Raw genomic sequence first — 57,066 nt, 5'->3', positions numbered from 1 at the left:
TTTAGGGGGCAAGTTTGAGAAGACTTCGGACAACGCTTACCTCTTCACCCTGTCCCTTTCAACTTCATAGGTTGGTCCCCCGCTAGTTTCGAACATATTTGCTGATTTGGGGACTCAGAAAAATGGGATTTACATACCGTGAATAACCTTTGACATTTCCTCCCTATTTCCAAGGTTGATTCCACATGATTTCCAGCTTGTCTCCCCAATCTCCCCCCACCCCTTCTAGTACACCCGTGATAAACACACACAGAACTGCAGGTTTCAAAGAGGAAAAGAAGCAAATCTGTTGTTGGTAGGGGAGCATGAAGGGGAGGGTTCTTCACCTTCCCCAACATCTTGTAGAGATGGGAGGTTGAGGGGCAATAGAAAAGGCAGTAGATGGGGGCGCATGCCCCACTCTGTACAATATAGAAGAATCTGATATAGACACTTTGTATAAAAGCCACTTGTCCTCATTTGTGTCCTCTTGCTGACTGTCTGGGCTGGGGGGCACTGGGGAACAAAGAAGCTGGGGTGGTGGGCCAGGACACAGGGACACCCCCTGGTCCCCATCCTCTGACGTCCCCTTGTGGTGTCACTTTGGATCCTTGGTGGGGGCATAGCAAAGCTCCAGTGGCCGGGACACCTTCCAGAACTTCTCATTCACCAGTTCCAGGGTCAGCGAGCCATTCAGTGTCTACAGAGGGGGTAGAAGAGAGAGGCAGGGTAAGAAAAAGTTGGAGAAGGTGGTAAAGGATATGAATGAGAGGGAGAAAGTGACCAAGGGAGGAAGAAAGAAAAAGGAATAATAAAAAAGGTGGGGTAAAGCAGGGGCATAGGGAGTGAGTAGGAAGAAGATAAGACACAGACGTGAGATGAGAGATGCAGAGGGAGAGTGGAGGGTGGGCTAGTTAGGAGGTCAGGATCCAGGGTCTGTGTGGCCCCAGACCACCCTCCCAGCCTCTCCCCTCTTATAGCACTGCCCTCAGAGGCTCTCACCGTGAAAGCTCCACCCCCGGGGGCGATGTAGATGGTGTACTGCTTTTCACTGACACCTTCCAGACTGGGCAAGGCAGGCTCCTCAGGGCCGTCACCTCCTCCGGTACCCCCACCCTCTCCACCACCCCCATCAGGTCCCCCGGCATCAGAGGCGCCCCCTCCAGGCCCTCCTGGCTCCCCGGCTTCTTGCTGCTGCCTCCGCTCAAGGGCAATACGCAGGGCCAAGTACTTGGAAAGATGGTCCACTGTAGCATTCCCAGTTGTCTTCACATACCTGAAGTGGGAAAGAAGGCAGGTTTAGGGGACAGGAAGCCACAAATGGAAAAGGGAAGTAGGGGATTTTCCAAAAGGGCTTCTGGGTTAGGGTTTCTTTCTGGGTTTGGGTGAAGCCCACTTCTGATGGACATCTATATGATCTTTTTGATTTCTCAGAGGTCAGGGGAAAGACAGGGCTCTCACCTAGTCTGGCAGTATTCTCCCTTCTCCACGAGCAGGGGGTGGGGCCGGAACACGAGCTCAATTTCTCCGCCTGGCTCCGGAGGACTGGGGGCCCCAGGAGGGCTTGGGGGGCCTAGGGTTCCCCCTCCCAAAGTCCCTCCCCGGTCACCAGAGTCTTCAGAACCGGCGCCCCCACCCACCCCGCCGGTGCCACCTCCCCCTGTCCCTACACTGCTCCCCCCTGCACCCCCGCCACGGGGTCGCTTGGGAGCAGGGCCTGGGGCAGAGTCAGGGGCAGAGTCTGAGCTCACATCCTCTCCATCCCCCTCTCCCTCCCCAGGCTCTCCTTCCCCCCCACTCATCGTGGTGGTCTGATCTGACCCGGGCATCGGCCGCCTCACACGCTGGGCCCTGTAGAAGCAAGTGGTTGAGGTTAGAAAGCACCACAGATAAGGGGTTTAAACTTTAAACTTAAGAGAACAAGAGATCAGGGAAATCTTAATGATGACACCTAATATTTATTAAACACTAACTACACGCCAAACACACTGCTAAGTATTTTGCACTGATCGCCTCACATAGTACAAATCTTAGAAGCAGGTGATTATATTCTATTTATGGTTGAGAAAACTGAGGCTTAGAAATGTTAGATAACTTGTGTGCAACCACAGCCTCTTGCCTCTCCACATGGACTCCAAGAACCAGTCGCATAGGTTTGTAGAAATGCAGAATTTCAGGCCCAACTCCAGACCTACTGAATTAGAATTTGCATTTTTCACAGACCCTCTGGTAATCTGGATGCTTATTAAAGACCGAGCAATGCTGGCCTAGAAGGTCATTTAATTCCCCGCAAGGTGAATCCAGAGTTTATGCTCAAAATCACTCCACTGTTCTAACTTCTAGAAAGTTAGAGGGTGAGCTAATTTTTTAAGAATAGTAGTACCAGTTGCTAACTAGGAAGCTGCAATTTACACCCCCGGCTTCCAGACCTTGACAATCAGGCTGTGGTTAGCTATTAAGATGCTAAGGTTTAGAAGCTGGCAGGCAGCAAAGACGGCACCAGGAGTCTGACCCACGGATCTGTCCCACCAGCCCTGCTATCGCCTCTCTCCCGGCCCGAACCTGTGCATGGCCTGCATGCGCAGCCCCTCTTCAATGCTGGAGCTCAGTGCCTGTTGGTTGTGCAGGCGACTGAGGCGGATGAGCACCCGGTCTTGGTGGGCCTCATATTCCTCCCGGCTGGGATAGATCTTAGAGATCAGGGCATCAAAGTTGGGATCTGGCCGCAGAGACCGCTTGGATACCAGCTTCTTGCGGCAGGTAGGGCACTCCTTGTTCCTGGGGTGGGAGAGAGGAGGCCCTCAACGAGTCAGTCTCAGTCGCTAGGACACTGAGGCCCCAACCCTGTACCCTTCACCCCATGTCAAACACATCCCTCCCATTACCCGCTCCGCAGGGCCGTGACAATACAGTCGGAGCAGAATCGGTGGAGGCACTCCTTGGTGGTCATTGTATTCTTCAGCATGTCCAGGCAGATGGGGCACATGAGTTCTGAATGCAGTGACCGAGGGGAAACCGCAATCTCTGTGCCATCCATGATGGCTTCCTGGAGACATCAGTGAGTGGAAAGGTGATGGTGGGTTGGGGGGAAAGGGGTTTTAGAAACAGGTGGTCAATGGAATGGGAGTTTTGAGAAATACAGTGAAATAGCAGAATCTGGGTACCCCGTGTTGACCACTTGAGGAAGACGGGAATTCTGAGAAAGAGGAGCTAGTGACTTGGAGAGAATGGAGAACAGAAAGGAGTAGTGTCCATTAACTGAAAGTAGGAGCTTTGCAACAGGAGGATCTGAGGTTTGGTCAGAGGTCTGGGGCAGAGGTGGCACAGATGTGGGGTTTGGGGAAGACTTCTTCAATCTAATTTCTTAAAGTGTGGTCTGGGTGCAACCTGTATCAGAATACCCTATGGTGCTTGTTTAAAACACAGATTCTGGGGCCCCATCTCATTATGGTATCAGAAATTTGGCAAGGCGTGGTGAGGGGGTGGGTTGCGCAGGGGAGGGCTCCATTTCTAGTAAACTTGGAAGGAAAGTCTTATATGCATTGACCTTTGACACTGAACTGAGGAACACTGAAGGTAATATCTATGTGTTTACTATTTTTCAGATGAAGGCAGTCATAGTCGCCCTACATCTGTGGCAATAGCTGATGTGAGAACGAAACGAGATAAATGTGAAAGTGCTTGGAAAAGATTAAGGTGATTCAAAGGTGGGGTCAAGGGAGTCTGTGACATCCGGCAGGGTCGGCAGAATAGGGCGAAAAATGGAAAAGAGGCTGTGAGATAGGGGTCTGTTTGAAGGGTTTGGGGAAAGGGAGTAAGCTGTGAAAGGAAAGTCCCTATCACCTGCGGGGTCCGGTGGAGCTCGTATAGACTCAGTTCCCACGTTTTGCTGGCATTCTGGGCATTCGCCGGCGTCGTCATGGTGACAGGGCACAGACCCCCCACCCGGGCTCGGCAGCGGTGGAGGAGGAGAGGTAGGCTGGGGAAAGGGGGAAGGGGGGGAAGGGTGTTAGGGGGGCCGCCCTCGCGCAGACCCCGCCCCTCCTGTGGCTCCCCCCACAACCTCCGCCCCGCGCCGCGCTGCCCCTCACCGGGCTCCAGCCGTCCGCGCCCCGTTGCCGCAGCGCCTCTCACTGGGCCCGGGCTCTCAGCCCCAGTTCGCTCGCTCCGCAGCCGCTGCTCAGACAGCAGCTCCCGCCGCCGCCGCCGCCATGGCCCGGGCGCTGGGGCCCTACGTCACTTCCGTTTGTCCCTCCGCTACCCCCCCCCCCCCGCCCCCGCCAGCGGAGACGTCACCCGCCACTCCGGGCTCGGGTGGGACGCGACGTGGGCTCCCGGGTTCCCCCGCCTTCGGGCGCGTCCGCCTCGCGTGAGGAGCCGGCGTCCCCGGAGTCCCCCGCTACGTGGGGACCGCGGTCTCAATCCCCGGGCCGGCACCGTCGCGCTGCCAACCTTAGCCACCGTTCCCTTCCCGAGGTCCCCACCCGGGGCCTCCGCTCCGGAGGGCGGGGCCTGGGATCTCTTGGACCCCGGGAGGGTAGAGAGGGGTTGGAAAAGGGGCCACCTCCCCCACTCCGCGTCCCCTAGCGGCTCTGGGGGACAACTGCCCCCCTCCCCACAACTCCGTAACCCCAGCCCGGCATTCCGGGGAGGGGAGGGGGAAGGCTGGAAAGGATCTTCGGCCTTTTCAGTCCTCCAGTCCTGTGAACGCAACTAAATCCGGATGAGCCCGGGATTCCCCTTACCACCCTGGGGACTTGCTGCACCCTTCGCTTTGGCTCTCCCTAGACCCTCCGACCCGCTCTCCCCTCGAGGTTTGGGGACAGCGGCTCGGGACGTCCAGACTCAACTCTCGGCCGGAGCCATAGACTCGAGAATTGCGTTTGGACAATCAAGAGCCGCGGCCCGGGGCGGGGGAGGGAGGCGCACGGGAGGAACAGGGGAATGGAGACACCACGCGGAAGCAGGGACACACACACACACACACACACACACACACACACACACACACACACACGATGGGGCCCCTATAGGGGAGGGGGTGTGCGCGTGTGGGTGGGTGGGGGCACAAGGGGCAGAATGTCTGGAGTGGGAAGCGGACAGAAGCCTCCTCCAGGACTTTTCTGTAAAGGAAGGGGACAGGGAGGAAAGAGAAGAGGAAGGGGCAGAGCGATCCCCATTGAGGGCAGGGGATGAGATGTGGGGGGGCGGGGGGGAAAGACCGTAGTGGGCGTCCTGTCTCCTCCAGCCTGAGCTGGGGCTCCCGGACTTGGGCTGCAGCTGCCAGGGGGTAGCCTGTTTCTGGGACAAGGCAGCAGTGGGTCCCCTCGCCCCCTCCCCCAGTTCCCCCCTACTTCCCTGTCCTCTCCTTCAGTCCGTGGCCAGTCCTTATGTGGGCTCCAGAGTCGATTAGCGCGGACCCCCTCCCCTTCCTCCTCCTCCTCCCAGCCCCCTCCCTTCTGCTCTCCTCCAGCCCCTTTCATCGGCTGGTCCAGTCCCCTAATCCTGGCCCCCTCCCCTAATCCCCCCCACCCGACCCCAGGCCGGCTGCAGCTATTGTAAGGTGGAGAGAAAGGGGGGGGGGGGACTCAGAAAAGGGAGGGGGTAGGGGAGGGCCACCTGTTCCAAGACCCCCTCCCAAGGCCAGACTGGACACCAGGATGGGGCCATGAACAAACCACCCTTGGGGACCATAAGGACCCAGGGAATTGGGGAGAGGGTACTGGGGCTGTAGGACCAGTGGAAGGGGGTGGGGGCAGAGACCCCCTCCCTCTATAAAGACCCAGAATGTCACGCATACACAGTGACATACACTCTCTCCTCTCACACCCGGCGGCGGGGGTTGCCCTGGGAGACCAGGCAGTGAAAGGGAACAATCCTTCGGGAAAGGGAAAGGAGGGGGAGGTGGGGAAGGGTCTGAGGGCTTAGACACAAGAAGAACCGGAGGTGGCAGGGAAGAGGATTTGGAATTTATTAGGGTCACAAGCACCCCTGCCTCCCATATTCAGCATTCCAGAGCCATACACTGCCACCCCTTTTGTAGCCTGGGAACTCGGAGTCCTCATCAGCAGGAGGCCGGGTGGAGTGGTGGGGGAGTGAGCAGAATCCAGGGTCCGTGAAGCAGTTACATGAAAAGACCTCCTGGGAGGGGCAGAAACATTTGGACAGATGCATAGGTGGAGACAAATGGGCTGGGGGGGGGGTGCCCAGTTCAGTCCCTCGCCTATGGGAACTTCTGCTCTTCCCTTAGTGGCTCCAGACTCCCTTCTCTTGCTTTCTCTTATCATCTGGGTTCCACTTCTCTGCCTTCTCCCTCCCCATGATGGCCTCATACCAGTGACTTCCACTGAGGCCCCTGTGATGTATCCACTGTCTTCAGATGCCAAGAATGCCACCACATCTGCCACATCTATGGGAATGGTGGGGAAAAGGCAGAATCCTATTCACTTTCATAGATTCAAAGTCATCACCTCCCACCAGAACCCCTCCCCACCAACACACACACACACACACACACACACACACACACACACACACACACACCACCAATCCTGGTGAGATCCTTTCAGATCCCACAAAGTTTGGGATTTCTTCATTCAGGCCCCCTCCCTAACTCCTTTTCCTTATTCAGTGCTCACCCTCAGGATCCCCCAAATGCCCCATCGGGATCATTCCAGTCACCTGTAAGAAAACACTCATACATGTGTAAATGTTTCTTTTACTTTTTTTTTTTTTTTGGTAGGCTGTCTGTGGCACCTTTTTCTTTTTTCATTCCTTGTACACTTATTGAATATCTACTATTTGTCAGGCCCTGTGCTCAGCATTCTGTCTGAAGCCCAGAGAGATTGGGTGTCTGAATAACTCTGCCCTCTACCCACAGCCTCCTACCTTGTCCAGCACTTTCTGTGGCACTTTCTGTGTCATGGGTGTTGTAATGAACCCTGGGAGGACAGAGTTACAGCGGATCCCATGTCTGTGGAAGGGAGAGTGGCTGCTGACTCTGGAAAGGGCTGAACACTGACCCTCCCCAGACCTCCCACATGGCTCAGCAAATCCCTCTGTACCCCCAGCTGTGTCTGACTAACCGGCCAAGTTCTCGAGCTGCAGTCTGGGTCAGCCCAATCACTCCAGCCTTGGATGCTGCGTAGTTTGTCTGTCCCATGTTCCCCACCTATAGGTGAGTCAGAGATTTGGAATGAGTCAGGAGTCCCAAGGAGGGGCTATCCTCTCTGTGCCCAATTGGCTGGCTGACCTTCTCCTAACTCAACCTGACCTTCCCTGTGATGCTACTGATGTTGATGATGGAACCATGACAACCACTGGACACCAGGAGTTGGGCTGCAGCTTGAGTGACTAGAAAAATACCCTGGTGGGGAAAGAGTAACAAGGCAGAAAGGAACAGTTGGGTGACAGTCCTCCTCCAGCTCCCTCCCCCAGGCTAGAGAAACCAGAAGTCACAGGTTCAGAAGTCGCCACCTTGAGGTTGACAGCTATGACTTTGTCCCAGTCATCCTCAGACATGTGGAGCAGAAACTCATCCCTGGTGATCCCAGCACAGGACACAACGACGGACGGTGGGCGAGAAAAGCAGGCCTATGGAAGGGGGCGGTTACACACCAAAACCCAAGTAGAGCCGGGTTAGTGAAGACAATCAGTGTTGGCTCTTTAAAGGGGGCGAGGTCGTCTCGCGTTCACCTGTACTTGTTCCAGCAGGCGCCTGACCGCCCCGGCCTCAGACACGTCAGCCTGGAAGGCTGCGTGGCCCCCGCAGGGCGCCACCTCCTCGCTACCCCGCCCGCCCAGCAGCCGCACCGTCTCGCTTGCCGCCGCCTCGTCCAGGTCGCAAGCGGCCACGGCGGCCCCCTCTCTGGCCAGGCGCACACTGACAGCTCGGCCGATGCCGCTACCCGCGCCTGAGGTGGGAGAGAACACACGGAGTGGGGGGAAGGGGAGAAAGGGAGGAGTAGGCAGGATCAGGGGTCAACAGGGCGCAAAGTAGTAAAATTCGGACCAGGGGCCAGAGGTCACAGCGGCTGCAGACCCCAAGGGCGTCCCCGGACAACACTCCGGCACCCCGACCCGCCCTGGAAGAACATTCCCTCAACCTGTGACCAGGGCCAGCGCCGAGCGGAGACGGAGCTGAGACGCCATGTCCGCCGGCGGGTGGGCGGGCACTGAACCCAGCACTGAACCAATCCTAGCGCAGAGGAGGCGTGGCAAGTGCAAAGCCGCGCCAACCTAAGCCCGGCCAGCGTTGAGCCTTCGGAGGCCACCAGCACAGGCTGACCCTCCACCGCGGGGGCGTGGTCACGCGCCACCGCTTGGGGGCCTGGGGAATGGGAAGATGAGGGGCCCTCATTCTCTCAAAAAAGACAAAGACCGCGTTTGGGGCGGAAGATCCGAGGACTTTATTTCCGGTTACCACCCCTACCCCTCAATTCAGTGATATCAAAAGAATAGGAAAAAAAAATCAGGCCACGAGATTGGCAAGCCCACCTCCCCCCCCTCAATCACTCCCAAATCAGGACACACGATTGATGTTTAATTGATGTATATCCCCCACTCTTCCTGCTACCCACTCTGTCCAGGACTCTGGTCTTCCCTGAAGCTTCCACCAACAGGTGGGAAGGGAGGGTGGACCTTGGATAAACCTGCTCTTGGTAGCTTGGTTTTCTGCAAACAGGTTCGGTAGGGGACACGGGGTAGGCTGTCATCACCTCTCTTCTCCAGCCTTCTTCATGGCCCCATTTAACCCCCTAAACCCAACAACATGGTTAGCACATGACTAACACTATGGTCCCTCTGACTTCTCATTCTCACTTCTGCAGCTCTTATAAGACTGCAAAATCTTGATGGCCCTAATGCCAACATTACCACTTCCCTAGCTTACAACTTCCTTCAGCAGACATCCCTGGCCAGGGTCCCCAACTTCCACAGACCCCTGACCTGGAAGGCTTACACACTAGAGATTTAGGGCTGGAGTGGGGACGGTTTACCCCACCTCTCACTCGAGGTGGGCAATCAGCACCATCATGACAACTCCCCCTAGCAGCCCCAGCACCTCCAGAAGTGACTGCAGTGGTGATGCCTCCCTCAACAGCTCAGGCAACACGGACACCGTTGCTACATAGATGAAGCCACCTGCAGTGAATGGCAGAACCCAGCCAGGACCTGTACCACTTGCAACTTCACTGCCCACTGCCCCTCCTTCAGTTAGGAGGGCACAGGCTGTGCCTGCCAGTGCCCCTATTGCCGTCAGTAGTTGCAGACGCATCGCCTGGTGGGCAGAAGAGACAGAAAGGCATTCAACAACATCTAAAGATGATCAGTGGTTAGGCATGTTTGGTGGGGTACAGGTATATATGGGAAGGGTGCAGGTCTTTGGGACCTGAAAAATAAGGCAAAAAGAGGAGGATCTAGAATCGACACTTTTTGAAAAACCTAAAAATATCAAAGAGATCCTTTCCACAGAACTTCTGACTCAGAAGGTCAGGGTGGGGGGCAGTGTAAAACACCCTCATAAACCATTCAGACGGTTTGTGGACTAGAATTCAAGAAATACTGAGCCACAGGACAAAGAAACAGAAGTTCTTCTCCCTCGTTTCTACAGGCTGTATTGTTTGTAACAGTACCAACTTGCCTGAAACTAATGCGAGGCGATCTTGGGTTTTGGGTGGGTGAACAGGAGAGGTAAAGGCTGAGGCAATCGTGTCTCGCGCCCATCATTACCAACCTGTTTTTTGCTGCACCCAGACTGGACCAGGATGGCAAAGTCCCCAACTTCATGGGGCACTTCGTGTAGCAGAACAGTCATCGTGGTCAGGATCCCTAGCCCCCGACCTCCTCTAAATGAAGCACCAATAGCCAGACCATCTGTGAAGTTGTGTGCCAGGTCAGCAGCCAGATTCAGGTACCCTGATACACGCAGATCTTGTACAAGTACAAAGGAAGACAATGGTTAGAGTCATCTACCACCCCTTGTCCCAGCCCGTCAGCCATTATCACATCTCCCCCCAGAGACCACTTCACATCCAGCCCCTTCATGTTTCTCAGACACCTGCCATTACCCACAGTGTATATTCCATGTGATTTGTGATATCCTTTGCCCAAGTTTATCGATAACCCTGGCCCTTACCTGAACCTTTTTTTTCCTCTTCAGAATTCTGAGGTCTCACTGGCCCATCTTTGAGCCCTGTGCTCCCTCCTCTCCTCTTCCGAGACCCACCTGCTTCCTTTTCCTCTTCCTCTGAGCTCTGTTTCTCCTTTGAAGAACGCTCTGAGGGAAGAAGTTAGTAGAGTGGAGAGCAGAAATCTGCAGAAATGTCCTCAAAAGGGAAGTCCCCTCCTGCTGAAGAGCTGTAAGGTAAGGGGATTCTGCAGCAGGCAAGGTGGCTTTCAAGGAAAGCTGTTCCTGTACTCACCCTGTCTTCCATGCCCATGACCTCCCTGTGTGGGACCATGGGCGTGTCCATGTCCGTGACTGTGTCCATGTCCTCCTTTCACATGTCTCACAAATTTCTCCACCACAAGAAAGGCAACAATTCCACTGAGGACCCACAGTCCCACAGACAGAATGGGTCCCTGGCCTGGGATAGAGGCATTGAGACATTAAGGGAAATGTGGATTCCAGACTCCTCCTCCCCAAGTGCAGGAGGAGAACAGGGAGGGAAAGACCTCTCTCAATATCCCAATACATCTCCATCCACCCCTTCCTCACCACTGTGGGAGTGTCCATGTCCAGGCTGCTCCAGAGGGTGGTGAGAATGAGGTTCTAGAGGAAGGGGGAGAAAAAGCCAGATGAGTGAATACCCTGCCCAAGGGGCATGCATTTGGGGGAATATTGGAAGGTCAAGGATCACAAAGGATGAAGAACCCTTCTTCCCAGAAAATAAAATATGTTAAGATTTGCAGTAGTGGCCAAAGATCACTTACCCAGGGCATGAGGAATGAGGTGCAGAAAGGCATCTCCCAGGAGCCCACCGGAAGCAAAACTGAGCAAGATCTGGAGCAGAGAGCGGTGCCGGGGGGAGTTTGATTCCACAGGGATAAGGAAGAGGACAAAAAATGGAGCTGCGGAGATCAGCACTGTGGCCCCCAGTGCCTGGTGAGGGGAGAGCCAGGGGTCAAGTGGTGTGGGGTTTCCCAACAATCCAGAACCGGCCCCTCTCTCTCCCATCCCCTGGGGACTCACATAGGCCCAGAGAGTGACAGTATCCAGGTCCTGCTTGATGCCTGGAGCCCCAGACTCCCCATAGCCTCCATGGCTGTGCTCATGGTCATGTCCATGTCCTCTGTGGTAGAGGGTCTCATGGGATTGGCCATGGCTATGGCCATGGTGCAAATCCTCATGTGAATGTCCATGTTCGTGACCGTGGGTATGCCCATGCCAGATGCTCTCGTGAGTGTGGCCATGGCCATGGGCATGACTGTGTCCATGGTGAAAATCCTCTTGTGAGCGCCTGTGGCTGTGGCCATGGAAGTCTTCGTGCAGGTCCTGGTGCAGGTCGCCATGACCCCCGTGTCCGGCCACTAGCAGCCCCAAGGCCGCCCAGGTCAGCAGTCCCATGGCCACCCAGTGGGGAGCCCCCAGGCCCCTGGCCATCACGCTGACCAGAGGGACAGAGATAGTGACTCCACTTGACCCTCAACTCTACACCTATGCAGGGTCAGTTTTACTCCGTTCGTGCCCTCTGTCCACTTCTATGGGCCGCTCCCCCATTCCGTTCTGTCCCCACCCACATTGTTCCCAAGACTCGGTCTCTTTATCTCGAACCCCCTCCCGGATGTAGGGCCCTGGGACACCGCTCTAGGCTTTGATCCTCCACTTTACGGACTCTCTGGGCCCTAGTCTCTATGATCCACTAGAAGATGGAAAAGGTCTGGAAAGGACGGTAGGGTAAAGCAGGGAATTCTCACCGGCTTCAGGATCTTCTCCTTTCCCGGTTTGCTCGGACGTGGCAGTCCCGCCTCTGGCTCCCGCGAGAACAGGAAGTTCCGCTCCACCTCCGTCCCGATACCTTTACCAAGATGGCGACACACCGGTGGCGGCGAGGCCACGCTGCTCTGGCGCGCATGCGCAGGTGTGGAGGTTATTTGAGGGGAGGCTGGGCGAGGCCGGCTAACTGGGCTGAGGAGACCGCCTCCTCCGTTTCCAACTAGACGAGGGGGCGGGAACTAGCACGGAGACTTCCCGTCTATACCAAGATGGCTGCCATATCGGCGCTGTCATTTTGGTACAGAGCAGAGCGAAGCGCTTAATTCGACCCGGTTCAGGCCAGAGTCTTTTTCTCTGGGGCTTCCTCGTGCTCAGCTAGTCCCCCGGTCAATACGTGGGAATCCCTGGTACCTCTACGGTATCCTTGCACTCACCCAAGAGTCATGTCTTGGGCTGCTCGCCCGCCCTTCCTCCCCCAGCGGCATGCCGCAGGGCAGTGTGGGCCGGTGGGGGTGCGAAAAGAAATGCATTGTGGGGTCGCCTCCCGGTGGCGGCGGCGACGGCCCTGGCTGGATCCCGCGGCGGCGGCGGCGGCGGCGGCAGCCGGAGAACAACAAACCCCGGAGCCGGAGCCAGGGGAGGCTGGACGGGACGGGATGGGCGACAGCGGGCGGGGTGAGTGTCCTAGCGGACGGACCGGCGAACCAGTCACCGCGTTATCTGCGACCCCTCCCCCCCGTCCCCTGGAGCTCTTTCCCTGGCGCTCCCGCCCCCTTGTTTGTAAACATGCGTCCCCTCCCTCCCGAGGGCCTTAGCGCCCTCCCCCACCGGGGCGGGGCGGGGGAGCTTCCGCCCTCCTAGCTTTGGCTGTTTGAGGCCCTACAATCCAGAGGTCGCGGGCATGGGATTTGAGTCCTCGAGTTTGGGGACTCTGGTCGTTTGAAGGCAGATGCTGCGTCCTAGGAAGGGTCCCTTCCACCTGTTTTCCTTGCACGCTCTGGCTACACGCTGGGAATGGAGGGGCTGTCAGTTCCACCCCACGTGCTGCCCCACCCACATAAGACATGTCTGGCTTGGGGTGACCAAACGGATTGCTTGGAATTGTCCCTCACTTGAACTATCCTGCCTTTTGTTAACCCCCTCCCCTCACCACAATTAGGAGTTAAACCGTTGTTTGACAACAGGGTGTTTCTGGACTTGAGGATGGGTGGGGTGGGTTGGGTTGGGTTGGGTTGGGTTGGGTTGGGGTGGGGCGCGGCGGGGGATTAGAGAGAATTAAAGCCTCCAGTTGGATGATCTAAGACTCATTTTCTCTTTTTGTCTTTCTGTCTGTGTGTCTCTGTGCCTGTACGTACCCCTCCCTCAGACTCCCGAAGCCCAGACAGTTCCTCCCCGAATCCCCTTCCCCAGGGGGCCCCTCCCCCTTCTCCTCCTGGCCTACCCCTACCCCCTTCAGCAGCCCCAACCCTTGGAGGTTCCGGGGCCCCACCCCCACCCCCAATGCCACCCCCTCCACTGGGCTCCCCTTTCCCAGTCATCAGCTCTTCCATGGGGTCCCCTGGTCTGCCCCCTCCAGCTCCCCCAGGATTCTCCGGGCCTGTCAGCAGTCCCCAGGTGAGAGGTCGTGGCTCACTGACTGCCTCTCCACTTTCATTTCCTTGTTTTCCTTGTGACCCCAGATCCTTGTGTGAACTTCCCCATGGCCCACTGACCTTCCAGTCCTCTAATCCTGGCAGGCCTGTGGTCCTTGTGAGACCCCTTGCCCTTCCTGAGGTGACTGATCTTTCAGTGCATGCTTCCTTCCCAGCCCTATAAAACAACCCGATATTCTGATGTCCCTTTCATCTATCAGTTATTTTTCTGCCCTTTTTATCCCATCTGCCGTCCTGAGATATATGCCCTTCAGGGCCCCTGTGTTGCACAATTTCAAGGAGAACTGTATGTCTAATTTTTGGGGGGTTGTGCTCCAAGGGTGGCCCTTCACATAGATTGCAATGTAAATAATGTCCTCTGTGATGTGCAATGCAGGGCCCTGCCTAGGTGGTAGGGGATGATTTCCATGACCTCTGAGAGATTCTCCTTCCCAGTGAGTCTCCCTGTGACTTCCCTATTTCCCCCATCCCAGATTAACTCAACAGTGTCGCTCCCTGGGGGTGGGTCTGGCCCCCCTGAAGATGTGAAGCCACCAGTCTTAGGGGTCCGGGGCCTGCACTGTCCACCCCCTCCAGGTGGCCCTGGGGCTGGTAAACGGCTATGTGCAATCTGCGGGGACCGAAGCTCAGGTATGGGGCTCAGAGATCATTGGAAAGGAAGAAAGAGAGTATCTGACATGTACCATCACCTGTGGGATTCCCAGGGGCTCATGGGGTTGCATTGGAGCAAGTGGATGGGAGGAAGCCTGGTGATGACTAAGGGACCTGAAGCTCAGATGCGGGATGGGGGATGGTCAGGGGGAAGAGGGGGCTGGTATAGGGTTTTTGAACAGTAAGGAGAGTGGGACCGGGTCATCCCTCATGTCCTGGTTCCCCATCTGTGTGGATGGATTTAAACTAAGTTTGCTGGGAGGGAAGTTGGCAAGGGACTTGATTGTGAGGGATCTACATGCGGCCTTGCTGTTGCTGTTCCCGTCTCCTTCAAGGCAAACACTACGGGGTTTACAGCTGTGAGGGCTGCAAAGGCTTCTTCAAGCGGACCATCCGTAAGGACCTGACCTACTCGTGCCGGGACAACAAGGACTGCACAGTGGACAAGCGCCAGCGAAACCGCTGTCAGTACTGCCGTTATCAGAAGTGCCTGGCCACTGGCATGAAGAGGGAGGGTAAGGGCCTGCGTCAGCCAGGCTTCCTTGGCTACCCTATGGGAGAGGAGGGAGGAGGTGGAGGGAAGACTGCAGGAAACTGCAGACTGTACCTCTCAGGACTGGACTGTTCTCCCTCCTCCTCCAGAGGGCGATATTTGATTTCTCTCTTCCTTCCTCATCAGCTCTTGTCTCTCGAATTCCGCTCTGTTCTCTTGAGTTTCCTTTTTTTAATGGGGCTGCTTCTCTGTGTCCGGCACCCATGACCCCTCCCATCTGGTGCTAGGGTAGGATAACTATTCCTTACCCATGATGAGTTTCTCTGTCTCCCCTTCACTAACCTGAATAGTTCCTCCTCTTTTGACCAGTGCTTGTGTGCCTGTGATTTACCTCTCCCTCTCTCTCTGTCTCCCTGTTATCTGTGATTCCTCCTCCAAAGTCTGGGACTCTATTCTTTGAAGCTGCAGACTTTACTGAAGACCTCAGGGCTGCCTCCCCTTCTCTTTCTCTTATCTTCTTAAGTCTAATTCTGGAATTTTCAGACACTTTAAGGTATCTTGGTCCAATGCCTCATTTTAGAGAAGATGAGCCTGAGGCCTGGTTTTCCTGGGGTCATGCAACGAAAGAGGGGGCAGGGTTGCAATCAGAACCCACAAGTTTGAAGACCCGGGCCAGGGATCCTTTCACTGTGACTTTGTTGAATTGGAAGAGCACCAGATTTGCAGCCAGGCACACTTGGATTTAGATGGACGACTTGCTCTATGTTATGAGAACTTGGACAAGCTGTCTAACTTCTCCAAGCCCTAAAATTTTCATCTTTAAAAAAAATTTTTTTTTTTCTTTTAACGTTTTATTTATTTTTGAGACAGAGACAGAGCATGAACAGGGGAGGGTCAGAGAGAGAGGGAGACACAGAATGTGAAGCAGGCTCCAGGCTCTGGGCCGTCAGGCTCCAGGCTCTGAGCCATCAGCCCAGAGCCCGACGCGGGGCTCGAACTCACGGACCGTGAGATCGTGACTTGAGCCGAAGTCGGACGCTCAACCGACTGAGCCACCCAGGCGCTCCCTAAAATTTTCATCTTTAATAACAAAGATAAGAGATCCTGGAATTTTCATAATAATTGAGTGAATGTTAAAATGTATTTGGCCCATTTCTTAGACCCTAGGTTTAAATGTTAGTTTTCTTCCTAATTCCTTTATCCTGCCTTCCTCTTCTCCTTCTTGGCTTATTTATATGCTCTTTTATAGCCCCTGCTTCCAGACTCCCTAGTCTACCATTTCTAGTGACTTCTCTAATTTCTATAAATATCTCCTAAGGGCCTTGAGAACCCTGATAAGGCCCTAAAGACATTTCAGAACCCTTCACAGCTGACTGTTGACTTTCCACTTTTTCTTCTCCTCCCCTCCCCCCACCCCAGCGGTACAGGAGGAACGTCAGCGGGGGAAGGACAAGGACGGGGATGGGGAGGGGGCTGGGGGAGCCCCCGAGGAGATGCCTGTGGACAGGATCCTGGAGGCAGAGCTTGCCGTGGAGCAGAAGAGTGACCAGGGCGTTGAGGGTCCTGGGGGAACCGGGGGTAGCGGCAGCAGCGTGAGTGATGGGGTCAATCCACTCTCTCTCCTGATGGGGGATGGGGGACGGGAGTCTAGGTTGGTTCTATTTCCCTCTCCCCTCCCTTTACCCTCCATCCCCCCTAACACTGCCTGGGACTGGAAGTGCTGCCAAACAAGGTCTCTCAAACATCTGAGGTGGGTGTGATAGCTTTCTCTGTCCCCATCCCAAAACAACCCAGTGGTAGAACCACGGGCTAGTCCTAAATAAATAATTGTTTTCGCGAATGCCAGAAGAGAAGCCTGACTAACGGGGATTGGTTCAGATGGGTTTGAAGGGAGACTCTAGATAAGGAGGTGGTGTCAGAAACCTCTTACAAGGGGGGGACTTCCAGTGTACCTCCAGACCTTCCGTAACTCTTACCTCCCCATCCCCTGCAGCCAAATGACCCCGTGACTAACATCTGTCAGGCAGCTGACAAACAGCTATTCACGCTTGTTGAGTGGGCGAAGAGGATCCCACATTTTTCTTCCTTGCCTCTGGATGACCAGGTCATATTGCTACGGGCAGGTCAGTGACCTTGGATCCCCTTTATCTCTTGATATTTGATCCCTGTTTGACCTCTGACCTTCAGTGACCCCAGTGCATACTTACATACCAAGGGAGCCAAGTTCATTGATTTCCTCACTTCTTCTCTTCCCCTGATATGCTTTGAATCCCATGGTCTGAGCTCTGGCTCCTGACCCTTGCCGCCCCCCACGCAGGCTGGAACGAGCTCCTCATTGCTTCCTTCTCCCACCGATCCATTGATGTCCGAGATGGCATCCTCCTCGCCACAGGTCTTCATGTGCACCGCAACTCAGCCCATTCTGCAGGCGTGGGAGCCATCTTTGATCGGTCAGTGGCCTTCGGCTAGGCTGGCCTGTAGGTAGAGGGGGTGGGGCTATAGGCTGGTCCGTGTCCAAGGCTGGCTGAGCTGTGACCTTTGAGTGACCTGCAGGTCCCTCTCCAGGGTGCTGACAGAGCTAGTGTCCAAAATGCGTGACATGAGGATGGACAAGACAGAGCTTGGCTGCCTGAGGGCAATCATTCTGTTCAATCCAGGTAAGAGGAGGATTACCCCTGTTTCTCAAGACCAAGGCAACCTTGGAGCCTCCTCTTCTCCGGAGACTCCTAAGTTACCCAGCTATCCCCCTCAATCTGGAACTCTTCCAGCTGACCAAGAAAAACCCACATGCACTGATACGTTCCCCTTTGGCCCCATTCCACAACTTAGTCAGGCACCTGTTAAAGGGCCAGTAGGTGGGGCCCAAAAGGGACATCGTGTGGGCCACATCTCCACATTTGTCCTGATTTGATTTGTCTTCTTCCTCCTCTCTTCCCTGCCATCCCAGATGCCAAGGGTCTCTCCAACCCCAGTGAGGTGGAGGTTCTGAGGGAGAAAGTGTACGCATCACTGGAGACCTACTGCAAACAGAAGTACCCTGAGCAGCAGGGACGGTGAGAAGGAGCTGTGGGGGTGTGGGGTTGTGGGGTGCCATGAAGTTGTGTTCAGGGCCCGTGTGGTTCCAGCTGTCTTCTCCCACCTCTGCTTCAGGTTTGCCAAGCTGCTGCTACGTCTTCCTGCCCTCAGGTCCATCGGCCTTAAGTGTCTAGAACATCTGTTTTTCTTCAAGCTCATTGGAGACACCCCCATTGACACCTTCCTCATGGAGATGCTTGAGGCTCCCCACCAGCTGGCCTGAGCCCAGACCTACACGTGGTGCTCCTCACACTTGAGGAGTACACATCTGAGAGGGACTCCAGCCTTGGGGGCACGGTGGGGAGGGGCCGTGTCCTAGAATCTTGGTGGGGTGAGGAGTACGGGGCAGAGTTGAGACCTCCAAGGGGATCCATAAACCCTCCAAGAGGTTTGCTTGATATCCCAAGTCAGAGGGGACCCCAGATCCTTGTGAGGGCTAGACCTCATCCTTCAGTGACCTTGAGTCTCTGAATTTGTCTTGGGTCTGTCATGATTTGGGGTGATTTCTTACCCCCTGCCTGGAACGATCTCTCCTTCCCCCAGCACAAAGCACTGGCCTTGCTCACAGGACCTTGCTTCCTTCTCATCTTGCCTCACTCAGCTACCCATGTGAAGAGAGAAAATGGGAACTCTCCCGGAGATGGATACTGGGGGGCAGGCCCCCCAAACTGATGGACATGGGAGTAGCACTCTGACAGGCTTTCCTCCAGGCCTTGACAGCCTTGACAGTAGCCCAGCAGGTGGGGGCTACTCTGGAAGAGGGAGGAGCCCTGTCACTGTCTCCTGTTCAGAGCCCCCCTCACACTTCACCTCCTGCTGCAGTCAGACTGAATAAAAAGGTGGTGGTGGTTAAGGGGTGGGTGAAGATGTAGGAACCGATCTGCTATTTTTAATTTCCTCTGAGGATAGAGACTTGCAGTTAGACTCAAAGAAGTACTGTACTTTCCCAGGTTGACTAAGAAATGCCAGTGGTGGAGGTGGTGTTTGGGAAAGGCAGGGCCCTGAGATGGTCTGTCCCTGGGGCCCTTCAAGCACTGGCCTTCCCTATCCCCTCCCCCATCTCTTGTCTAACTTGGGGAAGGGGCCTGGGATGTGATGGCAGGGTGGTTTGGTGAGTAGTCCTCAGGCCCTTCCTTTCACAGCCTTCCCCCAGACCTGGGCACAGTGTAGACTGGGGACACAGGACCCTGGCCTGAGAATTGAGGGGGGGATGGTCAGCCTGCAGAGATAGGGTGCTGGGGCTGCATGATTTTTGCCTCGCAGCCCTTCTCTCTGGGTTTCCTTTCCCTTCTCTTTCACTCACACATAAAATAGCTTTCAAATTAAAATCGCTGTTTTCTGGACTGAGGTGACTGTGTTGGGGGGGGGGCAGCACTGCGTTGGCCGCGTGTGTGTGTGTGGGGGGGGGGGGGGGGCATCCGGTCGGGAGCTCCGGACGAGCTCCCTTGACGCCGCCGCCGAGGTTCCCCGGGGCCTGAGAGGCGGGCACAGGGTGGGGGACACAAGGCGCGCTTTGTCGGGGAGGGGGGAGAGGGTGTGCCAGGCTGGGGGCGGGGCCGGCCGGAGGAGGAAGAGGGGGGCAGCTGATTCTCAAAGGCGCCTTGTTCGCTTGCGCCCTCCTAGCGCCAGCGGGCGGCGGCGCCTCGGCTCGCTCCTGTCTTCTCCGGCCGCGCCACGGGCTCCGGGCAGACCCGGCGCCGTGCCCGTCCGTGGGGGCGCACTGGGCGTTGAGCGCGGCGGCCTCCTCAGGCGTTGGCCGCCCGGAGGCGGCCTCTCGTCCCTGAGTGACCCTGTTTCCCCGGACTCTTCCAACTAGCGTCGACGGCCCCCTGAATCCCTTGCCACCTGGGCTCCCGGACTCCCTGACCTCGTCCCCCCATTTTCATCTCCTTGGACCTGATTATCCCGTGTCGGGCTGTACAGTCTCTGGCTCTCTCCGCCCCCAAACTAAGTCCCTCTGCCTCCCCTCTAACCACCTGCCCCCCCCCCCCCCCCCCCCCCCCCCCGCAGCCGTCGGGTTGCAGGTCTCCAGTCGCTATCTATAGCCTTGTCTATAAATACCCCCACCCCAGGCCGGCTCTGTAATTACACTGGGCGGGGCGAGGGGAAGTAATTATGGAGACCTGTTGGGGGGAGGTAGAGACCCCCAGGCCCGCCTCTCTCCTCCCACAGTGCCCTAAATCCCGCCCAGGACTGCTGAAAAGGGGCTCTGGGCCCTTAACGGGGAGGGAATTGAGGTGGGGGCTTTGACTGGACGTCTGAGTCCTAGAAAAGGAAGGGGCAGAGGAATAGATATTGGGGTTCCCGAAAAGGAATCGGGGGTATAGGCCATTCAGCCTCTGCAAGGAGCAAGGGTCAGCGAACGAGGGCTGCTGTCTCCCACCGCCCCCCCCCCCCCAACCAGGTGGAGATCGAAGGTGGGGTTTCCCCTCGGTGGCTGTGGGCGGGCGGTTGGAGGCGGGGGCTGGGCCGGGGGCGGGGGCGGGGTGGGGGCTGTGGGCCGCCGGGGTGGCCGGGGACACACAGGAGCGGCGGCCACTGAGGAAGGAGCAGCGCCAGAGCCCCGACGGCGCCTCGTTGCATGGAGCTGGGCCGCTGAGAGCTGTTGCTACCCGACAGCCTCTGACCTCCGCAGGACCCGGGCGTCCGAGGCTCAAAGCCTGCTCGCTTTCTCCTGTCAGCCTTGGGGGCGTTCAGCGCCTCCGGCCGCCCGTAGGTCCTTGGGACCGGGCGTTCGGGTCGCCAGCCATGGAGCGGTGCAGCCGCTGTCATCGCCTCCTCCTGCTGGTACCGCTGGTGCTGGGGCTGAGCGCCGTCCCTGCCTGGGCAGGTAAGAGGAGTCCGACGCCTGGGTTCTTGGAGTCAGGCTGCAGCTCTGAGTACCCCCCCTGGGTAGGAGATAGCTGATGCCCGAGGCAGAGCTTCCAAGTTCAAAAAGAGGATTTAGGGGGCTAAGGGTCCAGACTCGAGGGCAGGTCACTCGGTTCCCTTGGAACAAAGATAGGGATCTCTTTGCCTCCTTGGAGTAACTGGGAGAGGGCAGGTAAAGCTGAAAGGTGGAGGCTCACCTAAAGAGGGGACTGGATGCTGAGGTACTCTGGGAGAGCCAAAGCTGGCCAAAGCTGGTGCAGTCCAGCCAATGCTGGGGTGGCCAGGTAGATGCCAGTGTTGATGGGTGAGGACGGTGTGTATGTCTTCCGGGCTTTCTATCTATATGTCTGGGGTGAGGGGCGAGCATCTGTGGGTCAGAGCAGAGCCTAGTGAGTAGAGAAAGAAGGGATGCCTGGACTGTTTGTCCCACTGGCTTCCCCGACAGGATCCCCTTCCCCCTCCCTGTGCCCTCGATGCTGCCACGCGGCTGGCTCTGGGGAGCACTGGGGCTGGCTGCCAACAGGACGGCCGCTGGACAGGCTGGGATCAGGTGTCTGAGGCGAGAGCCAACTCTTTGCATTCCTGCCCCACCCCTCCCCCTCTGGCCAGCGGGGCTCCCCTGGGACCCTGGTGTCCACAACCCCAATCTTTTCCTTCTTTTTCCCAGGATCCAGAAGTCCTGGCACCTAGGAAAGGGATTTGATGTCAGACAGGAGGGGGCTGGGAGCACCTGGGTCCTAAGCAGGCAGCAGCCAGCCTCCCACTCATAGAAACACTAGAGGATAATTTGCATGTAACTCCACCATTCATTTCTTCTCCGATGTGGAGAGAAAATGGTCAGAATAGCAGCATAAAGGATTTAGATTAGATTACAGAAGGAAAAACTTTCAAGATGTGAGGAGGATGAGGCTGAGGGACTGGAAATTGAAGTGTGTGATGTTTCTGGACTCTTGGAATCTTTCTTAAGGAGGAAAGGAACCCTCTAGCATGGAGGCAGGGGATGGCTGAGATGACTGTCTCTTGTTTTGGGGCTGCGGGGCTAGAGATGGGACTCTGTAGGTAGATAGGCTAGTGTGGACTTCATTAGAGTAAAAAATGGGGCACTTGGGGGCCAAAGGTAGAATGGTGGGGGTGATGGGGCTACTAGTGGGGAGCGTGTGGGGCAGACTGAGGCTGGAGTCAGTGGGGCACGTATGCGGCCTGAGGTGGGCAGATGGGTGGGCAGACCTGTGGGTAGACCGTCTATAGGATGGAACTGTACTCCTGTGGGGTTTGGTGAAAGGCGGGGGCCTCTGAGGTCTCCTTGGCCTGGGGTCTCTGTGAGTCTCTGTCTCTCTGTCTCACTCACCCTTCCTTTCTCAAAGCGGCCCTTGTGTGTTGGTGTTTGCGGAGCTGCCACACTCAGGGGCCAGGCTAGGGCGGGAGGGGGGGAGGATGTTGGTGAAGGGGAGGGCACGGCCGTGGTTTCCCCGCGCCTGGACTCAAAGGGCCTTTTCTCTGCCTGTCCGCCCCACCTCACCCACCCCACCCAGCTCTCCTCTCCTGATCACTCTGGCCCCTGCCCTGCCCCATGCTTCTGTGAAAATTTTGCTGGACTTTTTTTTGGAATTTTTCCAATCTGGAGCTGATGGCGTGAGGAGTGCGAGGGAGAGGTGACCTTTGTTTTCCCGGGAGTGTGAGCCTTGGGAAGCTGAATTCAAGGTGGATAGGGGTGATGGCCTGGGTCTTGAATCTTTGGATCCAAGAGGTGGGGGTGGTGGGGCAGGGTTGAAGTTCCAGGTGTGGGGAGCTTGCCCGGGTTTTGGGCAAGGACTCTGATGGGATCCACAGATGTGTGGCTCAGGGCCCTGGACCTGCTCCGGCTCCTCGTGGCAGCTTCAGCTCCCACCCCCGCCCCCCCCCCCCCCCCCAGCCCATCTCCCAGCCAGGGGTATAGACTCCTGGGGTGGCTCTTTCTGCTCTCTCCTTCCTCAGCGTGGTCCTCCCCACCTCCCCAAACACGGAACTGAAGCAGCCCGAAGCCCCGTTCCCTTAGATCTGCCTCTCTGCTCCCTGCCTGGTGGCCCCCCTGCACCTCCTGTGCCCAGGATGATCGATTGCCCAGATGTTGTTTGTGCTGGAGATATGGGAAACAGGCCAGAGACCCAGGGACCAAGAGATACAGAAAGGGAGTGAGAGAGGGAGAAAGACAGGGAGACACAAAGATCAACAGATGTGGAGACAGGGAGAGTAAGACAGAGAGAGAGAAGCGGAGATGGTGGAGAGTAGAGAGAGATTCATAGGCTGAAAGACAAAGATCAGAGGAGACTGAGTGAGACACACCGAGAGGGAGAGGGGCAGGGGTCACATGGAGCTAAATACAGGGCCAGTGCTGCCCTTTCCCAGGTGATTCTGATTTCCCGTCCATTTAAGGGGCATTCAGAGACAAGTAAGGAAGAGGTGACCTTTCTTTTCAGGGAGTTTGAGCCCCAGGAAGCTGAGTTCTAGATCCCAAATACCCCCATATCTTGGCCGTCCTGAGGGTGTGTCCCTTCTCCTGATCCTTATGGACTAGGTGCACCCTCTGTGGATGTGCTCCGGGCCCTGAGGTTCCCCTCCCTTCCTGATGGTGTCCGGAGGGCGAGAGGCATCTGTCCAGCTGATGTGGCCTACCGAGTGTCCCGACCTGCCCAGCTCAGTGCACCCACCCGCCAGCTCTTCCCAGGTATGGGTGACATGGTGAACTAGTGAGAGCTGGGGTAGGTCATGGGGTGGGGTCTGGAATCAGACACCAGAAGGGAAGGGTTTTCTGGCTCTTTGTGCCTCTCATTCCACCTGGTTATGTCTCTCCCGGGTACCAGGAGGTTTTCCCAAAGATTTCTCATTGCTGACTGCTGTCCGGACCCGCCCTGGCCTCCAGGCTCCCCTCCTGACTCTCTATAGTGCCCAGGGTGTCCGACAGCTGGGCCTGGAGCTTGGCCGACCCTTCCGCTTCCTGTATGAGGACCAGACTGGAAGGCCTCGACCCCCCGCTCAGCCAGTCTTCCGAGGCCTCAGCCTAGCAGATGGCAAGTAAGTCAGTTTGCTCCTCTGGTCTGCCTGGACTACACCTTCAGGAGCTCCCCTCTGGCCACTGCCCCAGAACCCCTACTCCCTAAACTAGGAAACCTGCCAACGTTTTTGGCCACATGTCACCAACCTAGCGACACTTCAAGCCCAGGTTTTGGGCTTCAGCTACTTCAAGCCCAGATTTTGGGCTTTAGAGTTTAAATCCTTGCCTGTGCCTTAGGCAAGTTACTTAACTGTTTTAAGTCTCAGTTTCTATGGGCTGTAAAATAGGGATGAGAATCGTGAGAATCAAATGAGAAAAGTAGTGCCTGGTGCATTGTAAACACTCAACAAATGGTAGCTGTTATGATGCTACTACGATTACTGTCATTGGCTCCAACCTTTCCATCAATGGCTCCCCAGCCCTGTTGACTCCCCGCCCCCCGTCCGTCAGTCACTTGAACCGCTCCCTCCATGACCAGGTGGCACCGTGTGGCAGTGGCTGTGAAGGGCCAGTCTGTCACCCTCATAGTTGACTGCAAGAAGCGAGTCACCCGGCCTCTCCCCCGAAGTGCTCGTCCGCTGTTGGACACCCATGGAGTGATTATCTTTGGTGCCCGTATCCTGGATGAAGAAGTGTTTGAGGTAACAAACAGAGAACAGAGAATAGAGAACAGAGGTATTTCTGGTCTCATATCTTGTGTGTGTTCCCCTTCTGGGACCAGTACTCCATCTTCTTATGCCCTGACCCTTCATTTGATCTCTTATGAGTTTGTATTTCCATATCCTATCCTCAGGGCTGATTTTCTATGTAGGAGAAATAGGTGCCCATGTGTATGGCAGGACAGATGTCTCCATCAGTCTTCATCAGTCCGCCTATCCATTCATCTCTTTAATATCTCTATCTGCACCCACCCATTCATTTACTCATGTATTTCCCACCCATTCATTTATGTGCTCACACACTAATCAAGCATTCAGGTTTGTATCCACACGCTTGCCCATCTTCCTCTGCCCTGCCACTTTCTTCTTCACTCATCCATCAATCTATCCATCTTGAACCCATCCATTAGTTCCCTCATTCATCCACCCACCCAGCCCATCTACCCATGCATATGAGGATGCATGTATTCATTCATCCACTTATTCACCTACCTATATCCTCACCCAACCACTCTCCATCCAACCATTCATTCATTCACATGTTCCCTTCCATCCACCTACCTACCTACCATTCTGTTTTCTCTATTGCTCACCTCCATTTATCTACCCACCAATTCTTTCATTCATTCATTTGCTCATTCACTATCCACCAACCCTCCAGCCAGTGGTGCATTTGAGCCCCCATCCATCCATCCATCCATCCATCCATCCATCCATCCATCCTCTCACCTAGCCAATCAATATTCTCTGAATACCTGCTGTCCCAGTTTCAGGGGGAATACAGAAGAGTAATATAAGGTCTCTATTATTCTTAGCAGCTCCTGGCTCCTCTTTGAAGATGAGACAATAACCCCAAACTACAATATAAGGCAGCCTTGTGCTAAGTACCATGTGTGGGCACAAGTAAATGCCATTGGAATTCAAAAATGGCTTCCCTCTCCCCCATTTCTAGAGGTTCTGAGAATTATCATCATCACTGCCATTGGCAGGTCAAAGCAACTAAGGTTGGGCCATTGTTTCCAGGGCCTTTGTGAAAAAGTTGATGCATTACCATAGGGGCAGGAGGTAGGCAAACAGTGTTGGACTTAGAGTTGGAATGTTTGAATTCTAGTCTTGAGTCTGCCATTGAAAGTGACCTTGGGGGCAGTCATTGTCCCTTTGAGCTTTTCTGAATGGAATATATCAGACAATAGGCATAAATATCCTTATCCTACTGACTTTCCCAGTTGTTGGGAAGGTCCAATGGGATTATGGATGAGAAGGTCTTTTGAAAACTGAAAAGGCTGACAATGATCTTCTCCCATTATGTTGTTTTACATAGGATTGGCTCTTACCTTGTGTCCCAAACTCTACCTTCTGTTTCTCTCTGAGGCCCTCTCTGCCTCCCTCCATTGGTGTTTCTTCCTTGTGTCTTTGCAGGGTGACATCCAGGAGCTTGTCATTGTCCCAGGGGTGCAAGCTGCCTACGAATCCTGTGAACAGAAGGAGCTGGAGTGTGAGGGAGCTTGGAGGGAGAGACCTCAGAAACAACACTCTCACAGGGCCCAGAGATCTCCAAAGCAGCAGCCACCAAGACTTCATAGGCCACAAAATCAGGAACCCCAGCGACAGGTGAGAGAACTGGGTGAACCCCAAACCACAGCATACCCCAGGGAGGGAAGATACCCATACACTTCCCCAGGGCAATTCCCCCAATGTTCCAGAGCTCCCCATACTATTTTGGGCTCCCATCCTCCCCTCCACTAGGGCTGCTCCCTAACCATACCTCCCTATTCTCATCACTCCCTCCTCCCAGTCCTCATTCATCAACCTTTTTATTTTCAATTAAAAATAAAAAGTGTCATTATGAAGAATTCATGGCTGGGAGCTGTGTCCCCTGCTCATGTCTCCTTTCCTCTGCCAGTCTTTCTGGGACTGTGTCCTTGGGTTTCCCATCCCTTCCTTGAATTAAGAGATTGGTGGACAGTGTGTATGTGTGTGTGGGGGAAGATCTGGGGACAGAGGATGGCAGATGGGAGAGCATGGAAGGGGAGAGACAGAACGAGTGAGAATGAAGCTGTTATGGTAAGACCTAGGAAGAGAAATGGGAAGGAGCAGGAGATAGAGAAAATCCCAGAGGAGGGCTGGGTCTATGGAATTCTGTGTAGGAGCCCAGTCTCTGGCCCCCTGCACAGGGAGATGCAGAGTAAGGGGCTGTGGGGGAGGGGAGGGAAAGGAATTCTGGATTGGGTAGGGTCCAGATGGTTAGGGGTGAGATATGATCTGGGGTCAGTGGTCTGAAGTTTAGATGGTCAATCTCTTAATCATGTCTCTGCTTCTGTCCCACATGTGGGATCCACCCCCCCTTCCCACCTCTCCCCATCTTCTCCTGACCCCCTGACCTCTCCTTTCATCCTCAACTCCTACCCTTTTTCCAAACTCCCACACTATCTCATTTCCCTCTCCTCACTCTTGCACCTCTACCTCTTCCTACTATTTCCACTGCCCCTTCCCGAACCCCAGCCCACTGAGTCTTTCTTCTATGACTACGAGACCCCCTATTACGATGAGATGACTACAGGGACGACCCCTGATTATCAGGTAAACTTGAGGGACCCCATAGTTCTCCCCTTCCTCCTGCCACCCCTTGCAAACATCTCCTATGACACCTTCCTCCCCTCTTAACGTATGGGAAGAGACATTATATATTTAGATTATAGGAGTTTCCTCACTGCCCCCTCCCATGTCTCTCTGCTGCAGAGGCCACCGAGCCCCAACCGCAGGGCGCTCCCTTCCCCCAGGGGGCGTCGGACCCCTCCCAGAAAGCCTACCCCACCTGCCAAGAGGTCAGCAGCCCGGCAGGCGCCCCCCTCACCAGGCCGGAGGCCCTCTCGAATTGGAGGTTCTGGCCAAGCACGGGGCCAGCCTCCCCCCTTCCGACGCCCAGCTCGGCGGGCAGCTCCCCCCACTGCCCGGGCCCCCCCCAGGACCAGAGGAAGCGGTTACCGGCAGGTAGAGCTGGGGCATCCAGATCTGTGCCCCCAAACCTCTATGACCTCGGAGATTCACTCTCCCCAAACTGTCCCCCCTCCGAAGGGGCTGCAAGATCTGAGATAACCCCCACCCCCCAGCACAGACAGACATTGCCCACGGGGTGAGGGGGTGGGGGGACAAGGTGCTGCTTTGCCTCCTTTCCCACTAACCTTTCTCTTTCCTTTCCCACCCCATGCTACTCTTCCCCTTCCCCTTGGGGTTAGGATCCCACCCCAGGTGGAGAGGAAGGAACCCTGGAACCAAGCCCTTTGCCACCCCATGAGGAGGTAACTTCATCCCCAACCCTAACCCCCGCTGGGGGCAGTGGGCATCTGTGACCCACCCCCCTTGCCCCATGTCATCTTGGTGAATCAGCCATTCCTCTGGCCGGAGGGTTCTTTGTCACGTCCATTTGTGGCCTTCCAGTCACTCCAGACCTATTGGTCTGCTTGTCTTTCTAAGTATAGCCATTTTTCTTCAGTGTCCATGTCTCCTTCCATTCTTTGATTCTGGAGTAACCTCTCCATGTTGATGTCAAAAAGTTTTATTTTCTGTATTGTATTTCTCTTCCCAGGAGTCACTTTCTGTCCAGTGCTGTCACATTTTCTCTTCTCTGTTTTTCCATCCATTTCTTTGTTCTCTGGAATCCTTTGTCTACCATTGTCTCTATGGACTGTTTACTCTGTGTCCAGCCCTCCGGCCATCCTTCTTTCTTCTTGTAATTTATCATTTCTTCCCACCAGGCCCATTTTTGGGGCATCCCTCCTCATTTTGGGTCTTTGATGGCCATCCCCTTTCTATGCAACCACTTCCCTTGCTCTTCTTGGGGGAAAAACTCCAGTCCCAGTTACCCTCAGAATCCTTTAAGGCTAGAAGTTGCCACACCCTCGGGTCCAGGGAAAACCTCCTCTCAGCCCTAATGCCCCCATCTACCCCTCTCCCTCCCCATCCCCGGGAAGGAGCAGACAGATCTCCAGGTCCCCTCCACAGCCGACAGGTTCCTGACAGAGGACTATGGGGAGGGTGGCACAGACCCCCCAGCAGGGCCCTACGATTACACATATGGCTATGGGGACGATTATCGTGAGGAGACGGAGCTTGGCCCTGCCCTGTCTGCGGAGACAGCCCACTCGGGAGCCGTAAGTGAAAGGAGCTCCTCTTCCATTCTTGACCTCCAGTGGTAGCTCTAAGAATCGCTTCCTGTTGTTTTTGATTCTTGTCTGTTGGCTGCAAGCTACTTCCCATTGATGATTTGCCATTTTCTGTTCATATAAGTTGTATATGTTTCTTGAAAGGATTACTTTCTGCTTTCTCTTGCCAAATACCTTGCCTTGTGACTCCTCATGGATTCCTCTTCCCAGGGAAATTGGTATTTTCTTTCTTTTTTAATCGTATGGCCACCTCCTGTCTTTCTTGGCCACTTTCTGTCTTAATAAAGCTGTATTTCAGAAAGCTTTTGGTCACTAAGCCCCTACTTTGTGTCCGTTTTCAGTCTGTCTCCATCATCTCTTCTTGGTAAAAACAATTTCTTATCCATGTTGCTGCCAAATGACCTAACTTCCTGTGTCATATTTTCTAACCTACAGCCACTTCCTGTCTGCCCTTTCCTGTCTTCTCTGGCCATGGCATCCATCTTGGTGACTGTGAAAATTTGTACTGAAAGGGACTTATTTATATTTTGCTTCTAGTTTTTCATGCTGTCTTCATTAGCTTTCCTTTGCTAATAAGCCACTTCCTGTGTGTCTCAGGTCATCCAAATCCAAAAAGTTTCCATTGTGGGCCTAGTTATTTGTCGTGGCTACCTCCTGTGTGTTCTAGCCTCAATGTTTGTATTTTCTGGAAGAATCACATTTCATTGTCATAATCCCCTTTCCAGGAGTCACTTTTTATCTGTTTTGTGAACTTCTTCTTTCTCTTGGTCATGGTAGCCATGTTGTTGTTGAAGGTCCACTTCCTGGATCCTCTTTTCTTAGCTGTTTCCTGTCTGTCCAACCACTTCCTGTTTGTTGAGTTCATTTTCTAGCCATCTTGGCTATGTTTAATTTTTCTTGGCCCTGGCATCATTCTTGTTTCCAAGTGTTTGTCCCTTTGAAATGTCTCCCTTAATTGTTTCCCAGGTCTTCGACCACTCCCTCTCAGTTGGGATATTTCCTGTCTACTCCATTCATCTTTTGCTTGCCTTGCAATTAGAGCTGCCTCCTCTACACTGCTGCCTCATCCCACACTTCCCTTCTCTAATATTGCCACTCTGAACCCTCTGCTGTCTTTCCCTTTTGCTGCTTTTTGGAAATTTGGGGTTGATCTGGGATATGGGAAAGTTCAGAAGTTGGTCATTGCTGTTTGGCAGGATGGAGGTGGAGGGGTACATTCTGAAGATCTTTGCTGGGAGAGTTGGGGGTGTTGGGGAATGATTTCCATTCTTCCCATCCTTATCTTGGTTTTGGCCTTAGTGTTGGGAGTGGACATCTGAGAAGTGTAGAAAAGCAAGAACTGGTGGGCTTGGAGTATATATGAGGGCCAGAGGAAGGGTGTAGTGTCCCTGCTGGGAGAAGAACGGGGCCGGGGGAGTCTGCTCTGGGGCTTGAGCAACAGTCCAAGAGCTGTATTTTTCCAAAAAAAACAGTTATGAGGTCTGAGTTTGGCATATCAGGGGGGTCTGATCTCCAAATCTATTTAGAGTATGGATGTTTAATCCCTGGAGAGTTTTGAACTTCGTGAACCCCTTAAAATTCTAAGAAAAATTCTGTGCACAAAGGCGTACACCTTTTCTTTTCTGGAAAAGACTTCATGGATTATATCTGATTCTCATATGGATCCATGCCCTCCCTCCAAACCCCGATAAAATCAATCCACAATCTTAGAGAGATTCTTATTTGGTGGATTGGGGTAAGGGTAAGGATGTTGATGTTTTCTTAAAGTTCTAAGTATTCCTGGGGTCAGAGAGAGTTTGGGGGAGGTTGGGGAGTTTGGAATCCCAGAAAGGGTTGGGGTGAAAACCTTCCTGAAAGAGGTCCTAAGGGAGATGAGGAAGTGTATTTGCTAAGGTGGGGCTGGGAATTGGGAGGTGGAGGGCCCTGAGGTCTCCTTGGAAGGCTTGGGAGGTCTGGGAAGAGGGAGTCTTAGGAGAGGGCTGGGAGATTTTGGGGGTAGGGTTAGGGAGGTGTCCAGAGGATCTGGGAATGAAAGAAAGTAGGAGTTAGGATGGGGGTAGTATTGGTGTCCTGGCTGCTCACCGGTCCCACTGGGGGTTACATGTGTGTCTTCTTCAGGCTGCCCGTGGACCCCGGGGGCTGAAGGGAGAGAAGGGGGAACCTGCGGTGCTGGAACCTGTAAGTTGGTCTGTTGATCACTGAGCTGAAGGCAGGGGGAAGAAGAAAAAGAGGTGGGTTGCTAGCCCTGTAGCCTCTGACTTTCAACCTTTGGCTCTACAGGGTATGCTGGTGGAGGGGCCTCCTGGCCCAGAAGGCCCTGCGGTGAGTCTAGCTGTGACCTTTAGCCTCCATTCTTTTCTCAGAGACCCTACTTACACAATCATCTTTGCCTTCCCCACATATGACCAGGCTTCCTTCTTGGAACTCTGGAGAATCCTTCCAAAGCTTCCCAGATCCTCAAATCTCTTTTATAGAGACCACTCTTCAGCCACATACCCCTCTTCTATGTGAATGCCCACACCTGACCCACTCCTCATTTGTTCCTCAGGGGTTGATTGGTCCCCCTGGCATCCAGGGCAACCCAGGCCCAGTTGGAGACCCTGGCGAGAGGGTAAGGGAGCAGCGTGTGTGCGCATGCACACGTGTGTCTGTGTGTGTGTGTGTGTGTGTGTGTGTGTGTGTGTGTGTTATGAGGGAAGGGCTGCAGAGGAGCCTCTAGAACCCAATGGGGGCACCATGCTCAACAACTCCTCATTAGCGGATTGATTAATGAACAAAGGGCTGGTGTGCTCTCCAACACCCAGAAAGGAGGACAGCTCTGGATGGGGAGGGGAGTAATCTGGTGTCTCACTCTCATTTTTCTCTGTGGGAGTAGGAGGGTTCAGGAAAGATCTAGAAAAGTCTACATTTATCCTGTAGACGGATTCACAATGATGCCAGGACCCTAACATTCCTCAACTATCACCTATCCTCATTTTCTCCCCACTCCAGGGCCCCCCTGGCCGAGCAGGGCTCCCTGGATCAGATGGGGCCCCTGGACCTCCTGGCACATCGCTCATGCTCCCAGTGAGTTGTCTTCTGGGCTTTGGAATGGGGAAGGTAGGGAAATCATGTTCTGTCACCAAGAACCAGAAGACCAGGAGAGCAAAGGAGGATTCTCTAAAGACCATCAACTCAAAGAGATTGATCTTTGAGGTGGATGGACTAGGTCTCATTAGATGACCTGGAACCAAACATGGATCATCTAGAACTGGGCAGAAAATCCTATATTTCAGGAAGTCTAGAACTTCTAAAAACTCTAGAAGAATTTTCCCAGAGGAAGAAGCCAGAGAGTAGGGGAGGAAGATGCGAGTAGTTTCTGAAAATCTCTATGTGATTATCCGGAAAACTTCTGTGGGAGACAGTGGAGGAAGGCATGGGGTGGGGCTGTCCCCGAACCTGGGAGATGGTGCAGAAATTCTGGATGAAGCCTCTGGTTGGGAGAGTCACATGGGTTTCCTGGAAGAGAACCTACACCTTCCTCTCTCTCTGCCCCTCAGTTCCGGTTTGGCAGTGGTGGGGGTGACAAAGGCCCTGTGGTAGCAGCCCAGGAGGCTCAGGCCCAGGCGATTCTGCAGCAAGCACGGGTAAATAAGGCTGGAGGGGCATGGAGGGCAAATGAAGACTTTAGGAGGGATTGGAAGGGTAGGTTGGAGTAACTGTGGAGGAGGGTAAGGTCTGGGTTGGTTTGAGGCTGAGAGTAAGGTTTGGGGGAATACAAGGAGTGGAAGTGCAAATTTGGAAGGTGGAAGGTGTACTGGGGTTGGGAGTTTCCAGCTACCTCTTCCTCAGCTCTGCTGTGTCCCCTGCTTCCCTAGCTGGCGCTCCGAGGACCCCCTGGCCCCATGGGATACACAGGCCGCCCTGGACCCTTGGTGAGTGAGTGTGGTATTGGGGTACGGAGTTCTTTGTGTGTGTGTGGGGGGAGTAGGGATAGTTCTAGAAAGGGACCGTGTTGAAAGTTATTTTGCTTATTTTGGGGAGGGCTTTGAAGTCACTGTTGGGTGTATCATTTAACATAGCCACCTCTCTTCTCTGTCACAGGGACAGCCTGGGAGCCCTGGCCTGAAAGGAGAGTCTGGAGACCTAGGACCTCAGGTGACAAGCCCCACCCATTTGATCCCCTATCCAGGGCCTCCCTTTCTGTCTATGCCCTTTAACCCTGCCCCTGACTCTCCCTCACCAGGGCCCCAGAGGACCTCAAGGCCTCACAGGCCCTCCTGGCAAGGCTGGGCGAAGGGTGAGTGGGGATGTGGTGGGTGTGGGTGGGAGAGAGGGCACACACAAAGTGTGAAGGAATGTGCCTCTGTTTGCTCTGACACTTCCTTTGCACCCCAGGGCCGAGCAGGTGCTGATGGAGCTCGAGGGATGCCTGGAGAACCAGGAGTGAAGGTAACAAGTATGGGTCCCTCTCTGATGTCTGTGGCTTCTAGCACTATCTAAGCTCTGGGGATTACTGAATTCCCCAGGTTTCCCCATGAAGTGACACTCAGGACAAAGTAGGGATGGATAGGGTGGGTAAAGGGCTGGGACCTCACTTGGGCTGCCCTCTTCCCCTAGGGTGACCGAGGTTTTGATGGACTCCCAGGGCTACCTGGGGAGAAGGGACATAGGGTGAGTATATTGGGGGTAGTGCATTGTGACGAGGGGTAGACCTTCCATGGAGGGGTGGGGAGGTAGGGATCTCAAGGCAAGAGGAGGAGGCTGAGGGTCCCAGGAGGAACTCAATGGGTGAAACTGATTGGTTAATTAAAGAGGGTCAGTATCTGCCTGAATTGGGGGTTCTGAGGCCCCTCTTATCTCTTCCCCCATTTTCCAGGGTGATACTGGTGCCCAGGGCCTTCCTGGCCCCCCTGGTGAGGATGGAGAGCGGGTAAGTATTGTGGCTAGGGCAGGGGCTCAGTATGGGAGAAGTGGGGGAGGTGAGGCTGCTTCATCGTGTCTTCCTCCTCCAGGGAGACGATGGGGAGATTGGGCCTCGGGGACTGCCTGGAGAATCAGTGAGTGTCTAGGGGTTTGGGTGAGGGGGTTCTCTGGGGATGTCAGGGGAGCGGCATGGCCATGAAGGAGACACATTACCTCTCGCCCACACATGCCATATCTTCCCCTCACCTGATTGCAGGGACCTCGAGGTCTCCTTGGCCCCAAAGGCCCACCTGGTATTCCTGGACCCCCGGTATGTGACTATCCCTGACTTCTGACCCTGACCTCACCCCCTGACCTTTCCAACTCTCCAACCTTTCTAGCTGCCTCTTCCTCCCACACTTCTGGTTCCCTCTCCCTTCCCCCCCCCCCCCCCAGCCCCCAGCTCTGCTCCAGCCTTTGCTCCCAGGTGCTCTTACAGGGCCATATGGTGCACTGTACTAAAGGCTCTGAGGGTAGCTTAAAAAAAATTCTGAAGAAAAACAAAACCCCACAAACCCACAGACCCATAGACCTACGCCCTGTGGATCTGGGCTGGCTATGTTTGCTTAGGTTTGGGATGAATTGGAGGTCTGACCGATGTCAGGCTGCCCCGTCCCACCCTCTGGAATGACCGGGCCTCTCAGAAACCACAGATCCTTCCAGGGCCCTGGCCCCATATTCCAGCCTGCTCACGCCCCTCTCATGTTTCAGGGAGTCCGAGGCATGGATGGTCCCCATGGTCCCAAAGGGAGCTTGGTGAGTAATGGGCACAGAGACACCCCCTGGCCCTGAGCCAAGGTCCTGTTTCCATTTTGACTCCCTGCTTGGTTCTGGTTCTTGCCCTCTTGCTGCCCCTGCTGCGACTCAGCTCTTGGCCCTAAGTTTGTTGTCACCATCTTCTTTTGACCCTTGCCTGGTTGCTTGTTTCTAGGGACCCCAGGGAGAGCCAGGACCTCCTGGACAACAGGGCACTCCTGGAACCCAGGTGAGTTGTCGTGTCCAACCCCTCCCCATCTTTAGCAACTTCCCCTGGGCTTCCACAGTGGTTCAGACCCTGGATGGAAATTAAAGGTCTCAAGCCTTCACCACTCATGCTCTGAATGGGGATGCTGGCTATAGGAGAGAGTAGTCCACCCCTGTGGGGCTCCTGTGACTCCTCTCTCTCTCTGTATAGGGTCTCCCTGGGCCCCAGGGTGCCATTGGCCCTCATGGAGAGAAGGTAAGTGACTAAGTGATTTGGGGGACAGGAGATACACCGGGGGAGGTGTAGGGAGAGCCTTAAATGTGTGGCTGGGGCTTCAGCCATGGTGTGACCTGATCCCACTGGTGACCCTGAGCCTCCTTGTCTTCCTGCAGGGTCCTCGAGGGAAACCAGGGCTCCCTGGCATGCCTGGCTCAGATGGACCTCCGGTGAGTGGGTCCCTACCTCTTAATCCAAATTCCACATGACCCTCCACCCCAGTGAATGACCTCCAAGTGCCTTTGGTGACTATCTACATAGTGTGTTCCTTACACCAGGAGGTCACTGGTGGTGCCTGCCCATGGTCACTAGGCTTCATTAGGGTCACAAGGGAAAGCTGGGCTAAAGAAGTGAAGGAAGGGGTGCAGGGAAGGTAACAGTGTCACATTCTCCTTCCTTTACCTGCAGGGTCACCCTGGGAAGGAAGGTCCCCCTGGAACCAAAGGAAACCAGGTGAGATGGTCCATGCCTGCTTTCATCCCTGGAGGAGTTCCTACCCAGACTCTGGGGCCTCAAAATCCTTGGAATTTCCTTGGCTTATCATTCACGTGTGGCTGAAGTATTCTTGGTCCCATGGCTTGTATCCCTATCCAGATTCCAATGTTGTCTCTTCCATTTCTTCCACCCCCCAAGGCCTCCATAAGTCACACCCTGAGACCCTTTACAGGTATCTCTCTTTCTTCTTCCAGGGTCCATCTGGACCTCAGGGTCCTCTAGGATATCCGGGACCTCGAGGTGTCAAGGTAATGGACAACCAGGCTGGGAAATAAAGCACTATGGTTGGGGGAGGCAGCTGGGATCTCAGGAGCTCACTCCTTCCCAACCTCCATCCCTGATCTCCCTGTCTCTATCTCCCTTCTAATTCTAGGGTGTGGATGGAATTCGTGGTCTGAAGGGCCATAAGGGTGAAAAGGTGAACAGCGTGCCTCCAGCTTCCCAGCACCTCCCTCCATTCTGCCCAGCACCATCCCTTTGGTCCAGCTCTTCCCCTGCTTCCTGTCCTCCAGCCTGCCCTGTGCTGCTTTCCAGCTCTGAAATCCACCCTTTCACCCATATTTTCTAAAATGCTCCATTTTACCTCCTGACCCTCCCCCCCACCTTCCACATCATCGCTGATGAGTTCTCACCCCCATTTTTCTCAGGGCGAGGATGGCTTTCCCGGGTTCAAAGGGGACATGGGTGTGAAAGGTGACAGGGTGAGTAGAAGCCCACACACTGGCCCCCCAGTCCTAAGTCCTGATTCTCCTCCATTTTGGAGCCCCAAATCACTAGCCTATTTCCTGAAACCACAGAGTCCCCATCCAGTGGTCTTTTCCCCTTAAAGCCTGCCCCCCCGCAGAATGACAACCCTACAGCTGAGTCCCACCAGCCCGAAGATCACAGCACTCTCCCTTTCCCTGTCCTGCAGTAGCTCTGGGACCCTACTCAGCCTCACCGAGGCCTACCTCTCCTCTTGGAGCCCAGCCCATACCCCCAGTCCCTGACACTTGCCTCTTCAACCCTCTTACCCAGGGAGAGGTTGGAGTTCCTGGTTCCAGGGGAGAAGATGGTCCTGAGGGACCAAAGGGACGTACTGGACCCACTGGAGACCCTGGTCCCCCTGGGCTCATGGGCGAGAAGGTGATCGGGGATGAGGGAGTCTGTGCCTACATGCTCTAGGGACATGGAGGGGATGAAGGCCTGGGCACTAGGATCAGGATCGACTTTAGGGTGCCAATAGTTGGAGTCAGTTAGTCATTTGAAGACCATTAATTATTCACCTCTCTGTAGAAGGCTCCTCCTGGCCGCTGACAGTTAGGGGTGGGGGTGAGGATGTATAAGAAGTCAAGGAAAAGTTCCTGTCATGAGAATTTACATGACATAGAGGTGAGGACAAGGCATGAGGCTGGCATAAGGTATATGGGTGCAAGGCAGAGTGAAAATGTGTCTGGACTCAGAGCAGGAGAAATTCCAAGAAGGGAGAGTCGAAGAGGAGGTGAGCCAGACCTGCAGAGCTAACTCCAGCAAGACCTCACTCACCGAGTGCCAACACCCCACCTGCTTGTCCTATCAGTCCTGCAGGGCAGGCTCCACTACAGCCCTGTGTTGCGGAGAGCTTTCAATGAGGCACCAAGAGGTTAAGATGCTTGTTAGTCACACAGCCAGTGAGGGGCATAGCCTGGGTTTGAACCCAGGGAGTCAGGCTGTAGAATCTCTGCTCCCAGCCTCTGCTTCACAGTTGTCCGGGCAAGGTGGGCCCTGAAGCATCAGGAGGAAGGGGTGCATGTCAGGGGGATTAGGGGTGATGCAGAGCATGGGTGGGGGCAGAGGCATTCCTGAGTGTGGTGTGTGCGGGCCTGCAGGGGGACTGGTCTTGATGGAGTAGAAGTGTGCACTGGGCAAAGGGAGCTGAGGTTGAAGGGTATGCAGGGGCTAGATCACAGTCCTGAGGAACTTGATGGAACTGCAGATTTAAAGACACAGAAGGGGTGAGATCCCACCACCAGAGTTGGGGAAAATCTACTCTCAGGAAGGAGAGATTACAAAAGCCAGGCAGCCTGTGGAACAGGAGATGAGGGGTCAGGGGCTGGAGGTTTGCTGGGGAGCCTTGCCGGGTAGGGGCTGGCTCCTGTCTCTGGGGCTTGGGGTCTCTTGGGGGCAGGGATGGAGTGGTATCTGTGGCTCCTCTTGCTCCTGACTGCTCCCTATCTCTCCACAGGGCAAGCTGGGTGTTCCTGGTCTGCCTGGCTACCCTGGACGCCAGGGTCCCAAGGTGATATGATGCCCCTTTTGTGACCTTCCTCTTCCCTTCTCTGATCCCTGATTCCAGGAAGCACAGACTGACAGAGCAGTGGGGGACCCTAGAGTGAATTTAGTCCACCCCCCATTCCACAGATGGGGGAACAGAGGGCCAGAGAGCAGCAGGGGTTTACCCAAGGACACCTAGTTATTGGCAGAGCATAGTCCTCCCTTCCTGCTGCCTCTGTCACCAGTTCTGACCCCCTATTGACTCTTCTAGATTCTCCCTTTTTATGACTTTTCAATTTTCTCCTTCTCTACCCTCACCAGGGCTCCCTGGGATTTCCTGGTTTTCCTGGCGCCAGTGGAGAGAAGGGAGCCCGGGTAAGCTGGGGGAAGGGAGAGGGTGTAGAGGGCAGAGCTGCTTTGTTGGGGGAGTCATGCCCTGGGTGATGTGGTGTCTCTGCTTCCTTCCTACCAGGGCCTGTCAGGGAAATCAGGGCCTCGGGGAGAGCGGGGCCCCACGGTGAGTGCAGGGGGGCAGACATGTGGCTCAAGATCCAAAGAGGTGCTTTGGGATTCTTCTGACAACTCCCCTCCCCTCTCTCTAGGGTCCACGGGGTCAGCGGGGACCCCGAGGTGCCACGGGGAAGTCTGGAGCTAAGGTTAGTGGTCTTGGCAGGGCTCCATCCACCATCTGGCCCTTAGCCCAGCTCCCCGTTGACTCCTCTGACTTCCGGAATAGCTAGAAAGCAGCTCCTCTTGCCCTCTGACCCTCTTTCCCCCCACAGGGAACATCAGGTGGTGATGGCCCCCATGGGCCCCCTGGAGAAAGGGTGAGTGTGGTTTGAGTCTCCGGATCCTTAATGCTCCCCAGGGAGCTTGAGTGGAGCCCATGCCCTCTCACCCCAGGGGGGAATCTGGATCCCCTGCCCATTCTCCTGATCCAACCCAGCTCTGTCTCTAGGGTCTCCCTGGACCTCAAGGCCCCAATGGATTTCCTGGCCCCAAAGGACCGCCGGTAAGCTGACCTCTGACCTGCCTTGGTTCTGTGAATCCTTCTTCTCCATCCTCCTTCCCAGCTCAGAGTTCACCTGACATCTGAACCCCTTCCAGGGTCCCCCTGGGAAGGACGGGCTTCCAGGACACCCAGGCCAGAGAGGAGAAGTGGTAAGTGATGCCCCTGGCCTCCTGAGACCTTCAACTTCCAGAGCTGTCTGGCAGGCCCACCAGGGAGGTTCTTCTGGCAGAGTAGAGATCAACCTGGTGCTGCTCAGACCCATGGCCAAGGGCCTGGTGGTGACCCTGCCGTTCCTCTGGGAACCTGGGGTCCATCCCACAGTGTCCATGCCTGATATGCTTTGACTGTTCTCTCCTGTTCCTCTCTCAGGGTTTCCAAGGGAAGACTGGCCCCCCTGGCCCTCCAGGGGTGGTGGGACCTCAGGTATGTCTGCCCTCTGAGAGAATGGACCCCAGACCCTGGAGTTAGTCTTTCTGCCCCTTTTGTCCCTTTTTCCAATCACATGCCCCAGCCCCTGCTTTGCCTGACCTGCCCCCCACCCCACCGGGGCTGGAATTTGGAGCAGGGACCCCAACTTCAGTCTGGTTCCTGGGCCGGTTCTCATCTTCTTGAGCCTCAAAGGGGCAGTTCCCCAGTGGGGACACAAGTGGTGTGGTTACTCCAAACTGGGGAGTTAACACCAGCGCAGTAGCCTAGCAGAGCCCTAGGAGTCTCCCAGTAGCTTTGGGGCACAGCTAAAAGGGTTCCAGAGGGGTTATTTCAGGGTGGCCAGGGTGGCCTGTTTGGGCAGGGAGATGGGCAGAGGGTCTGAGATGGAGTCTTTCTGTCTCTTTCCCAGGGAGCAGCAGGAGAAACTGGGCCCATGGGGGAGAGAGGTCACCCAGGACCCCCAGGGCCCCCTGGAGAGCAGGGACTGACTGGAACATCTGGAAAAGAAGGAACAAAGGTCGGTAAAGGGCCAGGCAGAGGGGAATTTGGGGGGCCAGGGTTGGGTGCTGAAGGGAACAGCTAATTGGGGATTTGAGAAAGGCCAGAAATCTCTCTGTCCAATCTGGTAGCATGGCTGTGGCTCATCACCTTTTGTTTCATTTTAGGGTGACCCTGGTCCCCCAGGGGCCCCAGGGAAGGATGGACCTGCTGGTCTGAGGGGGTTCCCAGGAGAGAGAGGCCTCCCGGGCATTGCCGTGAGTGTGAACCCAATCTCCCAGCCGCACTGCCTGAGAAAAGTTACCGCTGTCCTGGCATCCCTCAGTGTCACCCCACTCCCATTTCTCTGAGCCTGCCCCCCCTCGACTTTCATCCTTCCCTGCATGTCTCTTGGACCCTCATTCTTGTTGTGTCCCACCTTCCCGTCTCACATCTGTTGCTCCAAATCTCTGGTTCATAGGGTGGACCCGGTTTGAAGGGAAACGAAGGTCCGGCTGGTCCTCCTGGCCCTGCAGTGAGTCTGGGGACCCTGGGGGACAGGAGGGAGGAACCAGGAAAGAGTGGGTGTGGAAGGATGAAGAGTGGCATCTGGATCTAGGCAAGACTGTGGGACTGGGCAGAGGAAGCCTAGGGTCAGCCATAGTGCATCCAATTTTGGACTATTCTCCTGGGAACCATGGTCAGGGGTCCTCTGGTGTGGGTGGGCTGTGGTCTCCTCCTTCGGGGTCTGACTCCATTTCCTGTTTCAGGGCTCCCCTGGGGAGCGAGGTGCAGCAGGATCAGGGGGACCCATTGGCCCCCCAGGGCGCCCTGGCCCACAGGGTCCCCCTGGAGCTGCAGGAGAGAAAGGTGTCCCGGTGAGTGTGGGGTCCCTGGGGAGACACACACTGGGGAGGGGTCTGTGAGCTGTGAGCTGCTGGGCTCTGGAGGGTTTCCTGTGAGGGTGTTTGAAGGTGATGATTCCGGGTCATGACTCCTTTCTTCATTTCCTACAGGGTGAGAAGGGCCCCATTGGTCCAACTGGCCGAGATGGGGTGCAGGGCCCTGTGGGGCTTCCTGGTCCCGCTGGACCCCCAGGTGTGGCAGGAGAGGATGGAGACAAGGTGTGGGAACCCACAGACCCTGGACCCAATCTTTCCAGATGAGATCGATGATCTGGGCATACCTCCCATCCCCTTTCCTGTCTTAACCTCCCTGCCTCATCCAGGTCCTTTCTCTAATATCTCACCTGCCTTCTCCCTGCAGGGTGAGGTGGGAGACCCTGGACAGAAGGGCACTAAAGGGAATAAGGGTGAACATGTAAGTGGCCATGACTTTTGACTTCTGACCTCTGACCTTTAGCCTCATTTCCACCTGGTCTCTCTTCCTGTCTTTGGTGTCTTTGACTCTCCTTTTCCCCTGCAGGGCCCTCCTGGACCCCCTGGGCCCATTGGTCCCGTGGGGCAACCTGGAGCAGCGGTGAGTGACTGATGCCCTGTCTGCCCCCACCAGGGGCACTGGCAGCCTCTAGTCTGCCCTCAGTTCCGCTTTGCCCTGTGGGGGCTCTGGCCCTGGTGCCCAGCTCAGTGTGGAGTTTGTGAATAGAGAACACCTGACCCATGACCGTCTCTGTGTCCTTGTCCCTGCCCTCTCTCCACCTCAGGGAGCAGATGGGGAGCCCGGAGCTCGGGGGCCCCAGGGACACTTTGGAGCCAAAGGCGATGAAGGAACAAGAGGATTCAATGGGCCCCCGGGACCCATTGGCCTACAGGTTAGTTGGAAGGTAGAGGCAGGGGCTGAGAGGTGGGGTCAGGATGGGTCTGATGTCTGCCCCAGACCCCCGCCGTCCCCTGCTGCTGAGGACTAGGGGGCGTGTGGGATTGGAGGGAAGGGCACTGTCTACCTGGAGCTGTGCTCTAGGGGGGTGGTCATCTGGGCACGTGCTGTGTACCCCCACACAGGGTTTGCCAGGCCCCTCGGGGGAGAAAGGAGAAACAGGAGATGTGGGCCCTATGGTGAGTGTGACCCCCTAGCCCTAAGCCCACCTACTAGTCACCCCCCCATCCAGCGGCCCCAACACCCCACTGCCACCGATGCCCCTGCTCCCTGGTAGAGTTGTCCCCGTCCCCTGCCACCCCCAGGATGTCTGCCTCACCCAACCCCCGGCCATTTCTGTGTGCCTAATGCTCTTTCTCTTCCCTCCCCATCTCTGCCTTATCTGCTTTCCCCAGGGACCTCCGGGCCCCCCAGGACCTCGAGGCCCAGCTGGACCCAATGGAGCTGATGTGAGTCCTCTTAGCCTCTGTCCTTTCAGATCAACGTGGCCAGTCCTGCCTCCCTTTCCTCAGACTATAAACTCTAGTCTCACCTCAGCTGCCGAGAGAAGCCTCTGGCCTGGAAGGCCTCCCACTGTCTCACTGCTGTGACCTTGGGGCGCTCATCCAGGCTCTGTCCCTGGAATGGCACCTCCTTCCTTAAGCAGTTACCCTAACTTCTGTTCCTCTTTCAGGGTCCGCAAGGTCCCCCGGGAGGTGTTGGGAACCTGGGTCCCCCTGGAGAGAAGGTAAATGGGAAGGGGGTGAATGAATGGACTCGCCTTGGCGGGGGTATGAGGGTTGGATCGTCTGTTAGTTTTGGTTGGGGGTGGCAAAAGAAAACGAGATGGGGGGGAATAGCAGGATTTGGGGGGAGAAGGAGGTGTTTGACCCCAGTCTTCTTTCAGGGGGAGCCAGGAGAATCAGGATCTCCAGGGGTCCAGGGCGAGCCAGGTGTCAAGGTGAATGAAAGCTTTGAGGCCTTGCTCCCTAATCCCCATCACCTTCCTCAACCTCAGCGCCCCACCCCCGATGTGTGATCTGCTAGAGCTGGAGCTCTTCTACAGCCCAGGAGCCTGTGCTCCCCATACTCAGGGAGATTGGACCCCTGGGTCTGAGTGAGCCCCACACTCTTTCTTTGAAGGGAAGAGGGACCAGATGATTCCCTGTGGGCTTGACTTTCTGTGTGCATCCTGCTGTCACTGAGGGGACAGAGGGGAGGCTGAAGGTGTTTTGGAAGCAGGGGCTGCATCCTTGATCTTCAAGACCCCTTTGGGACCATCTGTACCCTCCATTCATCTTCCAGGGCCCACGTGGGGAGCGTGGGGAGAAAGGAGAATCGGGGCAGCCAGGAGAGGCCGGACCACCAGGGCCTAAAGGCCCCACCGGTGATGATGGCCCCAAAGGGAACCCTGTGAGTTTGGCAGGGGGGCAGGGCTGGGAGGAGGGTCTTGGGAATGAGAGACCTGGGAATATGGGTGTGTATGAGTGGGAGGGTCTTGGAGTGGGGAGAGCCCAAGGATGGGGGGAGTACTTGGGCGGAAGTCTCTGGGAATGAGGTCTGGGAGGGATGTATGGGGTCTGGAATCCAGAGACAGAAAGTGAGAGATGCCTTCTAATTAATTCCCTGAAAGCATTAGAAGGCATAAAGTGCATGAGGTGAGAAAAGTGGGTGCAGGAGACCATCTTCTCAAGGGGTGCAGGCGGGCCTTGCCTGTAGAGAGGGAGGGTGTCACATGTGCCCGTGGGGGTCTGTGTTGGCTCTGGGTAGGCTTAGGGGTTTGTGACCTTGCCCTGTTCTTTTCTGGACTAGGGTCCTGTTGGTTTTCCTGGTGATCCTGGCCCTCCTGGAGAAGGTGGCCCTCGGGTGAGTCCTCCTCAGAGAAAGGGGGGAAAAAGGGTGGGCTTCTGTATGGAGCCTCCATGTGGCTGATGCGTTTTGAGTGTGAGAAGCTGGGGGCGGGGCAGGGCAGGTGGAGGGATGGGAGGATTAGCAGTTTTGGGCTGATGCCAGCCGGGTTGGGGCAACCCTTGACCTTGGTTCATCCCTGCAGGGCCAGGATGGTGCAAAGGGTGACCGAGGAGAGGATGGCGAGCCAGGACAGCCTGTGAGTGACCAGTGACCCCTCCCTCCACCATGGAGCCCAAGCCTTCAGGCCCACTGCCCCCTTTTTATGCCCTACTCCTGAGGGGTCCACTGGCTGGAGGCTAACCACTCATTTACCCCTACTCCTCCCTCCATAGGGATCCCCTGGTCCCACTGGGGAGAATGGACCCCCTGGACCACTTGGGAAGCGGGTAAGTGAGGTGGACACCTGGGAACTTGTGGGGCGGTCCTTAGGGTGGATAGAGGATGGGACAGTAACACATGGGATGGGCAGGGAGGTGCTTGGGATCTAGGCTGTCCTTGGGTGGGGTGCACATGTGTGCGAACATTTGTATTTTTAAGTGTCTGTGTATAACTGAGTGTGTCTGTTCTTGGGTTTTGCTATATATATTCTTGCCAGGGGCGGTGGTATTCACCAACTGATCAGAACAGACACTGGAGGAAGGGGCTAGCTTTCCTGGAGGGCCCCTGCTAGGCCAAAGATTAACCCTCTAGTTGCTGGGGCAGGAGGTGGGGCACCAGATGGTGAGTGGGCAAGGGGCTTTTTGCGAGATGCACAGAACTACTCGGTATTTTAACAACGGGTGCAGCTGTACCAGCTTGTCTGTGGCTCAGCTTCTGTGACCGCGTCTGTGCACGCCCAAGTGTGTGTGTGAGTGCGCGTGCATGCTGGCTGGAGCCCAGTAGGACAGGGAGGAGAAAGCGGCTGAGCCTGGCTATTCACTACCTCACCGACTTTTCCTTCCTGTATCCATCTGCAGGGTCCCGCTGGCACACCTGGTCCTGAGGGGCGGCAAGGAGAGAAGGGGGCCAAGGTAAGGGAGAGGCTGGAATATTCCCTCCATCTCCTGGCACCTCTGGTTCCTCAGACTCCTCTCTCTAGATGTCTACCCTGTGTTGACCTCCTCTATGTTGAGCCTCTTGTTCGGATGGGGGTTCCGTTCCTTATACTTACTCCTGCTCAAGGGGCTCCTGGGGTTTGGCCCCTCCTCTCTGCTTCATCCAGTCCGCCTTGGACCCCCTACCACCACCCATACTCCCTTCCTCTGCCCTTTAAGGCTCACTCCTTGTATGTGTTTCAGGGGGATCCTGGCGCTGTAGGTGCCCCGGGGAAGACAGGCCCCGTGGGCCCTGCAGGCCCAGCAGGGAAACCTGGTCCTGATGGGTTAAGAGGTCTCCCAGGCTCAGTGGTGAGTAATGGAATGGAAAGGCTTGGCTGGGGTAGGAGGGGTGAGGGGCCTTGAGGGGTACCTGTGTGGGGACACTTTTCCTCACCTCTGTGGCCTCCTTGAATCTGCAGGGTCAGCAAGGCCGTCCTGGGGCCCCGGGCCAGGCTGGGCCTCCAGGTCCTGTGGTGAGTGACTGTGGATTAGTGGGGTGGGTCGGGGTGAGGATGCTGGTTCCCTGGGGCAGGGGGAATCCAGCTGAAGCCCTGGAGGAAGTGGGAAGTGGTGGTGGGAGGGCCTGGTCCCACCCCTCCCTGGAGAGAGTGACTTCCTGTCTCCCCACAGGGACCTCCGGGGCTTCCTGGCCTCCGGGGTGATGTCGGAGCCAAGGGAGAGAAGGTGAGTGACACAGATATGCGGCCAAGTATCTCCCCTCACCCTCACCCTTGAAGCCTAGGGGGACCCTGAGTGCCCACCACTATGCTTCAGGGCTCCAGCACCATCTCTGGGGGTCCTTACCCAGTGACGACCGTTCACAGGCCCTGTTCTGTCAGACCCTGTGCCTAAGTCTCTCTTGCCTTCTGCGCTCTCACCCCCATGGGCTCCTTCTTCTGCATCCACGTGTCTCCTCTCCGCACCCCCCTGACCACTTGTCCCTTCTCCAGGGTCACCCAGGTCTCATCGGACTGATCGGGCCCCCTGGGGAGCAGGGAGAGAAGGGTGATCGGGGACTTCCTGGCCCCCAGGGCTCCGCTGGACAGAAGGGAGAGACGGTGAGGACATGGTCCTGAAAGGTCTGGGAGGATGAGTGTGGGGATTCGTGTTGGGGATGAGGGTGGAGGTGGAGAAAGGGGTGAGGGAGGGGGTGTGGAGGAGGACCCAGTTGAACCACGCCCCTCTCCTTCCTAGGGTATTCCAGGAGCATCTGGGCCTATTGGTCCTGGAGGGCCCCCTGGCCTCCCCGTGAGTACCCCATCTGTTCCTCACAAAATCCCCTAAACCCCACTGCTCCCCCCTCCATAATCCCCCAATGGCTTCCATGGCAACCACCAGCCTAACCAGCATAGGTCCCAGGGTCCTCCATATGTCCTTACATCTGCAGCATTTCCTTCCCCGTCCTTTCGGGGCCTCCCAAATGTCCCCGTGTTCCCTCACGCCTGCCCCTCCTGCGGTAAAGCCAGGGTCTGTGGACTCATGACTTTGCATCTCCGTTCCTCCATATCCCAACCTGTGCTGACCATCTCTGTCTTGTAACCTCATTTCACAGGGACCTGCTGGCCCCAAAGGAGCCAAAGGAGCCACAGTGAGTGACCCCCAGCCAGCTCTGAGCTCTGCCCCCTTCCCCCAGCTGGACTTGACACTTTCTCTCCGGGGCAAATGTGCTCCCTCCAGTGGAGTTCCTCCCTGGCCTGGAGACCGACCCTTCTGTGACCCTGATCACATGCTTGACCTCTTGACCCTTCCATGACCTATCTACTCCTTTGGCAGGGCCCAGCTGGACCCAAGGGAGAGAAGGGCGTCCAGGGTCCTCCGGGACACCCGGTAAGTTACAAGCCAGGGCTTGCTTCTCTGTCCCTCTCTGTCCCAGTGTTTCTCCATTTCACCCTCATATCGACTTTGCCTGTCACCCTTTCCATCTGTCTCTCCACCCAGGGCCCCCCGGGCGAGGTGATCCAGCCCCTGCCCATCCAGATGCCCAAAAAGACTCGGCGCTCGGTGGACGGAAGCCGCCTGATGCAAGAGGATGAGGCCATACCGGCTGGGGGGGCTCCGGGCAGTGCTGGGGGGCTGGAGGAGATCTTTGGCTCACTGGACTCCCTGCGGGAGGAGATCGAGCAGATGAGGCGGCCGACAGGGACCCAGGACAGCCCCGCTCGCACCTGCCAGGACCTGAAGCTCTGCCACCCAGAGCTGCCTGATGGTCAGTGCCGGCCTCAGGAAACAAAAATAACAGTGTGGGCTTGAAAAGCAGAATGGATGGAGGGGGTTCTTGGGGAAGGTGTGGGGTGGGGGTGAGCGCTGAGGGGCAGCTCTTTGCCAACTAGGTCAGAAGTATTTCCCTACTTCCCGGTTGATCTGGTCCTCCCAGTGCACGGCAGCTCATCATCAGTCTGCTGCCTATGGGAAGCGACAAACATACACATGTGTACACATGTGCTCGCATTTACACGGATGGCCGTGTGTGCGAATCTACAATCACGTGTTGTATCCCCGTGAGGGTCAGCGCTCCTGCCTCCTCCGTTGGGAGCCTGGGGGTGCTGCTGGGGGGAGGGGTGCCACAGACGGGCAGGGGTGTAAGCGATGATGGAATGTGAAGAAGGGTGGGTGGTGGTGTGGGGCTCCGGGGGAGAATGGGACGAGGAGACTGAGGGCGTGGTGGGGAGGGCATGGTGGGGAGGGTATGGGGGGAAGGTCATGGGAGGGAGGTCAAGGGGGGAGGGCATGGTGGTGAGGTCACGAGGGAAGCATGTGGGGAGGAGGTCAAGGGGGGAGGACGTGGGAGGGAGTGCTGGGGTTTGGAGCAGCATCGGGGCAGAAGTGGGAAGGGAGGCAAGGAGCACCTTGGGTCCCACCTGTTGGGGCGCTGATCCTTCCTTCTCCCTCACCCAACAGGAGAGTACTGGGTCGACCCCAACCAGGGCTGTGCTCGGGACGCCTTCCGGGTTTTCTGCAACTTTACAGCAGGAGGGGAAACATGTGTGACGCCCCGGGATGATGTCACACAAGTGAGAGCTGGCGCCTGACTGCTCATCCCTGCCCCATAGCATGGCCCAGTCAGGGCCTAGTGGTTTCTAGGTTTATGTGACAGGCACCCTCACCCCTGCGGAGCCTGCTGCCGCTTCTTTCCTTGACTCTTTCCTTCTCACCGGCCCTCTGCCGCTCACTGTGTCTCCTTCCCTTGACAACCCAAGACCAAGTTTGCCTCTTGTTTACCCTCAGTCAGTCCCTGGCTCCCACTCTGGCCCCTCATTTCTCCCCCAGCCCTTTCTGCCCACCCATTCCCTGCCCCTGACCGTGGCCCAGCTACCCTGCGTCTGTAGATGCCCCGCAAGCCTGTCTCTGTCTGCCCCTGACTGTGGCCCTCTCTCCTGCCAGTTCTCTTACGTGGACTCAGAAGGCTCCCCGGTAGGTGTGGTCCAGCTCACCTTCCTGCGGCTGCTCAGCGTCTCAGCCCACCAGGATGTCTCCTACCCGTGCTCTGGGATGGCCCGAGATGGTCCCCTGAAGCTCCGGGGGGCCAACGAGGATGAGCTGAGCCTGGAGACCAGCCCCTACGTCAAGGAATTCAGAGACGGCTGTCAGGTGGGAACCAGAAGAGCTGGGTGGGGGTGGATCCCAGAGTCAGGCTGGGGGAAGATCTTTTGGGCAGAGGCACCAGGAAGAGCAGGAGTCCAGCTTCTCGGTGTCAGATATGCCTGAGGAAGCTCAGACGGGGGCGATGGGGGGCGGGGTGGAAAGGATGGAAGGTAGGGTTCACCTGCGCGCACACACCAGCATCACCCAGAGTGAGTCGTGCAGGCTCGTGCACTCATTTACACAGGCTGCCCAACAGAGGCACACGGGGGTGCAAATCACCCATCCCAGGAAGGCACAGGAGGACCCAGACACCCATCGTCTGTACATACATCCCCAGAATTGTCTGGACAGGGTCACACGGGGACACACAACGTGTGGAATCATGTCAGATATTATCACACGATTACGCCACGGACACGTGTTTACACATCCCTATGGAGTCCCACAGACTCACACAACCACCACACGTAGACGATCTCAAGGACAAACCCAAGGCTGCACAGACTCGTTCAGGAGCACAGATACGCGCACACGTTCCCAATCCTGATGCTCTGGAAGAAATTTGAAGAAGAAAATCTAGCAAGTTGGATCATGTGGCAGGGACTGGGGGAATAGCAGCTAGGGGCGCTCAGGCCTGAGGCTGGGGGACCCGTGGGGCGTGTGCACACCTCCACCACGCTCACTGCTCCCTCTGTCCCGTCTCCCCCCTCAAGACACAGCAAGGCCGCACGGTGCTGGAGGTGCGAACACCTGTGCTGGAGCAGCTACCAGTGCTGGACGCCTCCTTCTCAGACCTGGGGGCCCCCCCGAAGCGGGGAGGGGTGCTGCTGGGGCCTGTCTGCTTCATGGGCTAGGTCCTCCTCTGTCTGACCCTGTCCGTCGAAACCAGGCCCACCTGGAATCCCACAGCATCAGCTCTGTGCCACCTCCCGAGAGGGCTCCTCACCATCTAGGTGGCTCCGGGCCAGGGCACCGGGAGCCCCCAGCCAGGGGCAGACCAGGGGAGGGGTGAAGCGGGTGCCGGGACGCCCCAGGGGAGGGGTGGCATCTGGGGCTCTTGGTCCTCCCACTTGGAGCCTGTGACCCGTTGGACAGCCGAGACCCTTATTTAAAACGCACCTTCCGATCACCCCAAACAAGCAGAAGAGAAGAGAAAGGACACTGTGTATTTTGTATTTAAAAGTAATTATATTAATTATTTAAAGAGTGGAAAACAAAAGAACAAACAAGATAAAGAGAGAGATGCCAACAAAAATCAGCGGACTTTGGAGACAGGGCTCTCCAGGGGTGAGCCCGGCACCCTCCTCCTTGCCTCAGGGCTTTCCTCAGTGACTGTGGGGGGAGGTTTTCAGGCCAAACCCCACCTCCCTCACAGCCCGCCTGTAGCACCCACTGTGAATGTTGGAATATATGGTCTCCTTTGCCTCAGGGTCTGACTCTCTCTGTCCAGTGTGGGGCTTTCTCATCTCCCCCTACCGGGTGTTTGGCTCCCTGACCCCCACACCGGCTGTCTCTCACTTGGTCTGGGGCTTGCAGGAACCGCCTGCTACTTGGGGAGCAGGCCGAGCCCCCAGGGGCGAAACAGAAGAGTGAGGGGTGAGTGCAGGGCCTGTATTCGGCGCTGTTGAAATATCGAAATGCTTCTTCCTCATCAGCTGGTAAATGGCCACGACTCAGCCCGCTGAGTGTTCCACCGCCAGCCTGGCCACCCTGGTCCCACCCCTGAGCCTCCCCCCCCTCGCCTTCCCTGATCCCGCAATGGAAGGGCTAATGTGTGGCATATGGATGGAAGGGACTCCCAGGACCTTGTCTAGCCCCATGCCCAGTGTCCTTTCTGACTGATGGTTAAATAATGTGATTGTCCCCTCCTGGGCGTATGAGTGTGGTGCTTGTGTTGTTATTTCAATCCCCACCCGGGCCCCCGTCCAAAACCCCTCTTTGCCTGCTGAGCTGTTACCAGAAATGGAAGGCTTAATCCCTATGCCCAGAGGGCCTGTCCTTTTGCGGTGTCAGGGCCCAGAAAAGAGTTCATAAAACCTGGCTGACAAGTGCGGACCGCCAAACTGATCTCCCGGTGACATCAGGTGGGAGCCCAGGGTTCTGTCCCACACAGGTGCTGGCATGTTTCTGGGTTCCTTGTTTCCAGGTCCAGCACAACCTCCCCCGCACCCCAATTCCCCATTTTTAGGACACCAGGGCTGGAAGGGGGTGCTTAGAAGGTCTGGTCTAAACTCTTTGGAAATAAGGACCTTGGGCTCCTTCCAAGACAGCGTTTCCTGCCCCTGGACCTCTGGTCACCTCGTGTCCTGCCCATACCTGTGTGCATTCCCAGCTACGTAGTGCCGGGCTTTTCTCTGTGTCAAGGTGCACGGTCCTAGTCTCATCGCATGCTGTGCTGCCCCCGCTTCCTCCTTCCCCAGGGGCCCCTCTTAGGGCTTATTCAGCAGCTCTGTGCCCTCCGGGTCAGGTGTCTGGGTAGGTCCCTTCAGTTCGGGGCAGCCGCTCAGCCAGGCATCGCTAGCTGGCCTCCCCACCTCCCGTGGGGCTGCTCATCCTCACACAGGATTTCCTGGCTCCTGCCCGTCTTGGCAGTAGAATGAAACTTATTCCAGGGCTTATCTCAATCAGGACACCCCTTCCTCGCTCGCCGTCCGGCTGCGGGTGTCCGAGCGTGTGTACGGTGTCCCGGTGGCCGCAGACCCCCTGGGGCGGGCCTGGGAGGGACCCAGGGCCCCGGTAGGCAGTGCCCCGCCTCTCCTGGCGGATCCCGGACGGCACAGCCTTGATCGTCCCCGTCCCCTGAGGACAGAACCCCGATCTTTGAAACCCTGGAGTGGTGGAGCTAGCTCATTCTGGATCCAAAGAATCTCTCCTATGGGGCCTAGAGGCCCAGCCTGGCAGAGACGGTGGGCAGGGAAACCGTTTGCAGGTGAAAAGCCCCTCCGCGCATCTCTCCGCCTCTGCTGCCCCCTGGTGCCGGCGCCAAGCCCTCGGCCAACTAAAGGGCAAGCGGAGTAAGACCTTCCTAACACGTTGTCCCTTTCTTCGTCCCCAACTGAACCCTCCTCACTCCCTCAGCTCAAAAGGCCGAGTGGAAGCCCCCTGATCTTATCTTTACGGAGTCAGGCGGTGGACGGGTTTTTGGGATCACTCGCCCTCGGTCTTAATCTCCAAGTCCTGAAGGCTTCCGACAACCCCCTTCCGGAAGCTTCCTTCTGGGCCTCAGCTAAAAGGAAGATCAGACGGAAATAGATCTTGCCCGCACTCACCCCCAGCTAAGCTGGGCCAGCGCTGAGGCTTCTCCATGCTTTCTCTGCAATTGGAGCCAAACCCAGAGTTTGCCCCCAGAACCCAAAGGGGAATGTCCCCAAAGGTCACTTTTGGTCAGATGCTCTGAGCTTAGAGGGCTTTTCTCCATGAAAACAATGCCATACATTCACTCAAATAACACTTATACATGGCAGTTGGGTCCCAGGCCAATCCGCAAAAGCCTATTTAGCTAGAATGCTAACCAACCCCGGACAACCGTTTTACCAGCGATTCTGTGCCAAGTTGCAGCCGAGGATGCCAGAACCACACAGCCCTCTCCTTCTGCCTCCTGGCTCCCCAGGGCGGGGGGAGCCAAGCCCTGGCTCTAAGGAAAGATGGGAGGAGTGGCAGGGCAGGGCTCCAGAGTCGGGAGTTTTGGGGCGGGGCTGGGTGTGGGTAGCGCAGGTCCCCTGGTGTATAAACATGCGGGTGCTGGTAGCGGCTCCAGGAGCTTGTGGGCAGAGGAGGCTTCCAGATGGGCTGGGGAGTAGATAAAGAAGAGAGAGGCAGAGACTTTGGGGAGTTCCTTTGGGCTTGACTGGGTCAGAACCACGAACTCTTGCAGGAAACGCTGGGCTCTGAAACTCTTGACTGCCCCTCCAACAAGTTTAACTTGAACCCAATAAGGAGAAGGAAGTCACTGATGATGTTGGGAAAGATAAGGGATATGACAGATTTGTGCGTTAGCAAGGCCCCACCCAGGTTGGATGAGGCTGTGAAGGGCCTGGACACAGGCACACGGCCAGCCACGGGGGTTTAGTGAGATTTAGTGGGAAGGCTGTGGGGATGGATGCTGTAGCCTGTCACAGCCTTGGAGCTACTTCTTAGCCTTGGGCTGATATTTTTGGCGTCCTACCTCATGGTCAAAAAACAGCTTGTAAAATTTGGACCACTTAGATCACTGCACCTGAGAGCACTACATATCCCAGAAGACCTCCCCCTCCTTGGCTATGTTGCGTGCTGGGATTTGTAGTTTGTACATGGATCAGGGTAGGTGGGAGTAGAGACAGATAAGGAAGGGAGTGAGTCAAAACGAGGCTGCAGTTGCCTCAGAAAGGAGTTCCAGAGCAGTAGGGGGTGGTGACCCAGTTCTGTGATTATGTAGCCCCGATTCCTGCAAGTTCGGTGTGGTCGGCAGGGAGGGTTAGGAACACATCCTAGTTTTTTCCTAACCAGCTATGCAGTTCAGAGGCCAGGATCACATTACCCAGCCCACATCTGCTCAAGTGAGCTGACATCACCCCCTGGGTGCTTGCAGTTGGCTTTCTTTTCTTATTTTCCCCCCTCACGTTCCCCCCTACTGCCATCTCAGTAGGGAAGAACTGTCCACTGGTCCTTGAATGAACACCAGGGACATCTGTAGGGACACCTCCTTTAGGGCTACCCTCAAGCAGCCAAGAGTGTAGAATAAGCCTGAGAGCCAACCCACCACACCGCCTTCCCTCCACCGCCTTCCCTCAGGTGATGGGCATTTGGTCTACAAATTGTTGTGACAGTCCATTTGTTTACTTCGCTCTGGCTTCTCTTCCTCTCAGTAACATCTTCTGCGCGGAAGGCCTTGTGAATCCCATGAACTAGGTGTGTGGTTTTCTAAAGAGTAACAGATAGAAGCCATGTTGGATACTATGGCAGCTGGCGTAAAGGTCATGTTCCAGGTCTTGCCATTTCAGCTCTAAAGGGCTGGGATTCCGCAGGGTCTGGGGCCAGAGTACGCGGGTCGTGGTGATATATTCCTGTGTTATGTTCATGGCTCCCCATGGTCTGGGCTCTGTTGGTGGGTCACGTGGTGGGTGAGTGCTCACTAACTCGGGTACACCTGTACCACAAGGGCTGGTAGAGGTTTCTTATGGCTCTGCAACTTTCCCGTCTTTTTATTAATACCTCAGTATTTCCCCTACTTTTCAGAATTGAAAATCTATAGAAACACATAAGTAAAAATTACAAATTAAGAAACAGGTTTCAGACATATTAGGGTTGGGCAGAGGGTGGGAAGTAGCACCGTACTTTTAATTGGAGCCCTGGTGACACACAGAGGGGGTCAGACAGAAGAGTCTGCAGCGGCAAATGGTCCAGGCTGGGTAGGGTTGAGCCGACTTAGGGCTGAGGGTGGTGCTGATGATAGCCGGCAGGAGATCTCTCGGCATTCCTTTTTTTTTCAATTTTTGAGTGAGAGAGCGTAGGCAGCGGAGGGGCAGAGAGAGGGGGGAACAGAGAATCCGAACCAGGCTCTGTGCTGATAGCAGCAACCCCGATGCCGGGCTCGAACTCATGAACGGTGAGATCATGACCCGAGCTGAAGCCGGATGATTAACCGACTGAGCCACCCAGGTGCCCCTCTCTGCATTCCTCACGAGGGCTTCTCCTGCATCTAGCTTGCCAGTGGTGTTTTGCTTCTAACTGGGGTGCTTATTTACTATGAGCATCAGTTTTCCTGTCTGTGAAGTGGGATAGCACTTGGTTTACAAGGCAGTAATCCCCCTTGTAGTGACAAGGGAGGGGAACTGGCCACACCCCCCTGGTTCAAACGCCTTGCCTTGGTTCCTGGCGACACACTGGTGATTGGGGCACACTGCTCTCCTTTCAACTTCTGATTCTAGTGCTGTCAAGACCTCGTACTTCTGAAGTTTTCTTTGTTCCAAACATAAAATCTGATTAAAACAGCTTAAGACCCAAAGGAAATTTCTTTTTTTTTTTAATGATTTTTTTAAAAAGTTTATTTATTTTGAGAGAGAGAGAACAAGTGGGACAGGGACAGAGAGAGAGGGAGAGAGAGAATCCCAAGCAGGCTGTCAGGGCAGAGCCCGATGTGGGGCTCGAATCCACAAACCATGAGGTCATGACCTGGGCCGAAGTTGGATGCTTAACCGACTGAACCACCCAGGCTCCCTCGAAAGGAAATTTCTTATAAAAATACCAGGGTACTCAGTATTTGAAGGAAGGGTTGACTTAGTACAGAAGAAAAAGGGCAGTTTTGAGACCTCAGAGTTTCATGGACTTTGTCCCTGAGTGTGGCCACAAACACCACTTGGTCAATCTGCTTTCAACCTCTGTGTCTCTGGGCTCCGTGGTTCAGGTTCCTGGAGTCCTGTCTGGTTGGCCTAGCTTGCAGACAGGTCAGCTGTCTCCCTGAGAACCAAGTTTCTATGGCTGGTGGCCCAGTGTAACAACAAACAGATAATTTATATGAAGCACTAGGGTGGGTGTACAAGATGTGTTGGGGACACTCTTCCCACATAAGGTAGGATTACTGAGAAGACACCCCAAGAGGTGTTTGCTGTCTTTCCCTCTATACAGACCACTTTCTTTTTTTTTAATGTTTATTTTTTTTATTTTTGAGAGAGAGAGAGAGAGAGAGAGAGAGAGCAAGCAGGGGAGGGGCAGAGAGACAGGAGGACAGAGGATCCAAAGAGGGCTCTGTGCTGTCAGCAGAGAGCCCAATGTGAGACTCGAACTCATGAACCATGAGATCATGACCTGAACCGAAGCTGGACGCTTAACCAACTGAGCCACCCAGGCGCCCCTATACAGACCACTTTCTATACCTTTGACCAGCATGATCCGGCCAGCCCATTCATGACCACACTTGCACTCCTTGACTCATCCTTGCCCCAAAGGGCCAACCCAAAGTCACACTCCGCCATTGCGGCCACAACATCATGAGCTGTCCTAATCTCAGAGTCCAGCATCTCTGTTGTTTGTATTTTGCTGACTTGCTCTTTAGCACATAACCATGACCATGATATCGAGGGCTGCATTATGACTTCTGTGGGCTCTATGCACATTTGCCTTTCTGGACCCTTGCCTCAAAAAAAAAAAAAATCAAAACTCTATTTTATGACTGTGTTCATATACAGATAAATCTATCAATATTATATATTGATATATTAAGATATTTTCTTCAACCTAAAAGTTCATTTTCTATCTTTTTTAAGTTTATTTTTTTATTTTGAGAAAGCACAAGTGGGGGAGGGGCATAGAGAGAGGGAGAGAGAGAGAATCCCAAGCAGAGAGAATCTGCACTGTCAGCACAGAGCTCGACGTGGGGCTCAAACTCACAAAACATGAGATCATGACCTGAGGTGAAGTTGGATGCTTAACTGACTGAGCCACCCAGGTGCTCCTAAAAAAAATTTTTTTTTAGGGGTGCCTGGGTGGCTCAGTCGGTTGAGCGGCCGACTTCGGCTCAGGTCACGATCTCGCGGTCCGTGAGTTCGAGCCCTGCGTCAGGCTCTGTGCTGACAGCTCGGAGCCTGGAGCCTGTTTCGGATTCTGTGTCTCCCTCTCTCTGACCCTCCCCCGTTCATGCTCTGTCTCTCTCTGTCTCAAAAATAAATAAACGTTAAAAAAAATTAAAAAAAAATTTTTTTTAAATATTACTTTTTTCAGTTTCCATTTTGAATACTGTAAATATATATAACATAACACATACACAAGGAAAGTCTTTTGGCGTTCTCAATAATTTTTAAGAGTATAAGAGAATCCTCAGGGGGTAAAAATGGAAAATCACTAATCTAAAAGAACTCTTATAAAGATTACTCATGCCCTGTCCCCACCCTCAGAGATGTGGATCCAATTAATCTGGCATGGGGCCCGGGCAAAGGTACTTTTGTACAAGTTCCTCAGGGGGTTCCAAAATGCAGCCTGGGTTGCAAACCTCTGCTTAGAGACATGTATGTAAGAAATAAGCAAAGGGACAGAGGGAGAAAGGCCACCAAATGCCCTAGGTCTGAAAGGGCCTCTTGGGACCTGCTGCACCCAGCAGAAATGCCTGCAAAGGCAGGCACAGAAAACCCAAATAACAGTGGCCAAAAGCACATAGAAATTAATTTTTCTCATAACACAAGAAATCTGAGGAAGACATCTGCTAGTATTGGTTTGACCACTTGTCGGTCGATGCTATCAGACCCCAGACTGTATCTTTGTACTTCACTATCTCACAATGTTACCCTTCCTTCCATATGCTTGTCACTTCATGTCTCCAAAGTGGTTGCTGCATCTCTAGCTATCACTTCCTCCATCACCCAAGATGGAAGAAGTAAGTTATAGGGATAGCCACATCTATCGCTTTAGCAAGCTTCTGCTTTTGGGTCACACAGCCATCCCTAGTTGCAAGGAAGTCTGGGAAAGGGAACAAGGGGTCAGGACGAGTGTGGTGTGGGGTCAGCCAAACCACAGTGTCTGCCACACATTAGTTGAATCAGTATGTGGGAAGTCAATATCCAACTTCCTTCCCCAGGCAGGACTTGCAAAGCTGAACAATGGTGTTAATTTTAGACCAGGTTAGCCATTAAGTCAGCAAAGTATGGCACCACTGGGCAAATTCTTACATATTTTCTTTGGCTAAACTATAAGCACTTTTTTTTAATGGTTATAACTGTTGTTCTGTTTTATGTCACTGTCAAATATGACACTCGTCAACTAAGAGAAGGTGTGTTAGAACTATCTGACACCATGGGAATGCAAGCTGGTGCAGCCACTCTGGAAAACAGTATGGAGGTTCCTCAAAAAACGGAAAATAGAACTACGCTACGACCCAGCAATTGCACTACTAGGTATTTATCCAAAGGATACAGGTGTGCTGTTTCGAAGGGACACATGCACCCCCATGTTTATAGCAGCACTATCAACAATAGCCAAAGTGTGGAAAGAGCCCACATGTCCATCGATGGATGAATGGATAAAGAAGATGTGGGTATATATATATACACACAATGGATTATTACTCAGCAACCAAAAAGAATGAAATCTTGCCATTTGCAACTGCATGGATGGAACTGGAGGGTATGATGCTAAGTGAAATTAGAGGAAGACAAAAATCATATGACTTCATCCATATGAGGACGTTAAGAGACAAAACAGATGAACATAAGGGAAGGGAAACAAAAATAATAGAAACACAGGGAGGGGGACAAAACAGAAGAGACATAAATATGGAGAACAAACTGAGGGTTGCTGAAGGGGTTGTGGGAGGGGGGATGGGCTAAATGGGTAAGGGGCACAAAGGAATCTACTCCTGAAATCATTGTTGCACTAGA

At 55.1% G+C, this 57,066-nt stretch overlaps 5 protein-coding genes across 22 annotated transcripts; 2 read left to right on the top strand and 3 right to left on the bottom strand.

The window, feature by feature from the left end:
* Positions 1 to 262: 262 nt before the first annotated feature.
* Positions 263 to 4,232, bottom strand: RING1 (ring finger protein 1). Its single transcript, XM_011282270.4, has 7 exons — positions 4,071 to 4,232; positions 3,823 to 3,958; positions 2,865 to 3,025; positions 2,542 to 2,757; positions 1,441 to 1,830; positions 982 to 1,255; positions 263 to 679 (listed from the first exon to the last, which is right to left on the bottom strand). Exons 2-7 carry the CDS (start codon positions 3,898 to 3,900, stop codon positions 578 to 580), a joined length of 1,221 nt encoding a protein of 406 aa, XP_011280572.1. The 5' UTR covers positions 3,901 to 3,958; positions 4,071 to 4,232; the 3' UTR covers positions 263 to 577.
* Positions 4,233 to 5,926: 1,694 nt separating this feature from the next.
* On the bottom strand, positions 5,927 to 8,280 carry HSD17B8 (hydroxysteroid 17-beta dehydrogenase 8). 2 transcript variants are annotated; one of them, XM_023253795.2, is made up of 9 exons: positions 8,085 to 8,280; positions 7,675 to 7,892; positions 7,456 to 7,572; positions 7,253 to 7,345; positions 7,065 to 7,150; positions 6,868 to 6,952; positions 6,618 to 6,660; positions 6,314 to 6,388; positions 5,927 to 6,120 (listed from the first exon to the last, which is right to left on the bottom strand). In XM_023253795.2, the coding sequence occupies exons 1-9, from the start codon at positions 8,128 to 8,130 to the stop codon at positions 6,104 to 6,106; spliced, it is 780 nt and encodes a 259-aa protein (XP_023109563.1). In that variant the 5' UTR covers positions 8,131 to 8,280; the 3' UTR covers positions 5,927 to 6,103. The 2 variants fall into 2 exon arrangements, with proteins under 2 accessions (XP_023109563.1, XP_044913318.1); XM_045057383.1 differs by lacking the exon at positions 7,253 to 7,345.
* Positions 8,281 to 8,363: 83 nt separating this feature from the next.
* Positions 8,364 to 12,491, bottom strand: SLC39A7 (solute carrier family 39 member 7). Of its 2 annotated transcripts, XM_023253793.2 has the most exons (9): positions 12,349 to 12,491; positions 11,896 to 11,996; positions 11,171 to 11,585; positions 10,912 to 11,080; positions 10,697 to 10,750; positions 10,401 to 10,565; positions 10,115 to 10,255; positions 9,713 to 9,909; positions 8,364 to 9,256 (listed from the first exon to the last, which is right to left on the bottom strand). In XM_023253793.2, exons 3-9 carry the CDS (start codon positions 11,579 to 11,581, stop codon positions 8,984 to 8,986), a joined length of 1,410 nt encoding a protein of 469 aa, XP_023109561.1. In that variant the 5' UTR covers positions 11,582 to 11,585; positions 11,896 to 11,996; positions 12,349 to 12,491; the 3' UTR covers positions 8,364 to 8,983. The 2 variants fall into 2 exon arrangements, with proteins under 2 accessions (XP_023109561.1, XP_023109562.1); XM_023253794.2 differs by lacking the exons at positions 11,896 to 11,996; positions 12,349 to 12,491 and having other exon boundaries at positions 10,912 to 11,064; positions 11,439 to 11,490.
* RXRB (retinoid X receptor beta) lies at positions 12,358 to 19,128 on the top strand. Of its 6 annotated transcripts, none has more exons than XM_023253792.2 (10): positions 12,358 to 12,589; positions 13,281 to 13,528; positions 14,040 to 14,196; positions 14,553 to 14,732; positions 16,130 to 16,302; positions 16,704 to 16,833; positions 17,028 to 17,160; positions 17,276 to 17,367; positions 17,658 to 17,763; positions 17,861 to 19,128. In XM_023253792.2, exons 1-10 carry the CDS (start codon positions 12,358 to 12,360, stop codon positions 18,006 to 18,008), a joined length of 1,599 nt encoding a protein of 532 aa, XP_023109560.1. In that variant the 3' UTR covers positions 18,009 to 19,128. The 6 variants fall into 6 exon arrangements, with proteins under 6 accessions (XP_023109560.1, XP_023109559.1, XP_023109558.1 ...); XM_023253791.2 differs by having other exon boundaries at positions 17,264 to 17,367; XM_023253790.2 differs by having other exon boundaries at positions 13,281 to 13,687.
* Positions 19,129 to 19,831: 703 nt separating this feature from the next.
* On the top strand, positions 19,832 to 49,150 carry COL11A2 (collagen type XI alpha 2 chain). Of its 11 annotated transcripts, XM_045057375.1 has the most exons (68): positions 19,832 to 20,202; positions 20,467 to 20,615; positions 23,211 to 23,360; positions 23,497 to 23,707; positions 24,166 to 24,328; positions 25,766 to 25,957; positions 26,849 to 26,926; positions 27,086 to 27,337; positions 27,583 to 27,645; positions 28,318 to 28,497; positions 30,628 to 30,687; positions 30,790 to 30,831; positions 31,058 to 31,120; positions 31,501 to 31,575; positions 32,049 to 32,135; positions 32,367 to 32,423; positions 32,593 to 32,646; positions 32,735 to 32,788; positions 32,887 to 32,940; positions 33,109 to 33,162; positions 33,368 to 33,421; positions 33,504 to 33,548; positions 33,671 to 33,724; positions 34,165 to 34,209; positions 34,385 to 34,438; positions 34,628 to 34,672; positions 34,810 to 34,863; positions 35,102 to 35,146; positions 35,383 to 35,436; positions 35,562 to 35,606; positions 35,836 to 35,889; positions 36,206 to 36,313; positions 37,392 to 37,445; positions 37,742 to 37,795; positions 37,893 to 37,937; positions 38,023 to 38,076; positions 38,203 to 38,247; positions 38,379 to 38,432; positions 38,528 to 38,581; positions 38,802 to 38,855; positions 39,271 to 39,378; positions 39,527 to 39,616; positions 39,820 to 39,873; positions 40,109 to 40,216; positions 40,355 to 40,462; positions 40,605 to 40,658; positions 40,764 to 40,817; positions 41,002 to 41,109; positions 41,300 to 41,353; positions 41,570 to 41,623; positions 41,848 to 41,901; positions 42,061 to 42,114; positions 42,459 to 42,566; positions 42,966 to 43,019; positions 43,207 to 43,260; positions 43,397 to 43,450; positions 44,021 to 44,074; positions 44,342 to 44,449; positions 44,560 to 44,613; positions 44,771 to 44,824; positions 45,091 to 45,198; positions 45,335 to 45,388; positions 45,693 to 45,728; positions 45,914 to 45,967; positions 46,079 to 46,346; positions 47,039 to 47,151; positions 47,522 to 47,728; positions 48,436 to 49,150. In XM_045057375.1, exons 2-68 carry the CDS (start codon positions 20,534 to 20,536, stop codon positions 48,574 to 48,576), a joined length of 5,463 nt encoding a protein of 1,820 aa, XP_044913310.1. In that variant the 5' UTR covers positions 19,832 to 20,202; positions 20,467 to 20,533; the 3' UTR covers positions 48,577 to 49,150. The 11 variants fall into 11 exon arrangements, with proteins under 11 accessions (XP_044913310.1, XP_044913315.1, XP_044913309.1 ...); XM_045057374.1 differs by lacking the exon at positions 19,832 to 20,202 and having other exon boundaries at positions 20,300 to 20,615; XM_045057376.1 differs by lacking the exons at positions 19,832 to 20,202; positions 26,849 to 26,926 and having other exon boundaries at positions 20,300 to 20,615.
* The last annotated feature ends 7,916 nt before the right edge of the window (positions 49,151 to 57,066 follow it).

This window comes from Felis catus, chromosome B2, assembly GCF_018350175.1.
Source record: "Felis catus isolate Fca126 chromosome B2, F.catus_Fca126_mat1.0, whole genome shotgun sequence".
In the NCBI taxonomy this organism is placed as follows: Eukaryota; Metazoa; Chordata; class Mammalia; order Carnivora; family Felidae; genus Felis; species Felis catus.
This window is presented reverse-complemented; position numbering and strand designations above follow the sequence as displayed.

What these genes read in the sequence shown, in the direction of transcription:
- RING1 (XM_011282270.4), bottom strand. Translation starts at nt 3,900, where the DNA reads ATGACGACGCCGGCGAATGCCCAGAATGCCAGCAAAACGTGGGAACTG. An exon ending in CGCATGCAGGCCATGCACAG is followed by an intron (nt 1,831 to 2,541) that starts GTTCGGGCCGGG and finishes TTGCTTCTACAG; the next exon opens with GGCCCAGCGTGTGAGGCGGC. An exon ending in GGAGAATACTGCCAGACTAG is followed by an intron (nt 1,256 to 1,440) that starts GTGAGAGCCCTG and finishes TTCCCACTTCAG; the next exon opens with GTATGTGAAGACAACTGGGA.
- HSD17B8 (XM_023253795.2), bottom strand. Translation starts at nt 8,130, where the DNA reads ATGGCGTCTCAGCTCCGTCTCCGCTCGGCGCTGGCCCTGGTCACAG. An exon ending in TCATAGCTGTCAACCTCAAG is followed by an intron (nt 7,346 to 7,455) that starts GTGGCGACTTCT and finishes TTTCCCCACCAG; the next exon opens with GGTATTTTTCTAGTCACTCA. An exon ending in GCATTTGGGGGATCCTGAGG is followed by an intron (nt 6,389 to 6,617) that starts GTGAGCACTGAA and finishes CCATTCCCATAG; the next exon opens with ATGTGGCAGATGTGGTGGCA.
- SLC39A7 (XM_023253793.2), bottom strand. Translation starts at nt 11,581, where the DNA reads ATGGCCAGGGGCCTGGGGGCTCCCCACTGGGTGGCCATGGGACTGCTG. An exon ending in CTGTCACTCTCTGGGCCTAT is followed by an intron (nt 11,081 to 11,170) that starts GTGAGTCCCCAG and finishes TCCCCTCACCAG; the next exon opens with GCACTGGGGGCCACAGTGCT. An exon ending in ACATGGACACTCCCACAGTG is followed by an intron (nt 10,566 to 10,696) that starts GTGAGGAAGGGG and finishes CCTCTATCCCAG; the next exon opens with GCCAGGGACCCATTCTGTCT.
- RXRB (XM_023253789.2), top strand. Translation starts at nt 12,358, where the DNA reads ATGTCTTGGGCTGCTCGCCCGCCCTTCCTCCCCCAGCGGCATGCCGCA. An exon ending in GGTCATATTGCTACGGGCAG is followed by an intron (nt 16,834 to 17,027) that starts GTCAGTGACCTT and finishes CCCCCCACGCAG; the next exon opens with GCTGGAACGAGCTCCTCATT. An exon ending in TACCCTGAGCAGCAGGGACG is followed by an intron (nt 17,764 to 17,860) that starts GTGAGAAGGAGC and finishes CCTCTGCTTCAG; the next exon opens with GTTTGCCAAGCTGCTGCTAC.
- COL11A2 (XM_045057375.1), top strand. Translation starts at nt 20,534, where the DNA reads ATGGAGCGGTGCAGCCGCTGTCATCGCCTCCTCCTGCTGGTACCGCTG. An exon ending in GAGGAAGCGGTTACCGGCAG is followed by an intron (nt 27,338 to 27,582) that starts GTAGAGCTGGGG and finishes CCTTGGGGTTAG; the next exon opens with GATCCCACCCCAGGTGGAGA. An exon ending in ATGGTCCCAAAGGGAGCTTG is followed by an intron (nt 34,210 to 34,384) that starts GTGAGTAATGGG and finishes GCTTGTTTCTAG; the next exon opens with GGACCCCAGGGAGAGCCAGG.